Below are 72,089 nucleotides of genomic sequence, written 5' to 3' on the forward strand. Positions count from 1 at the left end.
TCTCCTTCTCCTTCTTCTCATCCTTCTCCTTCTTCTCATCCTTCTCCTTCTTCTCACCCTTCTCCTTCTCCTTCTTCTCATCCTTCTCCTTCTCCTTCTTCTCATCCTTCTCCTTCTCCTTCTCCTTCCTCATCTCCAAGGGCATTTAAATTAAAGGTACAGTGTTCTGCACTAATTTAAAGGCTCTCTGAAGCCTAGAAACCCTTTAAATAAGTCATCTTCGTAGCGGAGAAATTCGCATCGAATCGAATTTCACACTGGAATTCGCCGAATCAGCCGAATCGAATTTTTCATTTCTTCGCTCATCTCTATATGTGAGGATAGAGGAGTCTTCGATAGTGTGGTATAGTTACGATTCAATCTCTGGAGCACGGTAAGTTTTCCATGGGGTAGCAAGGGTCTTTGAGGGATAGATATTAGATGGTAATGTCTGGTAAAACTTGGGGGATGGAGGATAAAAAGGACTTGTAAGAATCACAAGTAACATGGGTAGCTTTCAAAGCTACTGTACAATGGGGGTGTTCGGGTGAGCATGATGCAAGGATGGCGTTATGCCAATAAACTTCTTGCATTTTCAAGATGTTTGGGGGAATTGTTGTCGGGGTAGGTGGGACCCTTTCAGGTCCACTCAGCTTCCATTTGTTGAGGACGGTTAGGGTTAGGTTGATGAGTATCCGCAGGAAGAATGTTCCATTCCTTCAAGAGTTCAAGGCCTGCTTCAAGAGATCTGATTGTATGTATTCTTCCTTGGTATTTAATATTGATTTTTGTGGGGAAACCCCATTGGTAACCAATTCCTTTATTTCTCAGGGCTTTCGTGATTGACATTCGTTTTTTGCTGTTAAGTAGCATTGTCTTGGAGAGATCGTCGAATAATTTGATATTTGCGAATGGCGCTGGTAATTCGGTAGAGCTTCTGCTAGCAGTCATGAGTTTTTTACATGGTTAAAATTTATATGTGCCAGTACATCTCTGGGTGCAGAGGCTGGTAAGAATGATGGTTTAGGTATTCTATGAGCGCTGTCTATGGTGAGTTCCACATCTGTGATTGATGGGAGTAGGTGTTTCATGAGCTGTTGCAGATAAGGGGTTATTGCGTCCGTGCTATAGCTGTACACAATATTTTTTAACATGATGATGCTTTGTTGCCTCTGAATTGGGCCTTAAGCAAAAGAGACGATCTTCCACATGCCCAGAAAGTTTTTTTGGGGAAAGCTTTGGATTTTTGTATTAGGCACAATTATTTTTGGTATAACAGCACTTTTTTTAATCAATTAAGTGGCGTTGCAATGGGAGCAACGTTTGCTCCCACCCTTGCCAACATTTATATAGCCGAGTGGAAGGATAGATATATTTTCCAACATCATAAGCCAGAAGTAATATTCTATAGAAGATTCATTGATGATTTATTACTTATTTGGTAGGGTTCTGAGTTCGATCCACATCAATATATGGCCACATTGAATGATAATCACAACCACATTAAATTAGACTATCACTGGAGCAAGTGTTCCATTAACTTTATGGATATCACTTTAGAAAGGCTGGATAATCTACTTACCACCAAAGTGTTTTTTTAGTCCAACAGACAGAAATAGCTATCTGTGCATTAGGAGCGGACATCATCCATTATTGTTGAGGCACATTCCTCGTGGACAGTTCATCTGTGTTAGGAGAAACTGTTCTCATGAAAATGACTACATCTCCTAATCTAATGTTATCAAGACAAGATTTCTACAAAAGGGTTATTCTCGGGACTTTCTTGATCAAACCATGGAAGAAGTTCTGATGATACCCAGAGAAACTTGTTTATTGAATAAAGATATAGTGAGTGATGATAAACATCAATGGAATTTTTTTCCCGATTATCACTGCCAGTATAAGGAGGTTAAATCCATCATACAGCGACATTGGCACGTCCTATTGATGGACAAAACTTTGGGACCCATTATACCTAAGTCACCCAAATATATTTATAGAAGGGCACGTAATTTTGGAGAAAGGGTTGTCAAAAAGATTTTGGATACACCAGGGAAAATTTCCATGTTCTATGTCCCCCACAGAAAAGTCTTTATGGCTTGCAAGAAATAAAGAGCTTGCCATACTGCCACTGACAATTCAACTAAACTGTACTCTTTTGTGTCAGATACAGTGGGGTGGAAATTTATTATTCCTGAGTTCATTACATGTGACACTACTGATGTGGTTTATGCCATACAATGTCCATGTGGATTAATTTACATTGGTCAAACTAAACGGCCTTTGAAAGTAAGAATTGCAGAACACATTGAAAATATTAGGAAAGGATATAGTCATAATAGTGTGTCTGAACACTTTGCTTATCATCAGAAGGATCCCTCCATGATGAAATTTTGGGGAGTTGATTGGGTTTCTCCAAAATGGAGGGGAGCCAATAGAATTTATTTTTTTGCTTAAATCTTTAACACCTGTGGGTCTTAATGTGGAATTGGATAATAACTGCTTCATAAGCAATGTTTGAGTTGCTGGAGATGTGGAGCTGTTCATATCCATTCATTGTGGGTTATGATTATTTACCCTTCAATTTTAATTTTATTTATTTTAGTGATATTTTTGTTTATATATTATTTATTTATTCATTTATTACCCACTCTAATTTGTCATGTTATTGACATATATTTTTGATTACATGAAATGTGAATAATTTGATGTAGCTATGTTTTAAATATTTGATCTATTCATGTTCTTATTGTGTTTTTAGTAATATATTGTCATTTAATTTCTGCAATTTTGCCCAACGGTGTAGCTAATGTATGATTGCTTAAGGTAATCCCCAACAGGTAGTTTGAAAGCACTACCATTTAGTTTGCCCTTCTGCCCCATTTGTATGGCGCAAGCTTTCCACCAGGTTTTGGGTGGAACTTCTAGTTAGGAGAGATCACCAGCGCTGACCTATCATCGATTCCGTTGCTATGATTGAGGAGAGTATAAAGATGGTGCATCGCACCACACAGCCATCCCTATGACTAAGACGGATATGACGATACATGTCAGGGCGTGGTTGTGTGGTGACCAGAAGTGATGCTGACTGGAACCGAAAGTGACGTTGGAGCGTCAGTAATCGAGTGTCCAGCGGTGGTGAGAGCACTGGCTCAGCTTTCCCATTTGTATGTGGACAACTTCTATGAAAGCATGCCACTTTTTAGAATTGTGTTCCTTAACCTCCCTGGCTGTATGATTGTTTCAGATTTTTGGTGCTGAAAGCGCTACCATTATTTTGCATGGAAATATGTAGTTTTTTTATTGTAGGCTGTAATTTTTAGGAATAACTCCTAAAAATCTGTCCGAACAAGAGTCTATTAAACATGATAAAATTTGAAACACGAAATCATAAATTATAATTTAATAAATATTCATAAAAAATAATAATATAATAATAATACATTTAATTCAATAATATAATCAAACCAAAAACACTGAAATTTGAAATAGAGCGCCAAGTTCTCACATCACTGAGCAAAGTCGCAAAATCGTTTTCAGTGTCTGATGACGAATTTCCCCACGAATCATTATCACTCAATTCTGCAAGTGGTTCTGAATTACTATCGCTGTTCTCTAGCTGGTCTAAAACCGCTTTTGACGTAAAGGGACGCATTTTGGACACTATGGACGTTTCTATGTTTCCAGGCAGAAAGAACAGACAAAATGTAGGCAGGGGACAGGACAAAGCAGTAGGGACAAAATGTATGTGAAATGGTTTGAAACAGCAATGTTTTACTATGTAAAATTCGTTTAGAAAAAAATGACATTTTTTAAAATTTTCAAATTTCCCTCCGGTTCCGGCGCCCACACGTCCCAACGTCACAGGGACCGGAACACAGAAGCCGGATGCCGGCATCGGCCGGAGGAGATGGCCGGGGACGCTGCAGGGGACACATCACGGGAGCGAAGGACAAGGTAAGCTCTGCAAGGAATCCCTGAGCAGCACCGCATGGTAAGCCCAAGTGTAGCTCGGGTTTACCGCTTTTGGTACTGAAACTTTACCCCGAGCTACACTCAGGAATACCGCTAGGGAGGGTAAAAAATTGGCTGCTGTACCACCATGTGACCTAATCTGTCATGTGCCTGGATAGTAAGCTTGACATGAAGAGGCAGGCCTCCCATACAGCTCCGGCTCGAGGGCTACTGATAGTGGGACACCGGCCACAGGAGCATGGAAAGCTATGAGTTCCTGTGATCAGTGGTCAGTTTTTCAGCAGTAGCCAGCAGCCAGGTGAAGCAGCATAACAGACCGATGGCAGATATACTTGCACAGACCTTGGTTGTCAGTAGGCTGAAGTTTAGTAGCGAGGAGCAGGATCCGGATAAGGCCATGCTGGATGGATCGCTGGGGAGCAAGATGAGGATGCAAAGTCAGATGAGTCGGTCAGTAGCAGTTGGGCAGATCAGGCATAGATGGCAGGAGATAGCATAGTCGAGTCACAGGCCAGGTCAGCAGCAGAAGTTCAATCAGACAAGAGCAGGAGGCAGAAGAGTAATCCAAGACAAGCTGGGGGTCAGGGCAGGTTGCACACAAGTGGAGGTCAGGAACAAGCTGGTTCAGTATCAAGAGTCAGGTACAAGGATCAGGATTCCCACTCAGGAACTAAAGACCAAACGGCAAAGAGATATTACTGCAGCCAGTTTAAATAGCCCTTTTGGCACCAGCATTAGTTACAGGTGTGCGCCTGAATGCACAGTGCTCATGCACGCGAGTAAGTGAGTGTGCCTATGCCCAAGTACATGCACATCTGTCCAATGTATTTATTTACATTGGTCAGACAGGAAGTGGTTAAAAATATGAGCCAATGGACAAAATGATGATGTAAGATTCTGGTTATGTCACAAACTAGGAATGAGATAGAGTCTGGGCAAGGACAGGTGTCCACTGCCTTGGCACTTGCCATGCCAAATAATGGTGAACTGTCTGTTCCATTGTCATCCAATTGGGGTTTCCATTTTGGGAGTATACTACAGAGAATTTTTCCAGTTGAGCCATAATATACAAAACCAGTATACATCATAGACTGACCAGTGCTGTAAATCTGATCATGAGACCAAACACATCCCCACATTCCTTCAAAAAGATGCATTACTTTAGGAGTGGAGCTGAGTGGGGAGGTGAGAAATAAATGAAGATCATCCATGAACAGGACACATTTATGAGTACAAGGGCACACCTCTAATATCAGGATATTCTCTATTGTCTCAATTGCGATGTCAAAAATCAAAGGTGGTGTTCAGATTAGAGACAATGACTAGTAATTCAAGCCTACAGAGGAACTACTGTGTTTAGTTTTTTGTGAATAAACAACACTTAAATGTTTATGCTCTACATTGTATATCCAAAAATGTTGATATTTTGTTCCAATTGGGGCCTATTATAAGTGATTTAGGACTGCACATAAAGATATTATAATATTGTTGGTTGGATTTCTTTATGTGAATAAATGACAGTGTAATCTTTTTTAATTTTTTAAAATGGATTTTTATGTGAATGACACTGTAATGTTTATTTCTAAATTGTAAGATATATATTTGTGGACATGTTGGAACTAAGAACTAGATCACATGATTTAGGCAAGTGCATTGGTACGGCAATGTTTATTAATAGATTTAAAAATGGAAGCTGGGGGGCTTTTTTGAGTTGGCTCCTATTACAAGTGATTTAATCTTGCCCACATAGGAATCAAAGTATTTTTGGTATTTTTATGTTAATAGGTTACACTGTAATGTTTATTTCTAGATTTAAACAATGGATATTGTGTTCCTGTACTACAATATTTTGGTGGCTTTTCATGTGCAAAAATGGCACTTTAATGTTTTTTTAAGATTTTAAAAAGGTTATTGCCAACACACATAGGAATTATAATATTTTGGGGGCTTTTTATGTGAATACATTACACTGTAATGTTAATTTTTAGATCCAAAATTGGATATTGGAAGTTTGTTCAAACTGTGGCCTAGTACTTGTGATTTAAGACTGTGTACATAGGCACTACAATATTTTAGGGCTTTTTTATGTTGTACTGTTAAAAATGGAATTCAGGGTTTTGTTCAAATAGGGGTATTATACACATTATTTAAACCTGTGCTCATGTAATACAGTATAGGGTGACTTAGTGAATGTCATGTTAATGCTTATTTCTAAATCTACAAATAGATGTTGGGGATCTTATTCAAGTACAAGTGATTTAAGCCTTTGCACACTGGTACTACAATACTTTGGGGGCTTTTTTTGTGTAAATAGATTACCCTGTAATTTTTATTTCTAGAACTAAAATGGTTGTTGGGGATCTTGTTCAAACTTGGAACTAGTGCAGGTAATTTAACACTGTGCACATAGGAAGTATAATGTTTTAAAGCCTTTTATTTGAATAAATTACACTGTACCATTTATTTCTTGATTTAGGGTATTTTTACTGCAAATATATTGCACTTTAATATTGATTTCTATATTTTATAATAAATGGAGAAGTCCTTCTCAAAATAGGATTTATTTTCTGTGAACATATTATACTGTAATGTTGACTTCTTCATGAAAAAAATGGCTGGTGGCATTCCAGTTCAAAATATGACTTAGTACAAGCAATTCAATACTGTGCATGTAGACACTTCAATTGTTTTATGACTTTGTGAAATGAATACACTCTAATGTTGATAATTTGTTTAAAAGCTGGTTGGTATATGTCCTGTGTAAAGTGCTTAAAGTTCCACTCCGCTTATCTGCCTCCTCCCCTCAGCACCTTTTGGGGGGAAGCAGGTACCTGGTTTTGAAATCAACCCCCCACAGCGCTCTGGGAAACTTCACATTTCACTGAGTCCCATTCCCAAAGCATAGCACGCTATGCACATGCACAGTAGGAAGCTATCTGTGAAGCTGCAAGGCTTCACTGCTGGTTTCCCTTAGTCAAGATAGCGGTGTCAGTACCCGAAACTACCCGACAGCCGACTGAAGAATCTAAATATAGGTTGTATATTATTATATACTATTATATAATAGTAATGGTTTCTGGATTAAAATCTGGATGTCTCACCTGGTAAAAATGCGCCTAGCAAAATGTGTATTTGTGGAGTCACAACAGTATGTAAGGCTTTTTTCTGTTAAATAATGCACCATAATTTTGATTTATTGCTTAAAGCCTTCCTGTTCCCTTTGTCTCAAACTGTGGACTATTAAAGCTGTTTATAACAGAGTCTGTACAATATTTCTGACTTTTTACCTGTGAAATAATATCCTCAAATTTATCTTTTTACTAAGCCCCTGCCTGGTCTGTTCATCTTAAGCTGCAGCCTATATATGCTGCTTACATACTGTGCACTAATTAAATATAAATTAAATTTTTTTGATTTCTAGATTAACCACTTGCTCCCCAAGCCTATTCTGAAACTTCCCTCCCAAAACCTTATATATGTGTTTTTAAGCAAAGGCCCTAGAAAATACAACATTGAGTTTTGTAATATTACAATGTATTTGCACAGAGGTTTTTTCAACGCTAGTTTTTTGTAAAAAATACACTTTAATGAATTTTTGTGTGCACAAACACAATATAATACCCATTTTTTACTAAAATATAAAAGATGAAGTTGGACCGAGTAAAGGGATACCTTACATGTCACACTTTAAAATTGCATACACCTATGGAACGGCGCCAAACTATGGTACCTAAAAATCTTTATTGACAACACTTTGAATCTTTAAATGCCTTTACAGGTTAACAGTTTTAAGTTACACAGGAGGTCTGGTACTAGAATTATTGCTCTCACTCTGACATGTTATCTCACATGTGTGGTGCGATCACTGTTTACGTATGTGCGCAGAACAGACGCATGTATTTGCCTTTGTCTGCAAGCATGGGGAATGGGGCACTTTGCTTTTTATTATTATTATTAATTGTATTTGTTTTCTTATTTTTACACTGTCTCTTTATTTTTTTTAATCACTTTTATTGCTGTCACAAGGAATGTAAACATCCCTTGTGACAACAATCAGCAGTGATAGGTTCGTTTTAATGAGACATCAAGGGTCTATTAGACTCCTCTGACCTTACGGTATCAGATCATACCAAGATCAGTCTGATCTGATGCTTGTACAAGCACTAGCTTGTAAACTAAACACTGAAACTGGAAGTGTCATATATAGGTTGCTTCCAGTTTCTAATACTATAGAGGTGATTGGAGATGATCAGGTCTATGAAAACCTCTATAGTAAGCTGACACAACCTCTGGGACTCGGGACTCCCGGTGGGACAGGAGAGCCCAAGAGAGTCACAGAAGGAGGGGGGAACAACACCTCCCCACCTATAAAAGCAATCCAGCGGCTAATTAGCCACTAGGATGGCTTTTACATTTTAGGGAATCACCAGCTGAAAAGAAAAATACAGGGATGATGCCTGTAGCTGCAGGCATCATCCTGGTATAATCCCTTCAACCAGAGTATGTACGAGTACATTCTTTTGGGGAAGGAGTTAAAATCTGGATGGTGGCTCACCTGTTCAAAAATGCACCCAGAAAAGTACTTTAACAATGTGTGTGAGGGGTCACTACAGTATTAAAGGCTTTTTCTCTTAAATCATGCACTATAATTTTGATTAAATGCTTAAAACCTTCCTGTTACCTCTCTCTCAAACAGTTGTCTAATAAAGCTGTCTCTAACTGAGAATGTCCAAAATTTCTGTGTTTCTGATCTGTGAAATAATATGGTTAACTTTATCTTGTTAATGAGCCCCTGCCTGGGTTTTTCATCTTAAACTGCAGCCTACTTAAACTGCTTACATACTGCGCTTTGAGTCTCTGCTATATTTGTTTTTTTTTCTTAAAAATAATATAGTTTATTTTTAAGTCTTTCCTAAAACCTGCCTGATCTTTCTCTCTGAAATGAAGCTATTAAACCTGATTACTATCAGCTATGCAGTACATTTTTTTCCTGTGAAATAAAACTACGAGTTCCCTTATTATAATTTTCTAGTTGTCTTCTTGTTAAACTGCAGCCTACTAATGCAATTCACATAATGGGCATGTACCAAACAATTTTCTGTCTTTTCTTGATGAAATAATACCCACTCATTTTGACTTCTCCATTAAGACTTGCCTGATGTCCTTCTCTTAAACTGTGGTGTTTCAAAGCTGCTTACAAAGCATGCATCCCATTTTTGCATTATGTCAGGATTTTTTACTGACAGCACACACTTTGAGTGCAGAAACCTGCCTGGTTTGTGCATTGCAGCTTAGTAAATGTGCTTTCATACTGTGGTGCAAGCCCTTACAATATTTCTGTCTGTTTTCTGAAAATATTTTATATTTGCACATTGTCATTTATTTTATTTAATCTCTATAATTTTGACTCCATCAGCAGTTGTTGCTGACAATCTGACAAACTTTTACTTCAGGTAGTTAAAAGGCAACTTTTCAGGCACAAATTCCCTCCATTTTGGTAAAGGCTTTCTCACACATGACACATGCAGAAGGGCAAGCTAATATCTAGCGTGCAAGTGGCATGAATATTCAATAGTTAATTAAAGTGATTGGTAAAACGTGCACTCACAAAATTGAAAACATTTTTCATGATAACAATTGAAAAAACTAGAAAAGCTACAATTTCTGGGGAAATTGTGTGAAGTGTTCTTGCCTCCACTCTGCTGTCTGCTCACACACCTGGGTTCCTATGGCAACTCACTCTACAGCAAGGGCAGAGAAGAGTGGTTAAAAACAAACTGCTCTAACTTGCTCACTTCACTGGTGGTTGCCATCTTCAAATGGTTGTAGTTTATAAATTATAAATCCTACAATGAAGAGCTTTATATTGTGAGAATCACAAGACCCAGACCTACATTTTGATGCATAGTATGTCTCTGAAATTTTAAAAATGAAGGCACAGTCACAGTTTAGAATTGCTCCTCAAATTTTAGGTGGCTAGAGTGGAGTTTCAATGAATGTCAATGGGCGGCGTGAGTTGCAAACAAATGGTCATATTGTGAAAACTATCAGGACTATGGCTTAACCGTGGACATATTTAGTGGCAGCAGGGATAGCTGAATGTTTTGATGTAAGATTTGTGTAGGTGGGCTTGAAAATGAGGGAGTGATGGCAGTTTAGAAATCATATCCTGATTTTTCAGCTCACACTCTAGCTTTTGTCAGCTCCCTCTCTAGTTTTGAACATTCCTCCATTCATTCCTATGGGACCAATTTCACCACAAAAACGCAGATATTTTGTGAACCATTTAGCAAAACGTTCTACAAAGTAATAGCACACCAATTGGGAACAATCCACACGTTTCGGTATATTACTGTCTATGTAGTGTAAAAACTGTGGGAGGAGTTAGGGTGGTAAATTTGGCTATAATAATAAGAATATATATGTGAGATAACAGTAAGTGGTCTTGCCATGCAAGAACACTTAATAAGCAATTGATAAACTTAAGATATTTCTACAAATAAATAACATGATATAAAAAAAATTTGGTTGGCAGCATGCACAATGGCTGGGTCTTGGCCAGTGTTTGGCTGTCAGCACTATTAAAGGTCATGTTTCTGCCCTTTCTATTTTTGTTTCAGAGACCATGATTCTCTTACTCTTTGAATAAGAAAATTGTAAACATATAAACATTAAAAAAGGGCAGCATGGAAAAGGGCAGCTTTGCTTGTATAAGGAACAAGTGATACAACCAAAGCCAACTTGTGTGAGGGTGATCAAGCTATGCCCACAAGCTTTCTTACTGCAACTATGCCTTCAGTGTTCTGGATTAAAGCCAATAGGATAAATAAATCTAAAGGCAGTGCTTTCTCATAGAATGACCATTCTTTGACAAAGTGCTCTGCCCAGTATGAAACATGTCGGAATAGAAATTGTGCCTTCTGGCTATTTTAATAAGGGAATATCATTATTTTGCACCTTGGTCTGTGTCATTCCTGTTGCTAGTACAGTTGATTGTATACTATAAAATTTTTGTGACACTAGTCAGTTTGTAGAAAATTTATGCATTATAAGTATAATTTTCTATAGCTTTTAGATCTGTTGTGGCATGATGATATTCCCAATGGCTAATTCATGCCTAATTAAAATCTAAAAAAATTATAAAAGTGAAAAAAGTATTGCATATGCAAATTATATGATAAAAGCATGAGGTGTCACTGACACTGTCCAATCATACTGTACAATAACACCAACATGAGAAAATCCCATGTTCCGCATGCCCTCTGTTTAACGATCCCTTGCATATTAGGTTTGAAAATGGACAGAGTTCATTTTCAAAATCCTCCTTTTGACTTCAGTGGTGTTCAGATGAAAGTTCACAGTTTCTAGTATTTAAAATGGGTTCGAGGAAAGGCCCATTAATCAAACTCAAGAACACTTGCACTACACTAGCAAATAACAGCAGTCTCTGTTTCCCCTCCCTCAGTGTTTTTCTAGGTAAAGTGGCACAGGACAAATAATATTTTTTAACTCAATGGGCAACTACATGAGGACTGTGTTCACCTCCAGAATCATACCTGTGTTAGTAAGAAATTAAATCTAAAATTACATCTAAATCTTACCTGGATGACAGTTTGCTAAATCACTTGGGGGTTATTTACTAAAACTGGGGTGGGCAAAATCTGGTGCAGCTCTGCATAGAAACCAATCAACGTCCAGGTTTTTTTGACTAAGCTTAATTAAACAAGCTGAAGTTAGAAGCTGATTGGCTACCAGGCACAGCTGCACCAGATTCTGAGTGCACCAGTTCTAGTAAATCTATCCCTTGATGTCATATACATCTGTCATTTTTAGAAAGCTCTGTTTCTACAGTTTTTTGGGCATCTCACTGAAGCTGGGTACCTCCTTCTTTTTTGCTGTCTACCTTCATGCTCTCCTGAAGCAGTTGTATAGCATTGCTCAGAACAGGCTTCCTGATGGTAACAATAAAGGCACATGGCTATGCAATAGGCAGTTATATTAATGCAGGACAGCAGTAGGAAGACAGAATATTGTTACTCCAAAACAGGAAGTGCCTGAACAAAGGCATTCATGGCAGGATTGTCAGGTATTATACCATGAAAAATGTAAAATGACTTTGAGAATTACATGAAGTTGTTAAAGATTGTATGATATTTTAGTGACAGGATATGCTTTAACTACTTCCTGCCCGGCTTATAGTAAAATGATGGCCGGGTGAACCACTCGTCCCTCCGATTGGGCATCCTATAATGTCCTTCCTGGATTGCGCCTTGCTGTGTCTGCAGGGCCGTTCTGTGGCGAGATCTGTCACTGGCTGTGTACCTCAGACACGGCCGATGACAGATCTGTGTACTGGCCCTGTTTCCAGTACCATGTGACCTGTTGTGACCAATCACAACAGGTCACATGACAGTTGTATACAATGGATAGCTTCCTTTCATGCCGTCCATTGTATACAAGTGTGTCTAGCAGTGAATGGTCACAGTGATCACATGCACAGGCTGGGCCAATCACAGCCCATCTGTGTCATGTGATTAGCCGTGGCCAATTACAGCTAATCACAACAAAAAAACTTGAATGCATCGATTTCATTCAGTTAAATGCTTGCTTAAAGCAAATAAATTCTTTTCTATAAGCAATCAAATTGTGTAGAAAAAAAAAATATTGATCACTTCCCCAAAGTAGTACAGTGCTACTATGCTAACATTATACTACTTTGGTCATAGTGTAATATGAAAAAAATCTTAAAGAAAAAAAATATAATAAAAAAAAATATTTTAAAAATATTGAAAAAAAATTATCATTTTTTTTTCGTACTGTCACCAGTCAGTGTCCCTGATCACCACCACACCAGTTATATGATTACACTGTACTGCACTGTTGACAGTATGTAAAAAAAAAAAGTGAAAATAATTTTTTTCATTTCTTCATTTTCCGAAAAATTATGACAAAAAAATTACAACTTCAAAAATTTGCCATGCCTCTTATGAAATACTTCGGACTGTCTACTTTGCAAAAAGAGGTAATTTGGGGAATATCTGTACTGTTCTGACACTTTTGGCTGTCAGTACTTCATATTTTGTGAACGCTATAACTTTCCTACAGACTAAATAATAAAAACTGATTTGGGTTATTTTCACCAAAAAATGTAGCAGAATACATCTTGGCCTAAATTTTTGAAGAACAATTATTTATTTGCAAACTTTTATAACAGAAACAAAGAAACTTATTTTTTTTTTTTAATTTTCGGTCTTTTTTTGTTAATTTAGCAAAAAATAAAAATCCCAGTGGTGATTAAATACCACCAAAAGAAAGCTCTAGTTGTGTGAACAAAATGATAAAATTTAGTTTGGGTACAGTGTTGCATGACCATGCAATTGTCATTCAAAGTGTTAGAACGCTGAAACCTGAAAATTAGCCTGGGCAGCAAGGGTGTAAAAGTGCCCGGTATTGAAGTGGTTAAAGACAAAATTTTAGTGTGCAGTTTTCTGATTGTGTTATTGTTTGCAGTATATTTGCTTGATCCCACTTAAAAATAAGAACAATAAAACCACTAGGGTTATTTTACTAAAGTGCAAAAACACAGCTGCAGCTGTAATGTCACTTTGAAATCAGCTGAATCTTCCTCTGAGCAAATACTATTTTTCTAGTTAGCGTCAGGGGCGGACTGACCATTTGGAAACTCGGGCACTGCCCGAGGGCCCGGGGTCAGTAGGGGGCCCTATGAGATGCCCCTGGTATGTTTTTCATAGGCTTTTTTTGAATTTAGGCAAGGGCACAGGGGCCCCATGATCCCCTATTACCCGGGGGCTCCATGAGTTGTCAGTCCGCCCCTGGTTAGCGTATGAGTTACCTGAGCCATCCAGATACATCAATGCATAAAGGTGCAGGATGTTGAAATCTGGATACTAGTTATAAAGTACATGCTGCCAAAGTGATAACAATTATCCCAAGATGATTAAGAACTAGAAAGAAATAAGCAAACTAAAATAGTTCTATTTTAATTGCAAAATACACATTACAAAACCGGTGAATGGCTAATCAGCAATTCACTGTACGGAGCAATATTTAAATGTGGCATATTTTGCTTTAGGCTTCTGAATTAATATGACACGGGATCTTGACAGCAAGTACAAAGATGTGCTTCCTCTTTCCAGTCCTTCATCAAAATAGTATAATTGTTAGTTCAGCCAGTGAAGAGGAAACAGATATATGTGGGTCACAGTGAGTTCAATCTAAAGACACTAACTCCACTTCAAAGTACCATGAGTAATACTGTCCATACCATGGGCTAGTGTTGACAGGATAAGGAAGGCTAAAGTACTACTTTCTTATTCATGCATAAATGATTCAAAGACAAGTAGAAAAAACTCAAAAAGAAATCCTCAAAGGATACGTGAATTTTTCTTGATGCAAGAGTACTATGTGTAAAATATAGTTGTTTTACAAAAGAGAAAAAAAAGGAAATTATAAATATAAAGTCAAGAAAAAATGACAGAAAGCAGATGCCAATAATAGCTTTTTATTGTGCTAAGTAATGGGAAAGCATTATTTTGCCTAAATGTACTTATGAATTTAAAAGTCAAGCATAGTTAAGTGAAAACACTACAATCAACCAGAAACTGATTTGTGTTATAAATTAATTGCTAAAATATGTAAAGTAACTCAACTATTTGCCTCAAATGCACAGTTGCACAATTTGTGTCAAATGCACAACTTATTTATATGTTGTTGTATTAGCAAAATTGCTATTACTAGACGAGTGATGAATATTTGGATGGAACAGAAGTTCTTTAGGCTCTTGTAACTGTATTTTTTTGGAGGTCCTTTCCTATTTGTGTATAACTGATACATTCAGTGTGTGACTAGACGTGTGAGAGTTTTACCAAATTAAATTTAATTAAATTCAATGTTTTTAAATGCACATTGATAAATTGATAGCTATGCTTTGGTAGTTTAATTGCTGACCATGGTTATGGCAGATAATACAAACCTCACCACACAAAAGTAGAAGATGCAAAGGACCCACATTTCCTTCTTTAGGTGTGAAGAACTAACAGATAGTTGTCTTTGGTAATCCCAGGTGATTCACTGAATGTCTTCTGTTAAATAGCAGTAATACATGAAGCTTAATTAATTCTGCTTTACATTAAGACGTTATCAACACAGACCAGTGGCAGAGCTAGACATTCATATATAAATCCATGATATCTATAAAATATTAACAGTGTCCAAAGAATAGGTAAATGCATAACAATCATACATGTTTTGATATGTATATTATGCATAATCACTTGAGTTCTCTTAATAGAAACACTTTCATATTTTCCTTTTTAAATACATCTTAATATGGTTCATTTAATGCTTATTTTTTCTTTGTACTTATGTAAACAATAAATAATTTTATAAGAGTTTATGAGAAAAAAAGACAGGAAAAAAAGGCAGGAGGGTCAATACCAGGATAATCTCCTTGTCCCAGCTGTGTGTTATGTGTATGGATAATTAAGTGAACACCCATCCTTCATCCAGGAACTTCCCATCCCTTCATGTCAGTATCCTTTGAGATACCACTTAACAAGTCAATAACTGTTAGATTGACATTGTACCAACAGCTTCTTTTTTATGTGTCTAGTGTGTATATATATATATATATATATATATATATATATATGTGTGTGCGTGTGTGTGTAGTCCAATAGACACAGAGCTTGACCAAGTGCATTTAGCAATGTAGCAGATCTGATCAGACCCCCCTTCCTCCCCTTCTTGCACTGCAAAATGTTAGAACACTAGTTAGGAGATGTGTGGCCAGTACTCATTTACATAAGCACTAAACCCTAGAGAGTGTGTGGATTAGCGATTGAGTTATGAAGATGTTCAGCTAATGGGCTCTGAATCCTGGCCCCATAACCATGGTATCTGGGTGACTCTCACCAGTTCAACATTGATGATGTAAGGCAAAAAACACTTTTAGACCAATCAGGACACAATTGGTGTGGACTTGCACTCCTATTCCCCAGTCCTACCTCCACTTTTGGTGCCGGCAGCCAAGACCAACAATGCACTGACGTGGGAGCCTCAAGGCAAGTCACAGCCTCTGACAGCAGGGGAACTCTTCTACAAGCAACAGATGGGATGCACTGTCTGCAACTTCACAGTGCTCTACTCTCACACCACAGGTCATTCTGGCTCAGCATCTGCTTGATCCAGCTCCTCTGCAGGTCGACAGTCAGCAGATACCCTAACAATCTTCCACAGTGAGTTGAGCAACATGAGTTCTATATTCAGAATGAAAACTCTGACACTCTGTATAGAATCTGGTCTGAAAAGGTAGCTGGGGGAAATGAAACAAGCTCACTGTTTACCTGGACATGAGGGCATCAGAGTTGGAGTCCTCAGGTAGGGAATTAAAAAGCCAATTGACAACACTAGAGGAATCCCATATGCTTCATCAACAAGCCCTTCCTAAAAAGCAGCTGCAAGTAAATGATGGCAAAAACCATACCCAATGGAAAAATATCAGGATCAGGGGACTACCCAAAGCCACTACGGGCCCAGATTTTATATCTACCATTATGGCTTTGCCCAATAGGCTCTTAGATCATGAACCCACTTCCAACATAGAGATCAAGAGAGTCCACAGAGTAGTGAGCACAAGGAATAGTTAATTGACAACCCTCCCCAATGTCCTGTGCCATATTAATTTTTTCTGCCTTATCGAAGAGATCTTAAGGAAGGCATAGGTGAAGAAATCCATACACTTTGACAGGGCTGTTAGTACCTTCTTGCCAGACCTCTCCAATCAGATCCTCTTCATGCACAGACAACCTCAACCTCTCTTACAATGCATCCAGGTATCTGGCTTTTCATGCCACTGGGTACACTCTATCCACCTTTATGTGAGAAAAGAGAGCTGAAACTTTTTCCTTCAATTGTAGGAAGATGTTATTGGCATTGAATCTACGTTAAGAGATAGTGTCATTGTTATTTTTGTTTTATTTTTAATAAATGGCTTTTCATAGTGTGGATGTTTTAATGTGCATATTACATTTTTATACCCTGTACTCATTCACCTAGCATGGCCCTTTATTCTAAACATTGATACCAGATTCCATTTTAGGTGAATGGCAAGGGGGAGGCTTTGTTACTCATCTTGCAAGATAACATGCTAATTATGAAGGCCTGTGGATATTATGTTCAGGAAGTGAGGCACACACTTGTTGCCTCCACTTTCTTGGCCCCCCAGGCTTCATGCCTGGATAAGGATCTCTTGTGACACACATTTTTTAGTTTTTTTTTTATTGTGTACTGGTCCTTCAAAAACAAATTGTTTGGGGTTCCACTGAGAATTTATAAAAAAAAACCTTATTCAGGCATGTCTTCAACATTGGTTGGAATGGTATCTTCCAGGAAAGTGGGTGACAAAAAAACATGTGATCCCTATGACAGCCAGTTATATATATCACATGAGTTTGTTTACAAAATAAACTTTCTGAGCTGGTATTGTGTCTAATGCAGAAAAAGGCAGGCTGTGGTTGTTAAAATAATGGACAGACTAATGAATACATTAACTAAAAAGTTTTCAAATCATTATAGACTGATAATTTGAAGAGGCTTCCATGTTCTTTGGTACCAAAAAAGTGAACAATTTTCCCCTCTTATTCTTTAAACATGTACAGCATTTTAGAACTTTTAAACATTTTTTGAAATCTTGTATTTTAACATGTACTTACAATTGTTAAAGCACAATGTATCTGTATATACATATATATGTTGATGTTTGCTAAATCAATACCTTGTTTTTCTTTAATAATTTACATTTAAAAGAAATTAAAAATGACTATTGCTTAGAAAAACTAATTAAACAAAAATCCTGGAAACTAATAAATCAAACCTTTCCAGATTGGCATGTTATGTTAGAACAAATAATTGATCATGTTAGCAAAAAGGTGTTGTTCATTCTGCTGAAGTGAAGTTAATTCACATTGGCGTAATTCAAATTAACCTTAATAATCTTGCTGAGTGACTATTTTTTTTTATCTTTGTTTAAGATGCAATTAGATGTACATTGTTTGAATGCCCAACAGCTTTACATAAGAGTTTCTTTAATATTAAATACCAATTTACACATCACAGCTTATTACGGTAATTGGCTTTAGAATTGACTTTTTCTACAGCCACATATTTGGTTGCATTCATCCTGAAAGGGTTGTGCAATGCAAATTGATGCAGTCTATGTGAATATGCAATACACAATACACAAAGTGTTCTTATAAGTAACACAAGCACAAAACCACCTCTTAGAATCACCACCTCTTAATAAGGATGATTCCCATAAGTCTGGACCTAGAAAATATGTCCTTGCCCACTTTTATACATGAAAAAAGAAAAAGTACAGCATAGAAAAATTTTCATACAGGGAGAAATGACTTTACAGATACCAGAGGAAGACATTATAAGTTAAAATGACATATCACTTTTATTTCAAACATTAAAAAGTTATTAAAATTGGGGGATAGCATGTTACCCCATTACACAAATACACGTGCATCCTCCAAACTGAGACACATAGATCATGTACACAGTACACATGCACATCTTAAAATTAGGAATAGAGATGAGTCAATGTGTCTTGCAAGATTGCTTCTTCAGAACCATTCATATGTTTTAAGGAGCGACCTAACTGAAAAAACATATATTCAAAACATCATAACAATTTAGTTACATAATTGTTTGATAATAGACGTATATGCACTCACATGCCCCTTAGGAACAAAGCAGGGTACAGCAGGCGGCGGTCTACAAGTCACATCCAGGTCAGTATATCGCTATAAGGTCATATATGAATAGCCAAACAAACGAAACCAGTGCTCAAATCTTCATGCAGACTAATAGGATTTCAGAATGCCAACCGAGGAGGTGCAGCCCTTCAAAGATCGGGAAATCTGGATACTGATGAACAAAAGCAAACAAGGGTGCACTCTCTTCATGCATTAACGTGGTACACCACGTATTTATTGTGTAAACAAATAGATGTTGTAACAAGAGTACACACAGAGATGGACGCAGTTCAACCATTTTGGCTTCAACCACCATCTTGGCAAAAGGGTTAACCATTCTGACAAAAATTTTTCCCCCTCATTCTCCCCCTCCCTCTCTGAGAGTCACAGCTACATTTGGCCAGTGTGTATGTGTGTTAGGAGTGTCACAGGAGGCCAGGGCCCAGCAGGGGGCTAGGAGCTATAAAGTCCCCAAGGGAGCTGGGGCCTAGCTGTCCAAAGAACCTGTGCAATGTAACACCTCGCATAAGATAAGGCAAGCTTTCCCAGAAGTTCAAAGAACATTCCCAGGAAACACGACTAGATAACCTTTGTTAAAATCCGTTTTTCCCCTATGTCTCATATCTTGGAATATGAGAGACTTACATAAAAACCGGACATATCGTCAGACTGGCTAAGAGGAGACAAACATTTTGTTAGGTCTCTCTCCTTGTCTCGAATACATAGGAAAGCCGAAAAGTAGATCTCGTGAACCGTTCAGTGTATAATTTCATAATTCATATCTAATCAATCCTCAGACGTGTTTGCATAATAATCTACCCGTGGAATGTCACTTGTGCAGATGGAAATTTATGGGCCTTGGTCCTTGAATTTATGGGTATTGGTCCTTGACTTCAGAGACACCCCCTAATGGGGAACTACAAATTGGGCAGTCAGGCCTAACAGAGGAAGTTGAAGACGTCTCCCATTTTAACATCAGTACCACTTGGGGAGACCCGTGCCCTTTTGCTCTGAAACTTGGATCTGCTAACCCAGGACTTTGGCATGTACCTCTTTGCTGTACTGTTGGTCTCTGTATATTTATATATATATTAGTTACATCTTTTTCTGTAAATATTTTTATTGCACCCCTTTCTGACTTTTCAGTAATAAATCTTTCCTTCTGAAAGTGTTGAACTGTTTCTATAGCTCTTAATTGCAATTTACGAATTCCTGCCTCTAAAAGAGACGCTAATGAGTTTGTTTAACCCTCTGTATAACCGACCTGCGGTGACCGTTTTATACAGATGATTATCTCAACCATTATAGTGTTATAGCTGATATCGGCGAGTTTTCTCTTTCTCTGTACAAAAAGGAGGTGGTGGCAGTGTGAAGGGTTAATTGCGTAATTAACCTGACCCAGTAACAATCGCATTCAGGCTGCTGGTACATCAATTGGGGTCCAATTAGCTAGATAATCGTTGTGCAGGGTGCAGCTGAGTGTGGCATTCTTACGCACGTGACATCGCGGTTTTATATTGGCTAGTCCTTCGGTCATGAGTTTGGTGAGAAGGGCTGGGGTCTGACGCTGCGTTTGTTACATATTGGTGACAGCAATCGTGGGATCATCGCATATTGGTGGCAGTGACCTCGCGTCCGTCACAGATGTATATTCACAAACCAAAAAAAATTAAAAGCAGAATATGTAGTCCACAATGGCAGTCAATACAATGCTGTGCCCCAATTAGGGATAAGCTGACACATTTCAGGAGACGTATCCCCTTCTTCAGAGCTGCACAATAAATATGTGGTGTACCACAGTAATGCACGATGAGAGTGCGCCCTTGTTTGCTTTTGTTCATCATATATGAATAGGCCGCAATGTAGCTAAAATTAAGATAGAGAATATAAATGAATATACAACTAATAAAAGGCAATAAGGGTTAGATGATAGCGGTAATCTGTAACAAGCCAATTACTTATTAGTATCCATATAAGTGATATCCAAAGGACACTTTTATCAAGAAGGGATAGACAGTACTATGGTTAAATTGAGAAGAGCACAGGCAGTTGATTCCTAAATCATCCTTTATATAATCCTATAGGGGAGAGAGAAGAGCCCACACTAAAAAAGCAGCATTCTACCGCTCTTACCAAGAGAAAAACAGTATAGATGATATTAACAGCAATCCCCCATACAAGGTCTCATATGAACCCTACCAACCATTCATGAATAGTAATGTACCTTAAATTAGTGTTCCAAGCATCTCATCACATGGAGTGTTCATTGTTCAGCAGGTGTACATATTACTGTTACCTCGAATTAGCTATAATATAAAAGAAAGGGGATTTCATGCAAAGTAACCATAGATTACAGCCTGTAAACCATATAGATCAAATCGATGTGGCTTAATCATACTGTTACCTGCAATATGCTGACAGGTAGATATATATCCAGTTGATGTCAACAGTAGTGATGGGCCGAACACCCCCTGTTTGGTTCGCGGTCAAACATTTGAACATATCGAAAGTTTGAATGCGAACTTCGAACAGAGGGGACAATTCACTAATCAGTATCTTACATCATCTGAGTATGTGGTAAGATATTACACAGCTATTAAAAGCATTCTTTAATGTATCAGCCGTCAGCAGGGCTGCCAGCTGACTGCTGAATGTAAAAAGAATTGCTGGCATTGCCCGACAATTAAAAAAATAAACAATAAAAAAATGTGCGGGTTCCCCCTCCATAAATACCAAGCCCTTCAGGTCTGGTATGGTTTTTTGGTTCACGCCAAAATGTAAAAAAAAATGGTGTGGAGGTCCTCATCCAAGCATGCAGCCTGACAGGTCAGGAAAAGGGGGGGATGAGTCTGTGCCCCCCTCCTGAACCATACCAGGCCACATGCCCTCAACAAGGGATGGTGCTTTGGGGCAGGGGGCCATGTTGATAGGGACAAGGGCTTCTTCATGGCTGGTGGTTGTGGGGATTTGCGGGCTGGGGGGCTTATCGGAATCTGAAAGCACCCTTTAACAAGGGGGCTCTCAGATCCTGGCCTCCCTTATGTGAATGAATATGGGGTACATGGTACCACTATTCATTCACAAAAAAAAGTGTAGTGTAAAAAATGTCAGTAGACAGTCTATTACCAAGTCCTTTATTAAAAACAAGCAAAAAAAAGTCCCCTGAAGTAGTTCCAACACCAATCATGATGCCTTCCACCACCGCCTACCTGAAAACAATTAAAAATTAAACGCTCCACTCTCGATCCTGGCTCCTACCATCTGACAACTGCACTGGGATGACAGTTCTTAAATACTGTGATGACATCATGTTGTGATGTTGTGACGATGTTGTGACGCCATCATGTGCTGTGATAGGCCAAAGAGATGCACCTGACCAGGTGACAGCCCGCCTAACACCCTTACCATTCGTGTGTTAACCAAACACACAAATGGCTGATCTTCGAGTTGAACATATAGCCCATCACTAGCCAACAGTGCCCATTTAATACAATAAGGGTGTTGGGCCACCTATAAGCAACATTTTTTATTTGGCTTCAAATGTTACAAAATCAACACGATACAAATAACACAGAAACTGCCTTTCCCACACACCAAATCAGTGCATCTCACCTCGGTACAGTAAGAGACCTACGTAGACTGTCGCCACAACAAAAAAGTGCTCAGCGTGCTCCTATATAATCCTAAATCTGGTGCAAAAATGCCACCAAAAGATGCCATGGCTGCATTTATGAATTCAATCTGTAACATCATCAGCCCACATCTGCGCCTAACTTGAAGAAAACCGTTACTGTTTGGAGAGAAAAAAGTTCAACATGAAGATACTGTTAGAATCATCACTACATTTTTCTAGCCAACATTTACAGATCAGGAATGTCATACAAAAAATTGGCACCTCCTGACCAGTGATCCCATTCTTGAAAAATATATAAAAGATTAACTGGAGATTACATTTAAAAGGTTCAAATCTATCACGGACCAACTGGTCCATAGCCATTTTGAAGTCAAGACAGAAGAGTTTGAAGCTAGGAAAAGCACATATATTGGTATTTCTCAATTGAAAAAAGAATATGTGCTGCAAAATTTGTAGCATATTAAACAATCTCAAATGAAAAGCAATATATACTATATATTAGAAGAACAACTGTTAAATCAAGATACACAGTTGGAACACAAGTAGGAGGTGAACCTTAGTCACTTTTACTCACCAGACTGCAGCACCTATTTGAGAGTTAATTGTTGCCAATCACCACCAGCTGAGAGGAAACATATTTTTCTCAGTGACTTGTATTGAAAATATACATACAATTAGAAAGAATATTTATATTTTTAAAACAGACATTTTCCAGTAGCACAACATATCTTAACAAGGACAATGCTTTAAACCATTTTGTCTGAAATAAAGGTAATACATTCTGTAACACTGCATGTGTCTTTTGGGTCATCTCAACAAAAAATTAGATAATTTTTATTGTTAATATTTTATTATTTTTATTCCACATGTACTATGGTGGTTGCATCTAAAATATTTTACAGTGTAAGTGTAATCCCCAATGCTACTCATAGTAGTGTGTTCTCTGTCATGGGTCATGGCAGTCTTACATCTGAAAATTGTAATGGGTTGTTAATAAATACAAACTACCAGAATCTGATGTCTATTAATATTTATTGGAAACTGACAACAAAAAAAACATATTTGTTGGGACAATGCTTTAGACCCCCTTTTTCTTAGTGGGGGTAGATGGTATGACCCTGGTTTGGCAGTTTTTATCCACTTTCTATCCATTTTCCATCTGGTTCACCTGGGTAAAACAGAAGATTTGGTGTGTGGGGAGGGCAGTAGATCTCAGCCTTCCTATGGCTAAAGCTAGGGGATTTTCCTGATTCTGTCTCAAATAAAGCACCTCAACTCAGACAGGTCTTGGACTTTGTAAGTGGGACATCATTCTGAGAACATCCTATCTCTAGGCAGTCACATATACTTTGTTTCTTTCATTAATTCAGTTCCATTCCTTAACTAGTTGCCGACCGCAGATAGCCGAATGGCGGCTGCACTGCGGCTGGCCAGTTCTGAGTGGACGTCATATGACGCCCTCCCAGAACGCGCTCTCCTGCGCACCCCAAGGGGCGCGCACCCGGCGATCTCCGTGATTGCTGTGTCCTACGGACACAGCTGATCACATGATGTGGTAAAGGGCCAATCACAGCGGCCTTTTACCACGTGATCAGCGGTGTCCAATGACACGCTGATCACAGGGAAATGCCGGTTCTCGGCTGCACTTTCCTCACGCTGTCAGATCGTGAGGAAAGTACTGCCGAGAACCGGCAGTTGTCAGAGCGGGGATCGGCACCGATCATCAGGGCACTGATGATCAGTGCCCTGATGATCGGTGCCCAGCAGTGCCACCCGCAAGTTCCACCCACCTGTGCCCAGCAGTGCACCCACTAGCTCCGCCCACCTGTGCCCAGCAGATCACCCACCTGTGCCCAGCAGTGCACCCACCTGTGCCACTCTGCAGTGCCACCTACCTGTGCCCAGAAGTGCCACCTACCTGTGCCCAGCAGTGCCACCCACCTGTGCCCACCAGTGCCACCCACCTGTGCCCACCCACCAGTGCTGCCCACCAGTGCCACCCACCAGTGCAGCCCAGCAGTGCTGCCAGTCAGTGCCACCAGTCAGTGCCCAGGGGTTGTGCCAGTCAGTGCCGCCAGTCAGTGCCCAGAAGTGATGCCAGTCAGTGCCGTCTATCAGTACCCATCATCAGTGTCACCTATCAGTGCCGCCTATCAGTGCTGCATATTAGTGCCGCCTATCCGTGACACCTCATTAGTGCTGTCTATCAGTGCCGCCTATCCGTGCCACCTCATTAGTACTGCCTATCAGTGCCCTTTAGTGCTGCCTATCAGTGCCCATCAGTGCCGCCTATCAGTACCCATCAGTGCTGCCTCATCAACGCACATCAGTGAAGGAGAAAAAATACCTGTTTGAAAAATGTTATAATAGAAACAAAGAAACTTTTTTTTTTTTTTTAATTTTTTGCAATTTTTTTATTTATAGCGCAAAAAGTAAAGTGCCCAGTGGAGATTAAATACCACCAAAAGAAAGCTATATTTGTGAGAAAAAAATGATCAAAATTTCATATGGGTACAATGTTGCATGACCGCGCAATTGTCAATCAAAGTGCGGCAGCGCTGAAAGCTGAAAATTGGCCTGGTAAATAAGCTTTAGTAGAATTTATGTGGAGATAAAAGGGTGACATACCCAAGTATCAGTCTCCTACCAAAAATCTCTGGGTGGGGTTCAATTACACAAGAACACAGCAAGTTGAAGTAACATTCTACAAACATATGAGTGTGTATCTGTTTTCTTAGGCACACAGCCTGCCAGTAGGCCACAACTTGTAGGTACAATGTTTTAATATAGCTTAACCCAGGGGTGGGCAAACTTTTTGACTTGAGGGCCGCAATGGGTTCATATATTGGACCCGGGGGCCGGACCAAGAGTAGATGAATGATGTGTATGTGTCATCCATAGTAACTATAGTAATATTCCCCCATAGTAAGCATAGTAATTAATCCCCCATATAGTAATTCATCCCCCATAGTAATTCATCCCCCATATAGTAATTCATCCCCCATAGTAATTCATCCCCCATAGTAATTCATCCCCCATATAGTAATTCATCCCCCATAGTAATTCATCCCCCATAGTAATTCATCCCCCATATAGTAATTCATCCCCCATAGTAATTCATCCCCCATAGTAATTCATCCCCCATATAGTAATTCATCCCCCATAGTAATTCATCCCCCATAGTAATTCACCCCCCATATAGTAATTCATCTCCCATAGTAATTCATCCCCCATAGTAATTCATCCCCCCTATAGTATTTCATCCCCCACAGTAATTCATCCCCCATATAGTAATTCATCCCTCCTATAGTAATTCATCCCCCATATAGTAATTCATCCCCCCTATAGTAATTCATTCCCCATATTAATTCATCCCCCATATTAATTCCCCAAGTCTCCCCTGTGTCAATTCGCTTACCTTTGCTCCGCGCGTTCCTCTCGCCGTGTTCTAATTTGCTTTCTAATTTCAGAAAGATGTTTTTCAGTGGTAAGTGTACCCATTACTATTTTTGCTAATTCTACATTTTCAACTATACCTAAACCTGGGGTGTACCTACAGGTGTTGCAGTTGTGAACCAGGCCCCATGCTGCAGGGGACCGGCAGGGGTGACTGCATACAGAGGAACCATTCTCTCCATGTTCTTCCTGCAGCAGCTGAATGCCTATGGGAGGTAGGGGAAGAAAAGCCAGCATTTCTGAATTTTTGCAGGAGGAACTTGGAGAGATCAGTTTCTCTCTATGCTGCCACCCCTGCTGCTCCTCCTATCCAACAGTTTTCTGTTGCCCCTGTGTGCTCTCTGTACCCCTCATGAGTTCTTTCCTGGCTCCCGCTCTCTCTTGCCAACCTCCTCCTCGCTGGGTTCCCCCCTCCCCTCTCCCGCTAATGGCCACTGACATTTCTGAATCGAGAGTCAGTGGTCTGTACTGATTACTGACTTTGTCCATTCATAACTGAAACATAATAATATGGTTTACTATGTTTCAGTTTGTGAATGAACAGGAAGATCTATACAGAGCTATTCCTGTTTGTTCATTCTGTGCAGCTAAGGCTACAGAGAAGATGACTAAGGGCTGTGTTTTCAATCTCTTTTTTCTGTCTCAAAGGTGAAACAACAGAGGTCTGTTTCAACTCTTGATATTTCAACAAAGCCCCCCAACAGTGATCCTAAAAACACTGTAAAAATAATTTCTTAAAAATATTGCAAAAGAAGTAAAAAATGGTTAAAAAAAATAAAAAATAAAATAACAACAATAAAAAAAAACTATTGACACCAGTGGCAGAACCACTAGGGTCACATACTTGTGACCGGATCTTAGTGCTTAGCCACTGGGCTTGGAGGGAAGGGCCCTGGCTGAGCATCAGAGGGGCCATTCATGGTTTCTGGAATGTTCTAGTTACCCCACTGACCTAAACACTTGTTGCTCAAGTTTAGCGCAATAACTGATCAGTTGTGCTGTTTTCTGAATAGCTACATTTTATTTCTGTACTTTCTTCAACTACTCAGCTAGCTCATATTACAAGCACTAATCCTGTAAAAATAAAAGTAAGGATGACAAATCTTGGAGGAATCAGAGATTGACAAGAGGTAGGGTAATCAGGTGCTAAAGAGAGAAAAAAGTGGAGAGAAAAACTACTATAACTATAAAAAAGATATCATGGTAAAGTGTAAATTACAAATGTCACATAAAAGAATGTACAAGCCAAGTGAAAAATTTGAGAGGACAAGATTAACTTGTGAAATTGTAATACTATATACAAATCAAGTTTTCAGGCTCTCAAGACAGGCCACAAAATAAGCCATTAAATTCCATTGAAAGTGAAATACCAGGGAATAGGCTTACTGTATGCTTGGATATCCAGAAATCCTGATATAAACATAGGACATTGAATTAGGAAAATAGAGACGTGTATGTTTGTTAACGCTAACTTTGTGTAGTGACCACTGTTTGACTTGATTTACACAAATGCATTTGGGGTAGGTTTTCAGTATACCATTCAAATTTAGAAAGTTTTGTTTTTTCATGTGAAACAAAGAATTACTGAACTGTGTAAAATTTCTACTCTTTTAGTAAATAAGTCCCATTAAAGCTGAACTATATACACCCGGAATCTAACAGTGTGCCAAATCTGGAACTCACTTCTGACCACTGACATTGTCAGGTGGCCATCTTCTGCGTCACAATCGCCAGTCACTGTCATTCGCACTCCCACCTATTGCTAAATTTGTGCACTGAGCTCTGCTTGCGCAGCTTACTGTACACGGGCAGAGAGGCAGGTTTTTTTTTTATTACGCTCTTCGTTTGTATATGGGGCTTTTTGATAATTCATGATTTAATACTGTTAATGGGGTTTAGGTCGACAGTCTCAATTTTTGCCTCAACTTCTCTATGGTCACATATCTATCCATCTTAGCTCTAGTCTTGTTTACAAATGACTGGCCAACCCCAATGCTGTACCCTGACTCTGCCTCCCTATATTGTTTGATGTTTGTTCTATATGAGCCTTATGCTCTTTGGAGTGGAAGTATCAGAGACTTGGGATACAGCAATGTTGGGGTGACATCCTGCACTAATTACATTGAGCCCCGGCTCCCTAATTTTAATTGACAACGTTATCATGTTTTTAATGGTGACGGGTGGAGACTTATCTAATTTTTTTATGCGTTTTTTCATGATGTTTCATTTATATGTGGTTTTCAATAAAGCTAAACTTTCCTAGTCAAACTATCTGGGTCATACAGTAGTACCTTTTTTCCCTTAGGGGTTCTCCCTAAATATTTTTGCAAGGCAGGTAAGTAGCTCTAATGCAGAAGACACAAAGCATGCCAAGGAGGATATTCTATTAATTACAGGTTATATTGTTTGAAAGAAGACATGACAATAGGCCCAGGACCTTCTTTCAGATGATTTAGGGCCCTCTTAGTTTATCTGAACAATGGGATCCCAAACCTCTTTGTTTCCCATATATCCACTTCAAAGGATCCCCTTATTTAGACAAGAAATGAGAGTGGCCATCATTTCAGGAATGCATACTGTAATTTCTGGATACCCTGTCTAACCTGTGAATATGCAATTTTCCCTTCAAAAAAGGTTTGCTAAGCCTTTGCATGAAATTGGGTGGAGTTATGGTAAAAGGATATTAGAAAGTGTCCAATCCTAAAAGGATGAGTCAAATATGCAGAGAGGACATAGATATGCCCACCAATCAGTACTACTGCATGTAAGCCTGTAGAAAAGAAGCCTATAGCCTTAAAAACACTTGAGGTGTTAGAGGGGGAAACCAGGAAGAGTCTTTGGACCTCCAGAATACAGAATGAGAATGGGACTTCAGTTTAATGGTAATTTTGAAATAAATCCCTGGCACCGAAATATATGTGTTTATCTTAGGCTTTGTCTACTGTTTGTATGATTAATACTATGTTGAGCATGCTTAAAAATTTCTCTGATTAACCATTTAACCATTTCAATACCATGCAATTTTACACCTTCCTGCCCAGGCCATTTTTCAGGTTTCAGCGCTCTCACACTTTGAATGACAATTGCGCGGTCATACAACACTGTACCCAAACTAAAATTTTATCATTTTCTTCACACAACTAGAGCTTTCTTTTGGTGGTATTTAATCACCGCTGGAGTTTTTATTTTTTGCTAAATTAACAAAAAAAGACCAAAAATTTTGAAAAAAAAAACAAATTTTTCTTTGTTTCTGTTATAAAAGTTTACAAATAAATAATTGTTCTTCATAAATTTAGGCCGAGATGTATTCTGCTACATGTCTTTGGTGAAAATAACCCAAATTAGGATGTATTATTTAGTTTGTAGGAAAGTTATAGAGTTCACAAACTATGGTATAGATCTGAATATTGATCAATCCTGAAGTACTGGCAGCCAATCTAATTTCTTGAGGTCCAAGAATGTCAGAACAGTACAGATATCCCACAAATGACCCCTTTTTGCAGAGTAGACAGTCCGACGTACTTCATAAGAGGCATGGTGAGTTTTTTGAAGTTGTATTTTTATGTCATAATTTTTCGGAAAATGAAAAAATTAAAAAAATTATTTTCACTATTTTTTTTTTTACATACTGTCACCAGTGCAGTACAGCGTCATCATATAACTGGCATTGCGGTTAACAGGGACACTGACTGGTGACAGTATGAAAAAAAAATATATTTTTTTTTTTAATTTTTTTTTTTTTATTATATTTAATTTTTTATTAAATTTTTTTAAGATTTTTTTTTCATATTTTACTATGACCAAAGTAGTAAAATGTTACCATAGTAACACTGTACTACTTTGGGGAAGTGATCAGTATATATTTTTTTTTTTTTACACAATTTGCTTATAGCAAAGAATTACTTTGCTATAAGCAAGCATTTACCTGAATGAAATCGATTCATTCAGCTTTTTTTTTTTTTTTTGTGCTTAGCTGTGATTTGGTCACAGCTAATCACATGACATGTAGGCACTAGGCACTAGGCACTAGTATACAATGGATGGCATCATGAATGAAGCCATCCATTGTATACAACTGTCATGTGACCTGCTGTGATTGGTCACAGCAGGTCACATGGTACCAGCAACGGGAGCCGGTACTCGGATCTGTCATCGGCCGTGTCCGAGGTGCACGGCCCGTGACAGATCCCGCTGCTGTGCCGCTCTGCATTACCGCAAACGGCGCATGTGCGGGAGCACGCCAAATGGCGTGCACCCGGAATGAAGAGGCACATCTGAAGCCACCAAACGGCCATTGGCCGGGCGGCTAATGGTTAAAGACCGCCCCCCGCAATGTACTGTGGATGGACGGGAGCTACAGGCAGAGTGACATACTGGCTGTGCTAACACAGGAGGGTGTTGCGCTCACAAGCAGGTGTGCAGCGTGCAACCCCCCCCACCAGTGCAATGCAGATCCCGTAAACGTGACCCCGGAGGTCATGTGATCGCTTTGAGAAAATTAGGGTTTTTTTTAAGTTTTGTTGAACTTGTCGATCGTCTGCCTGCAATGTGTGGGCAAGCAGTGGCTCTGGGCAAAGCAACATAACTTTATGCCACTTTCTGTTTATGGATGTGAGTGTGCATGAATGAGCCCCCTATTGCCCCCCCCCCCCGTTGCGAGAGAAGAGAGAACACCACACTGTCGCACTCATGCTATAGGTCGTTGATCACCCCCATTACTAGCATAGTGTTTGTACAGATCAATATATTGACCACAAACAGAACTATACTAGTGCCTCCTTAGTATAGTTTCTACAAAAATGTAGTGTTAGTAGGATCAGCCCTATTCACTGCCAGCACTAGCATTTGACCACTCTGTTGTTTTTCACAGAAGATTTGTATCAATTGATTGTGGGTTAAAGCAATTTATATGTATAACAATATATCACTGCCCACACAAATTCAGCTCTTGCCAGACAACTTGCATGGAAATCTATCACAGTTTCCGTATTTAAAACTTTTTTTGGCCTAACCCTCAATATGAGCATTACAAAAAAGAATGCATTGCGGTCATATTGGTCCACAGACTCAATTCATCATATGCTCATGTTCTTTTCTATTACAAACATTCCCAAAAAGGACCAGTAACATACTGGTATGCCGCTGGACTTTGAATGGTTATACTAGGATGATGCCTGCAGCTACAGGCATCATCTTGGTATCGTTTTTTTAGCTGGCAGTCGGCTTTCATGTAAAAGCAATTCTAGAAGCTAATGAACCACTTGGTTGATTTTACAAACAGTGAAAAAGGACATCCCACCCTCCTTCCAGCTTCCACGGCTTTCTCAAGCTCTCCCGTCTCACCAGAGAATGCAGCTGGTGGTTCCACTGGCTAACCATAGAGCTGATCAAAGACTCGAATGGCTCCAATCATCTCTATGGTCTAAGAAATAAAAGTTATGAGCGTTTCATCATTTTGGTTTTGCCAGATATAAACAGCGCCATTTTTAAATTGAGAAAGCATCTTATCACACTGATCTTGGTGTGGTCAGCTGATTAAAGGGCAAAGGATAGATCGAGAGTCTAATAGACCCCAGACTTCTCAGAAAAGAGTATCTGTCACTGCCTATTGTTATCATAGGGGATATTTACATTTTCTGTGATAACAATAAAAGTGAAAAAAAAAATGAAAGGAACAATGTAAAAATAAAAAAAGCAAAATAAATAATAATTTAAAAAATCATCCACGCCACCCCACTCCAACTCCCTCCATGCTCTCGTGAAATGGCAAACACAAAATTCAGTCCCCTCTCGGTATGGAAACAGAGATTGTACCATGCATGTGAGGTATCACTGTGAATGTTAGATTGAGGGCAGTAATTCTAGCACTAGACCTCCTGTTTAAATCTAAATTGGTAACCTGTACAGGCTTTTAAACTGTAGCCCATGGATATTAAACGTTTACGTAGTTTGCTGCCATTGTGCAGGCATGTGCAATTTTAAAGCATGTCATGTTCAGTATCTATTTACTTGACATAACATCATATTTTTTATGCATTAACATTCAAAAAAGTGTATTTTTTCCAAAAAAAATGCGTTTGAGAAATTGCTCCGCAAACACTGTGTGACATAAAAAATTTCAACACCCCCATTTTATTCTCTAGGGCCTCTGCTTTAAAAATATATTTAATGTTTGGTGGTTCAAAGTAATTTTCTAGCAAAAAAAATGTTTTTTCAAGTAAACAAAAACTGTCAGAAAAGGCTTGGCCTTCAATGGTTAGAAAAGTGGGTGATGTATGGCATAGGTTTCTAATGCTAGCCCTGAAATTCCAGATTAGTAGAAGCAAATTAACCCTTTTTGGAAATTAGAAACAAGGTATTTTTTAAGGGGCTTGGTGAGTATTTTGCAGATCTGATTCAAAAATTTATTTTTTCTTTTTAAAAACCCTGTGACAAAAATTATACCTGCAAAATACTCAGCATGCCTCTTAAAAAATTCCTTGGGGTGTCTACTTTCCACAAAGTGGACATTTGAGGGGGGGTGTTTGTACTGTGCTGGCATTTCAGAGCCTCCCAAACTGTTATAGTTAGTGAGGAAGTGATATGAGGAAATATGCTTTTTAAAAGCCTAAAGGTGGCCATTGGATTTTGTAGGCCTGTATGTGGCTAGACTGCCACATACAGTCATTCCAATTAAGTATTACCATGCTCAGGAGAAGTAGCAGAATGTATTTTGGGGTGTTATTCCATATATTCCCACAACATGTGTGATCAGTATGTGAGCAATATGTGACAACTTTGTGTTAAAAAAAAATTTCATTTTCCAAAAATTTGTTGTAAAAAATAAAATCTTCTATGGACTCAAAATGCCTTTCAGCAAATTTCTTGGGTGTCTACTTTCCAAAAAGGGGTCATTTGGGGGGGGGGGGGGGGTTACTGCTCTGGCATTTTAGCACCTCAAGAAATGTGATAGGCAGTCAGAAATAAAAAGCTGTGTAAATTCCATTATGGAATACTGTATATATACAGTATATACTATAATTTGTAGATGCTATAACTTTTCACACAAACCAGTTAATATACACGTATTGGAATTTATTTTCATAATTACAATAATTTTTATATTTGTTAATGGAGATTTCACATAAACTCATATTGTAACAATTTGCATTTACAACTTGTGTACAATACACCAACATTTTTTTTATATAGTATTGTATTCATGTTGGAACTTATAATTTAATCTGTTGATTATTAAAGAATATTCTAATTATTTGTTTATTATCACTTGGATAGATAGTGATAGTAAATGTTACAGTTTTAACTGGAATACAATTATTGAGGAAATCTTCCAATGGGGACACCTGTTCTGATGACAATTCTCTAAGAGGGGATTTCCTTTTACATTGGAAAGACTTTGTCTCGCTTTATGTTGTGTATTCAGAGCAGTAAATCATTTTTTAGGCACATTTAACAATTTCTCCACCGCACTATAGCTGATATATGGCTATAGCACGGCACTCCAGTTATAGAAGACATCCTCCTACATATGCTCTTCCTGCGTGCCCCCTGGAGTGCACATAGGGAGTACTCTGTGACTGCTGTGTTCCTTGGACACAGTGGATCACAGATCGGAGTAAAGGGCTAATCACAGCGCTTCTTTACCATGTGATCAGCTGTGCCCAATCAAAGCTGTCACAGCGCAAACAGACTCACACAGAGACCATGTGTGAGGAAAGGAGAGCTGGATCTGTGAGTGGCACAGTAAATACAGTATTTTACACTGATACACAGTGCCCTGATCATTAATGCAGCTTCATCAGTGCCCTGATTATAAGTGCAGCCTCATAAGTGCCATGATTATCAGTGCAGCCTCATCATTGTCCTAATTATCACTGCAGCCCCATCAGTGCTCATCAGTGCCCATCAGTGCAGCCTATAAGTGCCCAACAGTGTCACCCATCAGTGCTTCCTCATCAGTGCCCATCAGTGCAGTTCATATGTGCCCATCAGTGCCACCTCATCAGTATCACTTTATCAGTGCACATCAGTGCAGCCTCATCAGTGCACATTAGTTCAGCCTCATCAGTGCCCATCAGTGCAGCCTTATAAGCGCACATCACTGAAGAAGAAAAATTACTTATTTGTATTTTACCACTAATAAAAAGGTTTTTTGTTCTAAATTGTCTGTCTTTTTTCATTTATTTATCAAATATTTAAAAATTCAGTGGTAATTAAATATCAACAAAAAATCTGTCTGTCTTAGAAAAATTATACAAAAAATTATACAAATTTCATTTATATACAGACTTGCATGACTGAGTAATTGTCATTCAAAGTGTGACAGTGTTGAAATTAGAAAATTGGCCTGGTCAGGAAGGGGGTGAAAGTGTTTGGTATTGAAGTGGTATAAACAAAACCCACTACTAACACCTCCTACTCAGACTGTGGTGTGTTGGTCTGTACAAATACCAAAACAACAACAATGTTTTTGGCAGGAAAGAACACTGGTTATGCTTACCAGACTTCATTAAACAATGAATGCTCTTAATATATTTTAACTATTTTGTATTTTTCTAAATAGAAGACCTACATATATAAAAACACAACTTTCTTCCTAAATTACCATCCTTTTTATGCACTGCTACACTGTTTAGCCAACAGGAGTGAAGTGAGTCAGCCCTGTGTAAGCTTTTAGTCATGACTTGGCATATACACTGGACTGAGGACTTTATTCATGCTCCCATGGGGTTGGGAAACGTAAAAGAGCTAGAAATACTTGGACTGGAATCCTCAGTGCAATGATACAGGGAAGTACTTCACCTCAAGTTCAATTATTTTTTTTTTCTAGAAAATACTTTGTAATGTGATAGTTAATGATTAAATATGGTTTTAATTATTTGTAATATATATATATATATATATATATATATATAGGGGCGGACTGACAACTCATGGGCAATAGGGGATCATGGGGCCCCTGTGTCCTTGCCCAAACTCAAAAAAGCCTATGAGAAAGGTACCAGGGGCATCTCATGGGGCCCCCTACTGACCCCAGGCCCTCAGGCAGTGCCTGAGTTTCCAAATGGTCAGTTCGCCCCTGACCATATATACATATATAGAGATAGATAGTATACAACTTAGGGCTCGTTCACACTAGGCTGTTTTGCCAACGCTTGCCAAACGCCCCTATAGCGTTTGGCAAGCGTTGGTCCGGTGTTTGCGGAGCGTTTTTAACACTCGGCAAACGCTCCGCAAATGCCGCATGCGCGGTTTAGCGGCGGTTGCCAGGCGTTTGCCGAGCGTTAATAACGCCCACAAACGCCTATAATGCATTTGAGTGGTGTTACCGCTCCGCAAACGCCCCGCAACCGCGTCGCAACCGCACCGCAAACGCCGGCCGGGCGTTTGCGGAGCGGCACCATAGACGAGAATAGGAGGCTTCAAAGCCTCCTGACTCGACCAGAGGCGTCCGTTTTGCCGCGACGCAACGCGACGCGACACAAACGCTCCTGTTAGAACAGCACCATGTGCTGTAATGTGCAGAGTTGGCAGAGGCGTTTGGGAAGCGGTAAAAACACTTCCCAAACGCCTCTCTGCCGCCTGCACACAAGGCTAGTGTGAACGTAGCCTTACTCTCATCATAAAGACCTATGGTAAAAGACATAGCTTCCTAACGCAAGTAATGTAACTTTGTATATGTAATTTAGTGTAATGAGGAATGCGATCAAAACTCTGCAGGTGGGGACCCAGAAGTCTTGCAAAAAATCTTTTGAGGATAGTGAGGTACACATTTTAGACAGAACAGACAACTGCTATATACATTAACTGAAACAACCTTTCCAAACAGGGGCTGGGGTCTTCAATATTGTGGGGGAGATTTACTAAGACTGGAGCACTCAGAATCTGGTGCAGCTCTGCATGGTAGCCAATCAACGTCTAACCTCAGTTTGTTCAATTAATTGAGCTTTCACAATAAAACCTGGGAGCTGATTGGTTTCTATGCATAACTGAACCAGATGTTTCACAAGTTTTAGTAAATCTCCCCCCTGTCAAGCATATACTGTATAATACCTTTATAACATCTTTAACCCCAGCGATTTTATAACAATTCACAATTCATCATGACTCTATATACTGTATATTACAGCATTATCATTCTGTAATAGCTGGTGTGTTATATGGCCTGCAAAATAATCCACAAATTACATTCAGAAGAGGACAATTTCTAAGAGACTCACTGGTACATTGTTATATTGATACACAATTGTATGTACCTTCTATTAAAGAGATCTTTAAATGTTACAGTTGTGACCAACGTAGCTACATACATACATCAAAACATTCCTAATGGAAATTGTTTTTTTCTAAAGCATGTTTTGAACTATCCAACAGTAAGTGTGAGTTATTTGAAGGTATGCTCATGCAATCCATTCTACATGGGGAACACTCAAAAGGAACTCTAAAGGAGGATTTATGACCTTGTTAGAGACATTATAGATAAAGACCAATGTTCTTCATATGCACGCTGTTTTTCAAATAGTCATGAAAACAACCTAAGAAAAATCCTTTGGCTTGGACCATTAAAAAAAAGAGGTGGAGATCTTGACAATCTTTTGTTAGAATTTAAATTGATTTACAAATTGAAAGCTATAAAATATTCTGATCTTAATTATAAACAGACCTTTCCCACTATTTTTGTGACATATTGTAAATAATATGAAATGATATGTCTAATACGAGCATTTATGTGCCATATACTGTATGCACATATAAATGTTATTGTGTACCTTTTTCCCCTCTTCCCAGATGTTGCCTCTGTTGGTTGGTTGGTGTGCCTGGATCAGCACCAAAGTATCCTTTATCTACCAGTGCATGGATCAGCTATGATCCTAATCTGCAAGCACAATGCTCATACTTCCACCACAGGATTTAACCATGTAGGCCCAATTTGTGATCTGGTATATTGTATGGGTGGGAGGGGTTATTAGGACAGGTGGAAGGAATATGCACTACCACTTGGAGTGCAGCCATAAAAGCCTATCAGGTGTCTGGTTCTTGTCATTGACATCATAACATTGTTGGGCAGTGGAGTCCGGAGTGTCAATAGGAGACAAGAGGAATAGAATGCAATTATAAGAATTAATACTTGTGAGCTACTAAGTGGTAATTGAATGAATAAATAATTATGATAAATTTATACTAAATTTATTTAAATGCCTTAGTGGTGCCTTGCCCAGCTGTGTCAGTACTAGTGACATTAGGTCAGAGGAATACGAGGATTTATACATAGTTTTTCCGTAGGTAGGAGGTACAATATATACCTGTTATACATTGGCAATACATAAACAGCGGTATTTGGCCCCCATAAGTTGGCCGCACCCATGCGGACTCCGATAAAATGGCACCTGGATACCCTATATAAGGATACCAGTGTTGTGGCGTCCTATTGAATCCCCCTGTAGAAGACATATGACCCGGTGGCATAACGCGTAGGGGAGGGGCTCTGACGTCACAACACCATCTAGATCTGCACAACGGCGAGTACAGACAGTGTGCATGAGCACACACTGAGGCATTATCTTTATACAAATTATACAATATTTGGTTATATTATATGTGAGTGTGCATTTTTGAAGCCTAAATAAATGTATTCTACAAAGGATAAGGCACTATGTGTATTTATTTCTTTTCATTAAAACCAAAAATATGGAGGAATAAAGGAGAGAGGTTGAGACAGTATACAGACCCCTGCAGGACAAGGGGAGAAAACCTTATCAATCCATCCTACACGTAGGCTCAATGAGTCCAGAAGTGAGTCCAGGAGACCCCCAGTGGGAGAAGGGTACCATTACAGTTTATCCACCACCATCTCCATACAGGATCTCAGTATGGAAAATACTATCTTGTCCAAATAAGGACAAAAAAGCTATTATAGCCTTACTTGACGGTTTGGCTATAAGTGAGGTGAGCGCATAAATTTTTCAGAGCAGAATGATTTGCATCACAGAGTAGACTATATATATTTTTTAATAATTTAATTTATAATTATTTATTTTTTTATAATTTCATATATTTTATTAATTTATTTTGCATATATTTAATATAACATTTTTTGCTTCAATTGCATATTTATTCTAATTGCTAGTGTTGCACATTGTTTGCACATTGAATATACTGATTATTTGGCACATAGGTGTATATATGAAGTTTTCTGAATCATAAGGATTTCTAGCACAGATTCACTTTATCACATTTATATATTGATTTATTTATTAATAATATATATTAGATTTTTGGAATTTTAGCACGTTTATAGATTGGTATAGGAGGCACACCATATATTATATAACTTTTACACATTATCATATGGTGTAATTTAATTTAATTTAAATTTGTAAGTTAGTAGGTGGAGTGCGACACATATTTTATTTATTATGAATAGAATGCAATTGCCTTGATGGCTAAAGGTATCCCCTGCTGGGGTATAACATGTCTGTGTGGATTTCCTACCCAAACACTTGTATGTGTAAGAGGCAAATTTGGCAGCATTTAGAACTGTTATTTTTGCAATCTGGGGGGGGGGGGGTCCATTACTCCAAATCTCTGCATTTTTGATATTTGACCATTTTACCATTATTTCCTTTTCCCACTTGTTTCTCAGCCTGATGACATGCCTTAAAAACAAGGACCCAGTTTGCTACATATGGCTTTTTTTTTTTGTTATTGTGTGTTATTATGGATCTAGTCCATAAGAGGACAACTGTATGCTGTTTTCTTTTGTTTCCCTTATACAGATATTATTTTAAACTGCATTACCTTGAAAAGGTGTACTTTGTTCCAAGTAACTTGTTGAACATGTTACTTGGAACAACATGTTGAATGGATACTGGATCTATATATGCAGTATTTAAGTCAATGCATGTGAAAGATTTGATGGTAAACACAATGGGGTTGATTTAAGCTGTACACCACATTAAATACATGCAAATTCCCTTGCAAAGTGAGCATGCTGTACTTTCTAGTTAATCAACCCCCATATCTTTGTGAACATACTGTATGTAATGATAATATAATGGTTTAAGCTTTTTATACTCATATGCTGATATTTTGTTTTGCTATAATTTAAGCATACATTTTTACAAAACTTTTGCTGCCTCTAGTTACTGCAAGCCACAACTGCTATAAAATAATTATGCTTTAATTCTATAATAAGCTCAATGACATCACCTTGGATTCTCACTGTTTTGTTTACATTTCATCAGTGCAAGGGATCTGACAATTGCATCGGGGTGGGTCATCCTGTTGGAAGGTCAACATCATCAGGTGTTGCTTATTGTGCATTTGCATCACTGTACAACATCATTGAACTTATATTTACAGTATAGTGTGTGTGTGGGGGGGGGGGGGCACAGTGTTTGTACAGTGTTAGTGTCTGTATTCACTTTTTTTTTAATTGAGTAACAAGAAGTACTATGCATCCCATACTCCTTAACATATGGGGAGTGAATATCTTGTGCCCCCTAATTTTAAAGGGGCTTTCAGATTCTGATAAGTTCCCTTACCAAAATCCCCACATCCCTTGGATGGACAGGGTGTGGGGATGAGACCCCTGTTCTTATCAATAAAGGAACAAGGTGCTTTACAAGTGAAGTGAAAGGGCTTTCTGGCCCTCCCATTTGAGAGCATGTAGCCTGGTTGTGTTGCACATTTGCAATTTTTACCTTTCCTAGCCACTCTGGCTGTATTCCTGGATAAGGCTTGGTTTGAATCGTAAGGGAAAATTCACACTTTCTTTGATTTCGTAAAGGAACAGTACACATTTTTGTAAGCAGTATTTACTAATAAAGTATAAAACTTGGCAATGATGGTTTAACTATACATAATTGGTCACAGATGTACAATAAACTGCTTAACTCTTCTGAGAAAAAAATAGGTAGATCTGCCACTTGCTGGCTAAAAGACAATGATGTGCTGTGTGAGACAGGTCCATCTGGTAGTCTGTGTCATGAAGCCTCAACCAAACATTTTTCATAGCTGCAGTTACAGAAATTCCAAGTACTGAATATTTCCAGTGTATCAAGGTTATTTTGGAGATATCATTTAAAGTATATCTAAAGCCATTTTTGTAGCTTTGAAAAGTGTAAGAAATTTTGAAAGTGTAAGAAATTAGTTAGAATCACTTAAAATTAATTTTTTGGAGTGTTAGTCCCACTGGGGAGATTTTCTTTCAGTTCTTTATTTATGAATTAGCAGAAAGTGAGTGGAGATTGCTTTAAAGCACAGGAAATTTTTCCCATTGTTCCTGTTACAATGAAAAGTAAAAATTTTAAATTTTTACTCACTTTCAACAATCGCATTGATGGTCACAGAACACATGTAGAGAGAACGAGATTCCAGCAAAACAATAAAAACCTAACTGAGGTCCTAATCATTCCCCAATTTATCTAAAACTAAAAAAATGCTTTCTTCTAGTAACATTCAGTTATCTTTATTAAAAAATACACTTACATAAGTATTTAAGGTTACATGTGTATGTAAATTTCACATTTATAAACTGCATCATAAAGACATCTAAAGCAAGAAGGCTTAATAAATATATATTACACAAAGAGGAAATGTGCTCTTTATATGAAAAAAATATTTAATATTTATTTTTTACATGTACTATATTTAAATGGAAAAGACAGTTGCATTTTTCATCAAAGATATGACATTAAAATTAATAAGCAGTAATATTCCTGATTGGTTTCAGGCTCTGGTTGAAGGTAAAACCAAATGACTTTTCTTACAAATGAAGGAACATACTTATTAAAACGAATTGTTTAAGCCTTTGAATGCTATATATTTATTAAGTTATAGCAATGAATTATTGCCAAGGATGGATGACATTAATAATAGCCTTTTGCGAAATAAAATTGTTTTCTTTATTTAGAGTATACAGTTCTAAAGGTATTTCTTATTATTAAAATCACTCAAGTTGTTATTACTTATCTTCCCAATCATTTTTTAAACAAATTAAATATTTAAGGGGTATATTTAAAAATCAGAGAATATGACATTCACCAAACATTCACTTCAGGTGTATCTTCTTGGTGCATGAATTTTAAAATACAAAGGGGTTGATTTACTAAAACTGGAGAGTGTTAAAATCTAGTGCAGCTGTGCATGATAGCCAATCAGTGTCTACCTTCAGCTTGTTCAATTAAGTTTTGACAGAAAAACCTAAAGGCTGATTTCTATACAGAGCTCACTAGATTTTGCACTCTCTTGTTTTAGTAAATAAACCCCGTTTTTAAATATACCCTTTAAAAGATTTAATGTATTTAAAAATGATTGTGCATTATATACAGAGAATGATCAGTCAGAACCTGCCTCTGGCCTGCCTTACAGTCTTTAGTGACGTGAAAAGTTTCCACCATCATTTGTTTATATTTTGCCTCCCCCACCCAATCTGAGTATAAATTTAATTCAATAGGGATGGCACAGTGAGGGGGCAAGCACATGCATTCCTCCCAAGGCAACTACAGACATTCTTGCCAAGGCAAGAACAGCTGCCTGCTGAAGTGCCATTCCTTCATAAGTGTCTTGTACTTTTTTATTTCAATAATTTTAATTGAAAGATTTTCAATAACACAACAAGGTAATAGTATTCAGTTCAGTAGAGAGTATATTCATACAATATAGTATTAATAAGCATTTACCCCACCATTTGGCTGTGGTTAAAATTGGGGTTTAAGGCATTAGCATCAGAGGTAGACTTGGATATATACTGAACCTTGGCGAGGTGTATGAAATAGTGAAGGGGTATTGAGCAAGGGGGGATAAGGAGGAGGGTAGGGAGGGCGGGGGTAAATGTAATGGGGTGGAAAAGGAGTACCAGTCTAAAATGGGTGAGTAGTTCAATTGTTTATAAAATATCAGAATTGTACTGAGCAGTTAGGATTTTGTAACCAACTAGTCCATTGGAATTTAAATTTGTGTTGGGTGGAGTTGTTAAAGGCCGATCTTTTTTCCATTTCACATTGGAAATTAAGATCTGTAATTAATGACTTAAGAGAAGGAGCAGTGGTGGTGTTCCATATTGGGTTATATTGATTTTTGCTGCGAAAAGTGTGTGGACAATGACAGTATGGGAATTATAGGGGAATTTTTCAATCCCAATGTGTAAAAGCGCGAGTGAAGGATTTGGGGTTATCACTGTTTTGGATATTTCAGAGATTAATTGGAAGACACTGTTCCAAAAGGATTTGATTGATTTACAGGACCATAATATGTATAGTGTTGAGCCTATGTCTCCGCATTATCACCAGCAAGAGGAGGAATTTTTTGGGTAATAAATGGCTAGTTTGACAGGGGTTAGGTACCATTGGTGGAGGATTTTTAAGTATGATTCCCAGTACGAGCTGCATCGGGAGGATTTGTAAGTAGTGTTAAATGTTTTGTTGCATGTCTGTGCCGTAATTGTTTCTGAAAGGGGTTTTTCTCAATTGGATAGGGAGGTAGATTTTAGAGTGAATTGCAGGTACGTTATGTACTTGTAGAAAATGGAGATGCCTTCACCTGGGTATTGTGGTATGGTAAAGAAATGATAGGCGGTATTTGGAATCTTTGTGGTATGAGGTATATTTTTTTGTTTTCATACAGTGGGCAATTCTTAAGTAGGTGAAATATTCAGTGGTAGGGAGATTGAATTTGGTTTGGAGATTCTGAAATGAGTGTAGGGTGTGGTCTTTATAGAGGTCTGTTATATTATGTATGTTTAGTTTTTCCCATTGAGATAGGTCCAGAGAGGGTGTAATGGAATGTGGTATGTCAATTGGGGTAAAGAATTGTTTGGGATCTGTGTATTCCGTGACAGAAGATCGCACCAGGCTTGAAGAGTGGCTTGGATACATGGGTGTTTTAGTTGGTAGTTTGTTTGTGACATTGATGGAATTAGAAGTAAATGGGGTTTAAGTGGAAGAAAGGGCAAGGTTTCCATTGTAGACCAGATTTTTTCTATGGTTGGGTTCCACCAAAAATATATTTGGTCAAGAAGAGTAGCATTATAGTAGGATTTTAGATGTGGGAGGCCTGCACCTCCTTTGGAAGATGGTCGTATTAAGAGATTGGTGGTGCATCTAGGTTTTTTAGAGCTCCGTAAGAATCTGGCGAGAATCGATTGTAATTTGGAGAAAAAGATGTTAAGGACTGGTATGGGAAGTGTGCGAAAAATGTATAAAATTTGTGGTAGGATGTACATTTTCAATGTCGCAACTCGGCCTAATTTGGAGAGTTCTGAGGTGCAAAGGGTGGCAATTTCTTGGGACATAGTTTTGAGTAGTATTTTGTGATTTGAGGTGAATAGTTGGTCTGTTGTTACTGTGAGTTTGATTCCTAAATAGGGGATGTTGTTTTTTTCCCAGGAGAAAGGGAATTGTTTGGCAAGTAATATCTGGGTTTGGTGTGGTGTATGGAGATTTAGGATTCATTGAAGATTTGGGTTCATTAAGTTTATAATAAGAGACCGTCGAGTACTGTTGAAGGTGAGTGCGTATCGTTTTGAGGGATCTGGTTGGTAACCATCAATATGATGTGGTCTGCAAATAGACTAATTTTGTGTTCAGTGTTAAGGTGTTTGATGCCAGTGAACATCAGGTCGTCTCTAAGTTTAGAAGCTAAGGGTTCAATGAACAATGCAAATATGATGGGAGATAGTGGGCAGCCTTGTCTAGTACCATTGGTGATATTGAAAGGGTCTGATAATGTTCCATCTGTTAGTACTCTGGCTGAGGCGAGGGAGTATAGTGATAAGATGGCTGTTAACATCCTTCCTGTAATACAACATTTCTGTAGGGTCAATCGCATAAATAGCCAATGTATTCAGTCGAATGCTTTTTCTGCGTCTAAGGATAAGAGTAATGAGGGCTGCTTGGTGTGTTCTAAGTGGTGAAGAAGAGATATAAGTCTTCTGGTAGCGTCGGGTGCTTGGCGGCCTTGTATGAAGATAGGGGATTAGTCTGCGAGCTATAATTTTTGCATAGAATTTTATGTCTGTATTGAGTAGGGAAATTGGTCTATAATTTTGGACAAGTTGTGGGTCTATGCCAGGTTTTGGTATTGTTATTATTATCGACTGTAGCATGTCTTTGGGGAATATACCAGTGGTGGCATCATGATTAAAGAGTTTGGTCAAGTATTTGGGGATTTTTTGTTTAATTCTTCTTTTGTTTTAATTGACATGAGGAGTTTGTCAATTTGTTGGTTTCTTTGTTTGGTAATACAGGAATTTAGTTGTATAAGAATACCTCTCATGTATGCCTTGTAAGTGGACCATAATATAGGTATAGAGATATCAGGTGATTCATTCATTTCAAAGAACATATTATGTGCGTCCAATATATGTTTCTTGTGGTCTAGATTTTTCAGTAGGATTGGGTTCAATCTCCATATTAGAGGGATCATAGAATGTTGATTGTGGTCTAGAGTAATGGAAATTGGAGCTTGGTCTGACCATGTTATAGTGCCGATCTTGGAGGAGGTGACATGCTATAATGTCCACTTGTCTGTGATGAAAAAGTAAATTCTGCAGTAGGAGAGGTGGGATGGGGAATAGTAGGTGTAATCTTTTTCAGTACTGTGTTGGCATCGCCATATACCATAGAGATCGTTGTTGTGTAGAAAGTGGTTAAAGGTATGTTTAGAGGAGCGTTTACTGGAAGAAGAGTCCAGGAGTGGATTGCCTATGATGTTGAAGTCTCCACCGATGAGTAGCCTGCCTTGTCTCTGGGAAGAGATGGCTGAGTTGATTTTGTTGTAAAAGATGATATGTTAATCATGTTGCTGGGTGTAAATGGGTAGTATGAAGTAGTAGAGATGGTTCATAAGTTGTGGAGAAAGGTAGGTTTCCCTTTGTCGTAGGTAGAAAGCTTCCATAGGGAAGGAGTAGTGAGCTTGATTTGTTTGCTGGTTTGAGGAGGGTGTTTCATCTTGTGATGCAGGTTTTTGAGAGAAGAGGAGTTGACTTGAGCAACTGGTGGTGTGAGGAGGGTAGAGGGGTAAAAAGAACTTGTGGAAAATAGAAGTAACATGTATAGCACATTTTGCTACAGTATAACGGGAGAATTTGAACATGCATGACTCATGAAAGATGCCATGCTAAAGAAAAACTTGGTTTTTAGAAATGTTCGGATAGGGGGTCGTCTGCCAGCCTTTAGTGGATTGTGAAGTGTTACCCAGCATGTTGGGTGATGAGTGATGTTAGGGACTGTTGGTTCAAGACCATTCTGCATCCATTTGTTGTGGTCGAATAGAGGTGGATTGGTGGCAGTCCACTGGTATGATGTTCCATGTTTTTAGGAGTTTGATGCCTTCTTCTAGGGTTTTGATCGTATAGGGCCTTCCTTGATGTTTAACAATGAGCTTCGTGGGGAAACCCCATTGGTAACCAATTCCTTGGTTCCGCAATGCTTTTGTTATGGTGATAAATTTCTTGCGGTTGAGGAGTGTGGCTTTGGATAGGTCTGCGAATAGTTTGATATTCGCTTGAGATGCTGGAATTGAGGTAGGGTTTCTAGCAGCTATCATTATTTTTTCTTTCACTTGGTAGAAGTGTATGCACGCTAGTATGTCTCTAGGTATTGCGGCCGGTAGGAACGACTGTTTTGGTATTCTGTGCACGCTGTCTATGGCGAGCTCCACATCTGTTAGAGAAGGGATGAGGTGCTTCATGTATTGTAGGATGTAAGGAACTATGGAGTCCATAGTGATAGATTCTGGTGTTCCATGGAATTTAATATTATTCCGCCTGGAGAGGTCTTCTAGGTCTGCCAATTTAAGGTTAATTTGTTCTATGTCGGCTTCGTGGTCTGAGTGTGCGTCTATTAGGTCATTGTGTGCCATGAACATTTCCCCCATTTTATTCTCAATGTGGCGGATACGGTGGTCTTGTTTTTGTACCACGGTTGAGATTTGAGATAAAGTTGTTGTCAGATCGTCATGTAGTGTGTGTCGCAGGGAAAGAAGCATACTTTTCATTGAGATTTCAGTGATAGGTTGGTCAGAAGCATTAAAGTTCTCAATCAAAGATGGAGTAGAAGTAGTAGTAAATGCAGGAGGATAGGAAGGCTGCAGATCAGGAATAGATTCTATGTCCAGCCTGGGCCTTGACTTAGCAGGACTGCTAGTGGAGGGAGAGAGGGACGGAGAGGACTCACCCGGGTCTCCTGGGTATAGTGGTGCCTTGAGCCTGGGGTCTGTGGTCTGATCTGTGTTTCCCTCTGCCTGTGTGAGGAGATCATTGTTTGATCAGCCGGCGCCATCTTGGCTGCAGGGGCTGAGGGCTGGGAAGAAGCTGGTCAGCTTCCCTGGCTGCCCCAGTGACCTGCGGCGGCGAGGCATGATCCGGAGGGTTCTATATCGCCCTGTGTCCCCTATGGGACCGGGGAGAGGTGAGTAATGTCGCTTTGTCCGGTGTGTGCCGGGTTATGGCTGGCGGTGAGACGGAGCTCTTGTCAGTGAGCTGGCATCTCGGAGCCGGCCGCGCATGCGCCCCTGTATGGCACTTTTAACTAAGGCATAATCAAAGCAACTACAAACATTGTCCCATTCAAGGCACACTGCAAACGCACCTGTAATTCTCCATCTACCTTCCTCTTTCACACTCTGCTTCTCACTCTCTCCACCCACTAATATTCTCATAATAGTACCCTCTCTCCTCAAACTTTCTTTTTCTTACACTTTCTGGCCTAGCAGATGAAAAAAGTGCTAACCTATTTTCTTTCATATGAAACTCCCACTATCATTGTTATTATTATTATACAGGATTTATATAGCGCCAACAGTTTGCACATCACTTTACAAAATGAAGGCAGATATTACAGTTACATTTGAATTTTGTACACAAGGAATCAGAGGTCCCTGCTTTTTAGAACCTACAATCTAAGAGGGAAGAAGGGTCAAGTGTTGCAAAGGGTAATGGTGATGACACCAAGCTGTGCAGTGGAATAATGTCCTTACAGGATGTCATCAACTTACAAGCCGACCTCAATGCACTGCTTAATTGGGCAACTATGTGGCAAATGAGGTTTAATGTTGATAAATGTAAGGTTATGCACTTGGGGGCTAATAATATGCATGCATCATACATAGTAGGGAGAGTACAACTGGGGGAATCAATGGTGGAGAAGGATCTGGGTGCTCTGGTAGATCACAAGCTTAATAATGGCATGAAATGCCAAGCTGCGGTTTCTAAAGTAAGCAAAATCCTCTCTTGTATTAAAAGAGGTATAGACTCCAGAGAGAGAGATATCATATTACCCCTGTACAAATCATTAGTAATACCTCATCTGGAATATGCAGTTCAGTTTTGGGCACCAGTTCACAAAAAGAACATTTGGGAACTGGAGAAAGTACAGAGAAGGGCAACCAAACTGATATGAGGCATGGAGGAGCTCAGCTATGAGTAAAGATTAGAGAAACTGAATTTATTCTCTCTTGAGAAGACGAGGTTAAGGGGGGATATGATCAACATGTATAAATACATCAGTGGTTCATATAGTGAACTCGGTGTAGAGCTATTCACCCTGAGGTCAACACAGAGGACAAGGGGGCACTCTTTACGTCTGGAGGAAAATAAATGTAATCTCCAAACACGGAAAGGTTTCTTCACAGTGAGAGCTGTGAAAATGTGGAATAGCCTGCCTCAAAAGTTGGTTCTGGCCAGCTCAGTGGATTGCTTCAAATAAGGCCTGGATTGTTTCTTAGATACACAGAATATAACTGGATACTAACATTTATAGGTAAAGTTAATCCAGGGAATATCCAACTGCCTCTCATTGGATCAGGAAGGAATTTTTTTCACAGCAGGAGCAAATTGGATCGTGCTTTGCTGGGGTTTTTTGCCTTCCTCTGGATCAACTATGGGTATAGGATTATAACTTTTTTTTTCTATGGTTGAACTTGATGGACTTTTGTCTTTTTTCAGACAGACTAACTATGTAACTATATAATAGCTGTGGGGGATGAGCTGACGGAGAAAGCAAAAACACAGTGCATTAGGTAAAAGTAGGATACACTTCTTTAAAGAGAAGGGTTTTCAAGGATCGTATAAAGGTAGATAGATTATGAGATAGCTGGACAGATTGGGGTAGAGAGTTCCATAGGATGGGAGAAGCTCAGAAGAAGTCTTGGAGGTGAGCATGGGAGGAGGTGACATGGGAACTAGAGAGCAGGAGGTCTAGGGAGGATGGAAGTGAGCAGTTTGGTAGGTATTTTGAGACCAGGTTAGTGATGTAGCTGGGGGCCAAGTTGTCTATAGCTTTGTAAGTTGTTAGTACTTTGAATTTTATTTGTTTTGGCTGAGTGGACGCCAGTGGAGGGATTGGCAGAGAGGGGTACTAGACAATGCATGGTTGGCAAGGTGAATGAATCTGGCAGCAACATTCATAATGGACTGAAGGGGCGATAACCTATGTAAAGGTAAGCCAATGAAGAGGGAGTTACAGTAGTCGAGGCAAGAGATAACCAGGGATTGAATTAGAAGCTTTGTAGTGTCATTGGTCAAAAAGGGGCATATTCTGGAGATATTGCAGAGGTTGAAATGGCATGATTTGGACAGGAATTGGATGTGGGCCTGAAAGGACAGTTCAGAATCCAGGGTTACACCTAGCACCCTGGCATGCAGGGACAGACTGATAGTTGTGCCATTGATCTTGACCATGAAATCAGGGGAAGGGGCACATGGGGGAGGAAATATTATGGGCTCAGTTTTGAATAGATTAAGTTTTCCGAAGTGATGTGACATCTGGTTTGATATGTCTGTAAGTAAATCAGTGATACGTGAGGAAATTGATGGAGTGAGCAGAGGGGTAGAGAGATAGATTTGTGTGTCATCAGCATAGAAATGGTATTGAAAACCATGGGAAGCTATCAGCTGACCCAGAGGTGTAGATCAAGAACATGAGAGGTCCAAGGACAGAACATTGGAGGAATAGTAGAGGAGGAAGTAGAGTTGTAAGTGACACTGAAGGTGCAGTAAGATAGGTAAAACCAACGGAGAGTATATTCATGGAGACCAAGGAAATAGAGTTTTTTCAGGAGGAGGGGGTGGTCAACTGTATCAAAGGCAGCGGAGAGGTTTTAGCCATTAGTAAATCATTTGTGAGTTTTAGGAGAGCAGTTTCTGTGAAGTGTTGAGGGCAAAATCCAGACTGAAGGGGATCAAGAAGGTCATTCTCAATGAGGTGGAAGATCAGCCAGTTGTAGACTGGATGTTCAAGGAGTTTGGAGGCAAAAGGAAGTAAGGAGATGGGTCTTAGGTTGTTAAGATTGATGGGGTCCAGTGAGGCCTTTTTAAGTAGTGTGACTAGTGCATGTTTTAGAGGGTTGGGAAGATGCCAGCAGAAAGGGAGAGATTGAAGGTATGAGTTAAAGAGTGTAGGATGGAGCCAGAGAGTGACCTTAGTATTTGCGAAGGAACAGGGTCCAGTGGTTAGATGTGCATTAGAAAAAAGGTTTAGTGACTTCCTCTATAGTAGCTGGGTTAAACAAGGGAAGTATTGACCATGCAGGTGGACAAGAAGTGTAAGGTGAGAGAAATATCTGAACAGTGGAGATCTTGTCATGAATTGAATCAATCTTATTTTTGAAGTGATTAGCAATCTCCTGGGCAGTGAGTTAGGGGGTGGAGGTAATGAGGGATGAAGTAGAGAGTTAAATTTAGAAAAGAGTTGATGGGGACTACGTGAGGGGGTGTCAATGAGAGTGACAAAATAGGTCTCTTTGGCAGTGTGGAGGCAGGAATTGTCTTTTTGGAAGGCAGATTTATATTGGTCGAAGTCTTGCTGGGACGGCTATGTTTTTTGAGGCATCTGGTATTGTCTGTTTGTCAGGGTTGTAGCGGCTGGGGTGTGAGGGAGGCCAATGTGTCCAGGGTGGATGACAGTGAACTGTTGTAGACAGAAGTGGACAGGTTGGGGCAGGATAGGGCTGGTATTTTGTCATAGAGACAGTTTGTTGCAGAAAAAAGAATAGAAAAGTTAAGTTGACAAAGATTTCTATGTGTAACTGTTAGATAGTTGGAAGGCAAGGAGGAGAAAGCCAAGGTGAGAGTGAAGCTAATAAGGGAGTTAGAGGAAAAGGAATGTTGGTGAGGTTGCAAGGAGTGCATAGGTAGGAAAATACAAGGTCAAAGCAGTTGCCATTACAGTGAGTAGAAGCATGAGTCCATTGTTTTAGGTCAAAAGAGGAGGTTAGGCTCAGAAGTTTAAAAGTAGCAGGAGTGTTAAAATTAACAGGGATGTTGAAGTCACCGAGAGTGATTGTGTGAGTTTCAGAAGAGAGAAAGTAGGGTAGCCGGGCAGACAAGTCATCTAGGAAGTTTGATACCAGTACAGGAGGCCGATAGATCACTAAAATTCTCAAAGAAACTGGAGACAAATACAGTGAGTTTCAAATGAGGAGAGGGACAGAGAGGGAGTTGAATGAAGTACTTGAAAAGTGCTTTGAGAGGATAGGAGGATTCCAACTCCACCTCCCTTCTGTCCACTAGGCCTGAGAGAGTGAGGCCAGAGGAGGCCACCATGGGAGAAGGCAGCAGGAGAGGGAAAGCCAGATTAGTGCAGCCAGATTTTAGTAATTGCAAGTAGGTTAAGCACATGCCTACTGGGCACTTTCACTCCCTTCCTGCCCTGGCCAATTTTCAGCTTTCAGTGCTGTCACACTTTGAATGATTATTGCGTGGTCAAACAACACTTTACCCAAATGAAATTTTTATAATTTTTTTGAGATATATAGAGCTTTCTTTTGGTGGTATTTACTCACCACTGGGTTTTTTATTTTTTTGCTAAACAAACAAAAAACAATTTTTTTTCCTTAATTTCTGTTATAAAATTTTGCAAATAGGTAATTTTTCTCCACTGATGTGTGCTGATGAGGCAGCACTGGTGGGCACTGATAGGCTGCACTGATTGGTACTGATGAGGTGGCACTGATGATGCTGCACTGAAGATTACTGATAGATGGAACTTACTGGTGGCACTGATGGGCACTGCCTGCGGCACTGATAGACACTGACTATCAACACTGATGGTCACTGACTGGTGACATTGATGGACACTAACTGGCAGCACTGATGGACAGTTCTGGGACTGCACTGATGTACAATGTTGGGGCTGCATTGATGTCCCCTTGGGGATGCACTGATGTCCCCTGATACATGAATATGCTTGGCGATCACCAGCTCTCCTCTCTCCTCAAGCTGTGACAGCTTGAGGAAAGCGCAGCCAATAATCACCAACTGCATTTACATTGTGATCAGCTGTGTCATTGGATACAGCTGATCACGTGGTAAAAGGGCACTGTGATTGGCCCTTTACCATGTCATGTGATCATCACCAGGGGGGCACGTGGGAGGCATGGTTCTGGTGAGCATTAGGACTAGACGACTACGCTGTAGATGTCATTCAGCAATAGCCTGGTTGTCAAGTGGTTAAATGTATTTGTGATAAAAAGGTCATGGACAGAGGTGAGTTTGCTACAGACAGAGCAAGCTGGTTCTTAGAAGAACAGGAATAGAAACCAGATTGTGTGGATTGAGGCATATTAGAGGATAGGGGGTGCTGGTTGTATTGGTCAAAAGAAAATTAGGTGGCCCAGGATTTGGGGAGATGTCTCCAGATGTTAGGAGAAGCAGAAGGGTGAGAGAAGTAATACTGAAGTAATACTTATATGGAGGTACATGTCCCAGTGTCCTGGAGGTTTCATTAGTATGTGGGTTCCGAATTAGCAGGAATTACTGAGTGCAGTAATAAGGTGAAGACAGGAGTGAGGGTGATATATATATAAATATATATATATACTGTGGGGCAGAGAGGAGGGGTGAAGGAAAGAGAGTTTGAGGAAAGAAGATACAGCTGTGAGGAGAAGTAGCGAGCCTATGTTACAGAGTGGTGAGATTAAGAAGAAGACTGGGTAAGAGATGGAAAAGTTGGATGGGGAAACTGGTCACCTGCAGTCTGTTTAGTATTTTGCAGTTGCCTGCTGTGCTCTGCTGTGTCTTTGTGCATTGTTCATTCGCTAAAGTGCAGAGCAGAAGTGCAATACTCAATACTTTATCCAAGATGAATACTTTATCCAATATGATAGTTGCCAATGCTATCCCTGCCTGTGCATGCCTTAAGGGAGGCCTAAATTTTTACTGAGTTGGGTGGGGGTATTGTCAATTAATCAATTAGGAATGCACAGAAGAAATACATGGCTAGTAGGGAAAATGTATTACAACAGAGGAGGACTACAAGAGACAACATCCTTGGTGACTTTAACATCCCAGTTAATATTAATATCCCAAATACCTCTCAAATCCTCAATCTAACCTATTCTATTAAACTCAGCAATTGACAAACACTTCTACTCTCTGATGACATCACCCTTACCCGTACATTCTCCCACCTCTGCATGCCTTGCAACCTCCCCAACCTCTTTCTTCTATCACAATCTTGCCAGCTTCACATTTTCCCTATCTTCAACCCCCATACCTCAACTCAGCAAATAGCTTTCCATAGAAACCTACCCCACTTTAACCCTTCTCTTCTCTATTCTGCTGCTATATACCTCACCCTATATAAATCTTCCTCCTAAAATACAGTGTTGTCTCTGTTCTGCCAATCAAATCTATTTTGTCATTCTTATTACCCCCCTCTCTTTTCTACCTTAAACTCTTTACTTCTTCCACCACTGCCTTCACCCACTAACTGTCCAGGAGATTGGGAATCATTTCAAACACAAGATTGATTCATTTTTTTATGAGATCTCCACTGTCTAGATATCTCCCCCACCATACTATGTCTACCACTACATTCTCTAGTCTTCCCATTTGATCTTGTCACCACCTAGAAGGTTGTTATTTTTTTTCTGAGGATCAACTTGCCACTACTCCCCTGGACCACATTCAATCACCTCCTTAAACATTCAGTAGTAAACCCCATACTTAAAAATCCCTCATCAGACCCCACCAATTTGAATAACTTAAGATCTACTGTATATTCTTGCACCCACTTTCCTCCACACTTCTTGAAAGCCTTGTCTTCAACCATCTGAGTTGCTACCTAACTAGTAACAACCCTTTCAAACCCTTACAGTCTGGCTTCTGCCTGCAACACTCCACTTAAAACTCATTGATTACTTAATACCTACTATAACCAAGGACTATTATACCCATTCACACTCAAGCATTTCCACTTCCATTAATACAGTTGACCACCTGCTACTTCTCAAAAAAATAACTTCCTCTGCTTTCAAGACTCTGTTTTCACCTGGTTGTCCTCCTTTCTATCTCAGCGCACCTCAATATCCCCTACAACTCTATCTCTCCCTCCCCTGTTCCTATTTCTGTAGGAGTCACCAAAGGCTCTGTCCTTGGTCCCCTTCTATTCTCTATCTACACTTCCTCCCTGGGTCAGCAGATAACCTTCCATGGCTTCCAATATCAGATCTACACTGATAACATCTTTGCTCTTCAGGTGATCCCTCCAGACTCCTTATACATTGTTAACCACTTGCCTACCAGGCACTTATACCCCCTTCCTTACCAGGCCAATTTTCAGCTTTCAGCGCTGCCGCACTTTGATTGACAATTGCGCGGTCATGCAACATTGTACCCATATGAAATTTTGATCATTTTTTTCTCACAAATAGAGCTTTCTTTTGGTGGTATTTAATTGCCACTGGGCGCTTTACTTTTTGCGCTATAAATTAAAAAAAGTGCAAAAAATTTGAAAAAAAAAAAAGTTTATTTGTTTCTTTTATAAAATTTTTCAAACAGGTATTTTTTCTCCTTCACTGATTTGCGTTGATGAGGCGGCACTGATGGGCACTGATAGGCGGCACTGATGGGCACTGATAGGCAGCACTAAAGGGCACTGATAGGCAGTACTAATGAGGTGGCACGGATAGGCGGCACTGATAGACAGCACTAATTAGGGGTCACGGATAGGCGGCACTGATATGCAGCACTGATAGGCGGCACTGATAGGTGACACTGATGATGGGTACTGATAGACGGCACTGACTGGCATCACTTCTGGGCACTGACTGGCGGCACTGACTGGCACAACCCCTGGGCACTGACTGGTGGCACTGACTGGCAGCACTGGTGGGTGGCACTGGTGGGTGGCACTGGTGGACAGCACTGGTGGGTGGGCACAGGTGGGTGGCACTGGTGGGCACAGGTGGGTGGCGCTGGTGGGCACAGGTGGGTGGGCACAGGTGGGTGGCACTGCTGGGCACATGTAGGTGGCACTGCTGGGCACAGGTAGGTGGCACTGCAGAGTGGCACAGGTGGGGGCACTGCTGGGCACAGGTGGGGGCACTGCTGGGCACAGGTGGGGGCACTGCTGGGAATGGGTGGGCGGGGCTAGTGGGCGCACAGCTGATCGGAACTTGCGGGGGTCACTGCTGGGCACCGATCATCAGGGCACTGATCATCAGTGTCCTGATGATCGGTGCCGATCCCCGCTCTGACAACTGCCGGTTCTCGGCAGTACTTTCCTCACGATCTGACAGCGTGAGGAAAGTGCAGCCGAGAACCGGCACTTGCATTTTCCTGTGATCAGCGTGTCATTGGACACCGCTGATCACGTGGTAAAAGGCCGGTGGGATCGGCCTTTCACCACATCTCGTGATCAGCTGTGTCCGTAGGACACAGCGATCACGGAGATCGCCGGGTGCGCGCCCCCTGGGGCGCGCAGGAGAGCGCGTTCTGGGAGGACGTCATATGACGTCCACTCAGAACTGGCCGGCCGCGGTGAAGCCGTCATTCGGCTATGCGCGGTCGGCAAGTGGTTAATTTACTAAATGACACTTCCTCAAACCCAGTCTTTAAAAAACTGAGCTAATAATATTTCCTTTCCCTGCATCCCCTACCCCTATTTCCATCAAGATTAATGGAACAACTATCAGTCCCTCTTCTCATGCCAGGGAGCTACGTGTAATTCTGGACTCTGGTATCTCCTTTGAACCCCACATACAGTACAATTACACATCTTGCTGCCTTAATAAATTATATAAACCAGACTGCAAACATACCTCATCCCTAATATATCATGTGAAGAACCACAAAAAACTAGTGGGACTTTACTGGTACAGAAAACGGACAACCTTATATTACTGTATAAAACATGTTTATTGAAACATATCTTCCAAAAATTTACCATTAAAACAATATTTGGCTAGTAAGCTCAATAAATTACAGCATTTATGTATTATGGCATCTAAGTTCTCCAGAAGTCAGTGCATTTTGCTTATTAGCTTCCTCAGGACCCCAAAAGAGTTGGAGGCAAAAAAGTCCAATGCCCTAGCAGGAAGATACATATATGCAATATATACAACATTAGTCATACGGTTGTGATTATTACAAAATTTGTACAACTAGAAACCTTCTCCACAGACTCACATGTCAACATGAGCGATAATATAGGGCAACAGCATCCGCACAGTGGTCAAAGTGGTCATGGATGAACATCCGCACACACAACCAACTCCCCTCATACCCCACAAAATTAGGCCCTGTGAACAGACCAAACGATTATATTCCATCTTAAGACAGAAAAGGGGGGGGGGGAAGGAAAACAAGAAAAGTTCCAAATATGACTCACAATGAGTGACTCACTAACAAAAGAGGCAGATAGCAGATCTATCCACATGCCAATGTAATTCATATGTGCTACATCTTGTGCATATTTTCCACAAAATAATCTAAAATAACCATAAAGAATCGGTGGGAATATCCATATTCCCCATCATCATACTAATACCATTCAGTATCCAATTAACAAACTCATACCTGGCTATCCCAACACAAAGGTAGAGGTAGAAAAGGTCCACCATCGACAGTAATTATCAATCAATCAAGGCCCAGCGGGAATGAACCGCGCTTACCTCGAGATGGGCGGTTCATTCCTGCTGGGTGGATAACTCTGGCCTTGATTGATGACATCATTTAAATGCGCCGACAGATGACATTTTTGTTGCCAGTGGGGAAAGACACACGTAGAGGGCGATTGCCGTTACACGGTGTATTATAGGTATGAGAGATGATAATTTGAGTTGGCTTGTTTTATGAAGGAGTTTGAGCTGGGGACATTATTGGTTATTGAGTATGGCCACATATTTATGTGATTACAGGATAATCTTAGTAACTGACACAGAAGAGTTATTGGATGTTAAAGCAATCTATTGATACTGCATAATTACTGCCCGATGGTGGACTTTTTTTTACCTCTACCTTTGTGTTAGGATAACCAGGTATGCATTTGTCAATCAGATAATGAATGGGATTATTTTGTGGAGAATATGCACAAGATGTATCACAGATAAATGATATTGGCATGTGGATAGATATGCTGTCTACCTCTTTTATCAGTGAATCACTCATTGTGAGTCATATTTGGGACTTTTCTTATTTCCCTTTTTTCTCCCCCCCCCCCCTTTTCTGTCTTAGGATGGAGAATAACCATTTGGTCTATCTACAGGGCCTAATTTTGTGGGGTACGAGGGGAGTTGACCGTGTGTGCGGATGTTCATCCATGACCACTTTGACCGCTGTGTGGATGCTGCTGCCCTATATTACCACTCATGTTGACATGTGAGTCTGTGGAGAAGGTTTCTCATTGTAAGAATTTTGTAATAATCACAATTTTATGACTAATGTTGTATATATTGCATATATGTATCTTCCAGCTAGGGTATTGGACTTCTTTGCTTCCAACTCTTTTTGGGTCCTGAGGAAGCTAATAAGCGAAATGCACCGACCTCTGGAGAACTTAGATGTCATAATACATAAATGCTGTAATTTATTGAGCTTACTAGCCAAATACTGTTTAATGGTAAAATTTTGGAAGATATGTTTCAATAAACATGTTTATACAGTAATATGAGGTTGTCCATTTTCTGTACCAGTAAAGTCCCACTAGTTTTTTTGGTGGTTCTTCATTGATACCATAAACTTACTAATTATCTCCCTTGTTATCTCTCCCCTCAGCAACTCCCTTCTCATTGGCCTACCTTTACACAGGCTATCCCCCTTCAGTCTATTATGAGTACTGTTGCTAGACATGTCCCCCTTACAAACATGTCAGTGGTTGTCACCCCTCTCTGTCAATCCCCCACTGGCTACTCCTAGCTCAATGTATAAAACTCAAATACTAACAACTTGTCCACTCCTTCCATAACTTCCTGCTTTCTATCTCTCTCATGACCTCCTTCCTTGTTTAACTCCAGTACTTTTCCAGAGACTTTACCTTTCTCTGGAACTCCCAATCTCTCTGCCTATTTGCTACTCTTTTAGCATTTAGTCATTCCCTGAAAATTCACTTCTTCAAGGATGCCTTCCCCACCTCCACCTGAAAATGATATTTCTGTTTTTCCCATCGGCTTATTCCTCACAGTTATTACCCTTTGTTTGAATTGCCCCTCCCTTTAAGATTGTATGCTCTCCTGAGCAGGGCCTAACCCTCTTTTTTCAAATTTTATTGTACCTGTACTATATCTTTTATTTTTTAAAGCCCTGCACAGACTGTTGGTACTACAGAGATGCTGAATAAATATAACCTAACCATTTTAAAGAAAAGGGTCTTGACATTTTTTCAGATTACAACAATAGATTCAGTATTATGTAATATATACATGATTAACTTTCTATATTGATGTTTTAGTACAAAATATCTACAGAGTAATCTGTTTTTGTTTGTCATGTGTGGCGTTTCTATCAATGGCAATCGATTCATGTAAAAACATGTTTATGCATTTTGTTATTTCAGATTAATCACAACTGTTTGATAAGTTTTGTAAGTGTTTGATTAAATTTTCAATAAACTAGTATATATATTGTTTTCTTTAATGTGCATGTTAAAACAAGTATGACACTGACACAACAACAAAACCCTTGACAACAAATGTAGCCTGGCTTTGTTGATGTTTATTATTCAGTTTCACATTTTTAAATTATCTATGAATAAATAAATAGTGGTGAAAATGATGTGCTCATAAATACAGTAACAGCTGAATGCTTAATAGGTGAAACTAAACTCTGTATTAAAAATAAAAATTCTATTTAAGTATGCTTTTTAACCACTTGCCCTCCTGACCGGGCCATTTTTTGTGTTACTGCGCTGCGTTACTTTAACTGACAATTGAGCGGTCAAGCAATACTACACTCAAATTAAATTTACATCCTTTTTTCCCATAATTGAGCTTTATTTCGGTGGTATTTAATTGCCTGTGCGTTTTTTTGTTTTTTGCACTATAAGCAAAAAAAGGCCGACAATTTTGAGAAAAAACAATATTTTGGTCTTTTTGCTATTAACCTCCTCGGCGGTATGATTCTTTCCGATTTTTTGTACTGAAAGTGGTACCATTTTTTTGCATGGAAATATGTAGTTTTTTATTGTAGGCTGTAATTATTAGGAATAACTCACTGAAATCTGTACGAACAAGAGTCTAGTAAACATTCCGGATATGATAAAACTTGAAACACGAAATCATAAATTATAATTTAATAAATAATCATAAAAAATAATAATATAATAATAATAAATTTAATTCAATAATATAATCAAACCAAAAACACTGAAATTTGAAATACAGAGGCAAATTCGCACATCGCTGAGCAAAGTCGCAAAATCATTTTCAGTGTCTGATGACGAATTTCCCCACGAATCATTATCACTCAATTCTGCAAGTGGTTCTGATTTACTATCACTGTTCTCTAGCTGGTCTAAAACCGCTTTTGACGTAAAGGGGCGCTTTTTGGACACCATGGACTTTTCTAAGTTTCCAGGCAAAAAGAACAGTCAAAATGCAGGCAGGGCACAGGACAAAGCAGTAGGGACAAAATATATGTGAAATGCATTGAAACAGCAATGACAGCAAAAATGACATTTTTTAAAAATTTCAAATTTGCCGCCGTACGTCCCGACGTCACAGGGACCGGAACACGGAAGCCGAATGCCGGCATCGGCCGGAGGAGATGGCCGGGGACACTGCAGGGGACACATCGCAGGAGCGAAGGACAAGGTAAGTGCTGCAGGGACCCCCTGAGCAACGCCACATGGTAAGACCGAGTGTAGCTCGGGGTTACCGCTCTTGGTACTCAAATTTTACCCCAAGCTACACTCGGGAAAAACGCTAAGGAGGTTAAACATGTCCAGTAAAAAATTTTAAAAATCTAATTTCATCATAATTTTAGGCCAAAATTTATTCTGTGACATGTCTTTGCGAAAAAAATCCCAATCCGTGTAAATTAATTGGTTTACGTGAAAGTTATAGTGTTTACAAATGGCGGTATATATACTGGGATTTTTTTTCCTACTAGTAATGGCGGCGATCAGCAACTTTGAGTGGGACTGCGACAGACATTCTGACACTGGGGGAACTAACTTGCATCACTGACATCCCCAGTGACACAATACAGTGATCAGTGCTAAAAAAAGCACTGACACTGTACTAATGGAACTGGACAGGAAGGGGTTAATGTGAGGGGCGATCAAAGGGTTAACTATGTGCTGGGAGTGTTTTACTAGGGGGCGGGGGGTGTGCTTTACTGTAAGCACATTGCTCGGGATGGCTGTGCTGTGCACAGCCATCCTGAGCAGTGTGCTCGAGCTGACAGGTAGGAAGACTGTTTGTAAACAAAACAGTCTTCCTCCCCATCTGTGATTTTCAGTAATCACCGGGTGCCAGCGGGTAGTTACCAGCCGGGACCCAGCAATTGACATCTGCGGCCATGAATGGTGGCGCTGGTCGGGTGCGTGCATGGCCCACATGCGCCCCCTATCTGGAAATGAAAAATCATATATATACATGATTTTGCGCACAGGTGCCCTGTAGCACTATATCTGCTATAGGGCTGTCCTTAAGTGGTTAAAGGATAAGTTCAGCTCTGACAATATGTCTGTTTCTTTCATTCACAGTTTTCTGTGAATGAATGCCTACAACTGCCACCAGTCATTGACTTGTTGTTTGCACTGAACTACGAGGATGCTGGTGAGTGCTCTTGTAGTCCATTGATCTTCCTGCTCTCAAGTAACTGCCAGCCCATACAAGGTCCAGGTAGACAGATATCCTGAGAGCTTGCTGGAGCCTGAGCTTGCACTCGTGATCTGCTGATCGTGGATGCAATACTTTTCAAGCTCCTTACCTGAAAAAAAATATGCATTGATTATTTTTTTTCAAAAGGTGAACTTATCTTTTAACTCAAAGAAGTACCTTTTATTGGTCTCAGCCTTCTCCAAATCTCTAACTTTTTTTTTTGCCGCTGTGATTTGACTTCCTGTTGGAGCAGGGGTTCTCAAACTTTTGAAGAGCAAGGACCATTTAAGTAATTTGGTAGCTGGTTGTGAGCCACAGTGCAATGAAATTGTTTATAATTTCAAATCTTTTACTGCGGGAGGGAGAGGAGGAGAAGTCAGCTTTCAGAGTTTGCATGAAGAAAATGGAGAGGATAGGTTCCTGTATATGCTGTCCCCAACACGCCTCCTGTCCTAGTGTAAAACAGAATGTGGCTGGGCCCCCTGGAGCATATGGCAGGGTCACCATTGTAACCCCTGATGATACACTAGTGGTTAGGGAGGATAAAAACATGTCTCAACCAAAACTGCAAATGTAAATGAGCCCTTACTGTCTTGAGTCCCCTCTAAGGCTGCTTTCACACTGATGAACTGCTGTTTACCATACATAATGGAGCACAATGCACCTGTGGCTTTTCTGTGGGTTAGCTGTGCTTTATTATAGACTTTTATTATATCTTGCGGGCGTGGTGCACTTTCTGAAAGCACACCAAAACTCTTGCATTCAGGAGTTTTGATACACTTTAAGATAGCTCACCAAACCCGCAGGATATAACAGAAATCTATGGCCCAGTACAGTTTACCCATAGGAAAACCACAGGTGCACCTACTCTTTTCACAGCTACCTGCTTTCTCTGATGCCGGAGCCAGCTTAATGCACTCTGATACTCTAGGATGGCAGATTGGTAAGAAGTCTATTCTGGAGTATGAACGTTGTGATGGGGAGAAGTATGAGTAATCTCTTTCTGAGCCATGGTTACATCTCCAGATATCGTAAAGGTCGTTAGCATGAAGAAATTGGTTTAGGCTATTATTCTAGGGTCTTTTCACAGAGTCTAGTTGGACATTCCCCACTATACTGAAGTCCCCGCCTATAATCAGGTGGCCTTTTCTGAGAGGAGTAATTTTGGTGAGCAGGTGTTTGCAAAATGAGATTTGATTAGAGTTCGGACAGTATACGTTGACAAGTGTATAGGGAATGTTGTTAATAAGGCATACTAAGCTGTGGAAACGGCCTTGAGGGGCCACATATTCAGAGGTAAAGTGAAAGTTAATTGAGTCTTTGATTGCTGTCATGACTCTGTTGGTTTTTTTGTAGTGAGAAGCCAGTGAACTATTAATTTGGAAGATAGGTATCTTGGAAGAGGCAAAGTGAGTCTCTTGGAGAAAGATGATATCTCCGTGGAGAGCATGTATTTCCTTGGTTAGGGATGATCTTTTATAGGGGAGTTCAGGCCCCCAACTTTGAGAGATATTATGTTAAGAATTTGTTAAGTATATAGAGGTGCGGAAGGTGGTATTGGATGGACTGTTGACTTCGTACATCTTGTCATACTTGTGAGATGGTTTGATTCAAAAAGTCGGATGAGCAGCAAATAACATCTGATATATCGGTAGAGAGCAGCGTAGAGTAAGAGGTCATTCACAGGCAGGTGATGCAGGATAGCTTGCCGGAGGTGTAGCTTAGTAGTATGGAGTATTGTTGACAAACAAACTATAACCTTCGGGAAAAACTTGCATAAAAAAATCTTGCAAAAAATGCAAAGAACATGGGTAGCCAGTGTGGCTACTGTCATCCGAGGGCAGTTTAGCAACCATGATGACATTAGGGTATTGCCACAGTTTAGCAACCATGATGACATTAGGTTATTGCCACATGGGGTTTGCACTCTATATGCTGTAATCTTGTAAAAAATGCAAGGAACATGGGTAGCCAGTGTAGTTACTGTCATCCGAGGGCAGTTTAGCAACCATGACGGCATTAGGTTATCGCCACAAAGGGTTTTGCACTCTGTATGCTGTAGACAAACAAACTCTGAAAGCTGGTCAAAAAAAGTGTTTGATAGTGGAGTGATCACATTTTTAATATCGTTGTGCAGGGTCTGCCTTAATGAAAGAAGCATATTTTTCATGGCCAATTCAGAGGCAGGAAATTCCTCAATGGTGGATTGTAATAGTATATGCAAGAAAGTGCAGTGCTAAAATATATATATATATATATATATATATATGTACAGTATATTGCGGAATGGTAAAGTGCAACACATAAAAGTGCACAAAACATTAGTAAATGCGAAATCTAAAAATCAGTGCATCATGAATGTAATGAACTGAGTGAAACAGTAAAGTGCATCAAGTAAAAGCATGAAAATATCAGTTAAACAGCTCAAAAAGCAAATGCAAAACAATAAAGTGTATCACGGGCAGAATCGAAATAAAATAATGTCCGTGGTGATCCGTGAAGTAAAGTGCAGTAGTAAATGATGTTACAATATAAAATCTGAGATATATAAATAGGATAAAACTCTACATCAATGTCCGTGGTTAAACGTGTTATTTATATAGTCAAATATCCATAAATGGAAGCAATTGTCCTTGAAACCATAAGGCGCAGAATAATTAAGGTGCAGAGTGCAAATGTGCTGATGATCACACAAAATAATCCTCCACCTCTCTCGGATGTACACTCACCAGATGAAAACTGGTAACAGGCAATCAAGCATTAAACATCTGAGAATGGAAGGAAGCCAAAGAGTTAAACCAGACCAAATTCATGCTGGGCACTCAGATGGGAAGTCAGCCCTTGTCCTAGAGGGAATAGCTTACCACAGGAGCCAATAAAGTTGCATATAGTGTAGCATTTATTAGAACAATAAAAAGTATCCACGTGGAGACAGAAATCAAAAAGCATAAAAAGTGTACCAAGATGGCCACCGCTCTGACCATCGGCAGCGGCAGCGTGACGTCAGCAAATGGCGGCTCCACCCAACGCATTTCATGTGCACGTACGTCCTCAGGGGTATGCCTGCACTTTTAATGTCCTCAGGGGTTTAGCGCTGCACTTACATATACTATTGTAGGGGATTGTTACCTTCACCTTGTGTGCTAGCTGCTCCCCAGATATCACCATCACTAACCTATATATTGGATTGTAATAGTAGTGTAGGAGTATAAGAGGTATTTAGAGAATGTGTAGTGGTATTGATAGGGCCCTCAATCCTGGGCCTCAATTTTGCTGGACTGCGGGATGTGGGTGAGTGTGAAGGAGAAGACTCACCCTGATCCTCATCGTATAGTGGAACCAGGAGCCTGGGATCTGGTTTATATGCCTGCAGGGGCAGATCTCCCGCACTGTATGGGACTGGCACCATCTCGGGCTCTAGAGTCCCGGGTCGGGTAGAAGTCCGTGAGTCTCTGCGGCTGTGCTGGAGACTTACGCCACCAAGGCATGATTACGGAGAGTGAGGGGGTTTATATCCCTGGGTTCAGTATGTCGGTGTCCCACTAGTCACGTTGTAACATTCGCTGTGATGGAGGTGCAATTTAAAATGTACAAATATTTGTTATTTATTAACTTAATACAGTTTTAGATTTTATATTTAATAAGGATTTAGGCAGAATTACGTAATTTGTGCTGTGTTTGTGTCCACTAATAATGATTTTAGTGTATTTTTTAGAAAAAACATTGTTTTGATAAACATTTGCACAAATATCCTTAAAAATCAGTAGCACTTTATTTTTATGCTACTAGTCTGATGCTTTCAGAAAATGTATAGTTTGACTCTGAAAGCTGTAAGTGAAAAATTAAGAAACAATGGAAAAATAGCAAAAATAGTCTGGCCACCTGAATTTCAAAAGTGGAGCACAGAGCCTAGCAGCAAAAGGGTTAAAGGGGCAGTCATTTTTCACTGCCTAAAGTGAAAACAAAACAGAACAAAACAAAAAATTCCTTTAGATATCATGCCTGGTGGGGGTCCCCTTAAACTGCCCTGCTTATCTGTACAATCTATAGAACCTGCTGCAGCAGGACTGACATTTTAGACTCTTTAGGTCTGGTAGGAAGGTTAAGAGGGACCCCACAGTAATTTTCTTATTTTTTTTTAAAGTGTGTGGGGTTCCCCTAAAAGCCATATCAGGCCCTTTAGGCCTGGTAAGACATTTAAGGGAAACCCCACTTCCCAAAAAATGGGGGGAAAGTACGTGGGGTTCCCCCTAAAAGCCATACCAGGCCTTTAAGCCTGGTTGGACTTTTTTTATGGGAAACTCCATCCCCCAAAAATGGGTGGGAAGTGTGGGGTCCCCCTAGATTACCATCAGACCCTTGATCTGAGCACAGGCCTGGCAGGGCAGGAAAGGGGGGGGGGATGATCAGCCCCCTCCCTGTGGCTTACCAGGCCATGTGCCCTCAGCATTGGGACTGTGTCCCCATGCCGATGAGGACAAGGGCCTCTTCCCCATAACCCAGGCCCCGTGCTTGTGAGGGTCTACAGGCAGGGGAGCTCATTAGCATCATGGTACCCCTTTAAATATGGGGGTACCCTGATGCTGCCCCCCTTGTGAATGAGTCTTTTGAAAAAATCCTTTATTGAACAAAAAGCAAAACAAAAGTTTTTGACAAGTCCTTTATTACAAAAAAAAGCCAAAAAAATTACTACATTGTTGTGATCCATCATCAACCACGGTGTCCATCGTTGTCATGACTATGTCCACTCGCCGAAATTAAAAAAAAATGACACCTGCCAACCTGTCTGCACCTGCCGAGTACTCGCCACAATCTGACATTCCACTCATATGTAAACAATTGGGGGGAGCTAGCGGTGATGTCACCACTATCTTCACCAAATTGTGCTGTGATTGGCCAAAGCATTGCACCTGACCTGTCATCACTCAATAAAGGCAGGAAGGCACCAGGCTATAATGAATGAGAAAAAAATAACATATTTGCATATATCAATAATGTTCACGGAGTGGGATATCAAAGAGGGTCTGCAACTGACCAAAAGAGATAAATCTACCACTCCTCTGAAAATCCACTAGCTGAATGAGGGCCCGATCATACAACCAGTGAAAGGCGAGTGGAAAAGAAAAGGCTGCAACAAATTTCAAATCCCCAAAAAAAGAGGATCCAGGCAGGGCAGGGGAGGCTAGACCCAGTTTGGACTTATAACAGGATCACAAAATTAGTGCCTGAAATACCAAGGAGTTATAAGAAGATAGCGAAATTGGGGAAATGGTCGACCACAATAAGCCCGGCAGATAATATGGACGTATCGACATAGATTCAAATCGAACCCATGGAATCTTGGAATTAATGGTAGACCATTGAGCAATTTGAGAAAACCGAGCCAACAAGAAGTATATCCAAAAGTTTTGGGAGGCCGAGGCCCCCTGTATGTTGCGATTTATACAGGACTAAAGAGGTAAAATGGGGATGTTTATCGTTCCAGATAAAGTTAATGACCAATCGTTGGAAATGACCAAGGAACAATTTTGGAACATTTATAGGAAGTGCTCTAAACAAGTAGAGGAGCTTGGGCAAAATGATCATCTTAACTGCCGTGACTCTACCCATAAATGAAAGAGGATACTTATGCCAAATTTTGAGCAAGGTATGAAGACGAGACACTCATGGAGGATAATTAGCTGCAAATAGATCAGAATCCCTGGGCGTAAGATACATACCTAAATAAGGAATTTGATCCGTGGCCCACTGGAATGGAAATGAACCATGGAGTGACTCCCGCAGGGGTTGTGCGACATTGATGGGTAGTGCAACTGATTTTGATACATTGACTGTGAGACCTGAGATAGATAAAAAATTAGATAACAGTGATAATAGATTGGGCACCGATCCGCGTCTGAGGAGAGGTATACAAGACCTGCACACCAGCTACAAATTCACTCTGAAAACCCATACACTGTAAAAGTGAAAACAGGTATGGCCAAAGAACACTATCAAAGGATTTATTTATATCTAGGCTTAACAGTAGCACCTCCTTGGAGTGTAAATTGTCATCCTGTATCGTGTCCACCGTAAGTCTGATATTGTCTGTGATAAGTCTATTCTGGATAAATCCTGACTGGTCTGGGGAGACCAAGGAAGATATCACAGGAGCCAGTCTATCCGCCAGAACACGCTGAAAATCTTTAAATCGTTATTAATAACAGAAATAGGCCTATAATTCTGTGGAAACAGGAGATCCTTCAGGGGTTTCGGCAACAGAGACACATTAGCCAAAAGCATCTCCTCTGGGAACTTATTACCGTGTAGGACCCAGTTAAACATTTCCACTAGTTATGGTGCTAAAAATGGTGCAAAATGCTTATAATAGCTGGCAGAAAAACTGTCTGTAGTAGATCGTTTCAGAGTACTTGCACAATTGGTGGCTGACTAAATACTTTTTTGCCCCACTGTATGTATGAGAAATGTCCCCTTTTCCTGCCCATTTGTTTTTATTTCTCTTGGGTGATTACTAGAAACCCTCAGAAATATTATGTCCGCTACACATAGGGGTTTATTTACTACAGTTGGTTCACTCAGAATCTCATGTACCTGTGCATGGTAGCCAATCAGCTTCTAACCTCAGCTTGTTTAAATAAGCTTTAACAATAAAGCCTGCAAGCTGATTGTTTCCCATGCAGAAGTCCACAAGATTCTGAGTGAACCAGCTTTAGTAATCAAACCGCAATGTATCCAAACATTTTGCACTGGTACACAACAAAGACCCCATCATATTGAAAATTTAGGGGCATAGAATCTCCGCTCCACTAGCAAGGAAGCCATAAAGTAAGAGCTTTGAGTCAGTAGGAATCTAAATGGATTTTTATGATGAATGTCCTGACCCCAAATAGCATAAATGTGGAATTCTATTTAAATTGTTTTATCAGTGATTTTTAACCTCTGTACATAATGAGTATAGTAACACATTAGTAATCCCCTAATAAAATATACTGTAGACCCTTTTCATTAAACAGGTCAAATTCCCCCCTCACAAAAAGATTATAGAATTCATAATGAAGTAGATTATCAGAAAGTGATTATCGTTGTATGAAGGAATTCAGATTCATGTAGTAGCATACATCATTGGTTTATTATTCAGTTATATGTCACAAAGTGTAAGATCATGGAACACTAAGGATTAATATGAATTGTAACTATATTGTTTTATATTGTTATATTTGGTATGTGATTGCTCTGTATTATCCATAAAACATGTTCCCTCATTTTATATATAATTCTATATACAGTACAGTATATATATTTTTTGCACCTCGTTTATATGTATACTGTATATCAACATATAACCTTTAGTATTTTAGATTTAGGTTTTAGAAATTATATTGTGCTTTGGGCAGAAGTCTTGTAATGTATAATAGATTTATAATATATATCCCCCATTGTACTCCAATAAAATGGCTGTAGGTTGTTTCTAGCCTCACTCTATACTACTGCTACAACAGAATGACAGCTGATCCATTAACATCTATACATGTCATAACAGAATATGCAAAAAGAAAATAAAGGCCGCAAAAACTGAAATTGAACAACAGATTGCAAAAGATAGCAGGACAAATCTCAAAAATTTTTAAAATATATTGAAATAAGGCCAATGTGGTGCCTATATTTAAAAAGTGCTCAAAATCTTTACCTAGTAATTATAGACCTGTTAGTTTAACTTCTACAGTTGGGAAGATACTGGAGAGTTTAATAAAAGATCACATAGATGAGTTCTTGCTGTAAAAAAATATTTTAAGCAACCAACAGCATGGATTCATGAAAGACAGAAGTTGTCAAACAAATCTGATTTCTTTTTATGAGGAGGGGAACAAAACCGGACAGAGGTGTGGCAGTGGACGTGGTATACTTGGATTTTTTCAAAAGCATTTGACACAGTTCCCCACACACAGCTAATGTGTAAGGTAAAGTCTACAGGATTGAAAAATCTGTATGTAAATGGATAGAAAACTGGCTAAAAGATTCAGAGAGTAGTGATTATGATTCATACTCTGAATGGTCTAGGGTTATTAGTGGTGTACCCCAAGGTTCAGTGTTGGGACCCTTACTTTTTAATACATTTATAAATGATATAGGGTCTCAGATTAAATATACCATTTCAGTCTTTGCAGATGACACCAAGCTTTGCAGTGGAATAACGTCCTTACAGGATGTCTCCAACTGACAAGCTGAACTCAATGCACTGTTTAATTGGGCAACTATGTGGCAAATGAGGTTTAATGTTGATAAATGTAAGGCTATGCACTTGACGCTAAGAATATTCATGCATCATACATACTAGGGGGAGTACAACGGGGGGAGTCAATGGTGGAGAAGGATCTGGGGGTTCGTGTAGATCACAAGCTTAATAATGGAATGCAATGCAAAGCTGTGGTTTCTGAAGCGAGCAAAATCCTCTCTTGTATTAAAAGAGGTATAGACTACAAAGAGAGAGATATAATTTTACCCCTCTACAAATCATTAGTAAGACCTCATCTGAAATATGCAGTTCAATTCTGGGCACCAATTCACAAAAAGAACATTGGGGAACTGGAGAAAATATAGAGAAGAACAACCAAATTGATGAGGCATGGAGGAGCTCAACTATGAGGAAAGATTAGAGGAACTGAATTTATTCTCTCTTCTCTCTTGAGAATTTATTCTCTACTCTCTCTTGAGGATCCTGCTTCTTCGGTGGGTCTCCGGTGGGAGAGGAAGAAGCAGGATCCTGAGTGGGAATGAGCTATATTGCGGTACCTGTGCCAGGAGGGAGCTGAGCGGTGGTACATAAAGGAGCTTGTGTGGCGTTCATGTCCTGGGACCAGTTTACATCTAGTAGGATTGGGAGGTGATCCTTAAAAGCGTGCTGGCCCTTAGTGGTCATGGTTTGGTGGTGAGGGGCCATTTCGGCCATTTCTGAGAAGTTTGTACACCAGAGTGAAGATCACTGTTTTTTCACAACATCACTTGCATGAATTATATGAAGATCACAATTATATTTATATGTTGTTTGGACATTATATATATATATATATATTTTATATTTTTTTTGTTCATGTTGATGAGGATTTATACACGTTTAAGGGGGTTTATTTGTGTCACTTAACACTGTATTATTTGTCCCCATAAAGGGATTCACTTGACACACTATTTGTGTAGTCCCACGATTGGGACAGGAGGGGGATTTTTTTTTATAATTTATGGTTTATATTTATTTAGAAGTCACATGTTACTTTATATAATAGGACCTCCTGTTATTCACTATTGTACACGGTTGGTCACAATTGGATACAGATTGTATCTGAACACTGTGTGTGGATCATATTTATTATTTTATAGTGTGTGTTAAGCAGTTTATTATAGAGTGCTTCACCATTTTATATATTTTTTGACGTATATATTTTGGATGTTGAATAATTACCATTACAGTGTGGACTTTATAGACTGATTTATATTTATATGCACAATTTAGTTGATTTATAGGTTTGTACATGATTAATGCTTTTTAGGTTGCTATTTATTTATGTCATATTCGGTAGTATATACGTATACTTAATTTTAATGAACATTAGAGATATACACGGTTACTCATTGATAGCAGTGCAGCATCACATATTGCATTACTAATAAGTGTATATTAATTAGTTTGTGTGAAAGTTATAGTGTCTACAAATGATGATATGTATGGACAATTAACCATTGCCCTCCAGAAGATTTACCCCCCTTCATGACCAGGCCATTTTTTGCTGTTCGGCACTGCACTATTTCAACTGGTAATTGTGTGATCATGCAATGCTGCACCCTAACAAAATTTATGTCTTTTTTTCACACAAATAGAGCTTTCTTTTGGTGTTATTTGATCACCACTGTGGTTTTTACTTATTGTACTATAAACAAAAAAAAGACAATTTTGGAAAAAAATCATATTTTTCACTTTTGGTTATAAAAATGATCCCATAAACTCAAAGTTAGTCATAAATGTATGCCAAAATGTATTCTGTAACATGTATTTGGTAAACAAAAGTCCAAATACATGTATATTAATTGGTTTGTGTGAAAGTTATAGTGTCTACAAACTATGGTATATACAGTTGTGTTCAAAATAACACTGTTCAACAAATTTTTATTTTTTGCCAGTTTTGGAAACAAAAGGATCCATTTCTTAATGAATTTCACATTCTGAGTTCAAATATAACAATGAAATTTGTCAATTGGCTCTAGTTTTTCTGTAAACGGAAAGTTTTCTACTATAGGCGTAATGACTACATAATGCACAATAATTATATAGATAGATGTCTTTCCACAAATATAAAGCAAGTGATATTGACTACATAACAAAGCCTAAATGGCATAATATATTGCATAGGATTACCAAGAAAAATTATAGCCATAAGCTAAGTTGAATCATTTTAATACTTAGGATTCTCACTAGTTTTGTCTTCAGTTTGTGTCGGTTTTGCTTCTCTTGGCTTTTCTCTTGTATTCGAGGAAAGGGCTATCTCTTACAACTGCACGTGACTACACGCTTCAGGTTCTTCCTCACTTGACTCAACCACAAAGGATTCTGGTGCTTTAGGAATTGGTAGCCCCTCTCCATGAGGAACTGGACGTATTGCCGATGGAATATTTGGATAGTGCACAGATAACTTTTTCTTCTTATTTAGCCCTTTTACAATTGGAGGCACCATACAAAAGTAACAATTACTAACATGATCTGTTGGCTCTCTCCAAATCATTGGCACAGCGAAAGGCATAGATGCCTTTTTTCCATTCAACCATTGCTCCAGTGCCGTCCCACAAGAATTGCAGCATATATGTGGTGCCCAGCTCTTGTCCTGGTCTCCTATTTTGCAGCCAAAATACAAGTTGTAGGCTTTCTTAATCATTCCTGTTATCCTCCTTTTTTGTGAGATAAAAGTTATTTCACTGCAGATATAGCAGAAATTATCTGCTTTATTCACACAAGTTCGAGGCATTACTGAGTAGCCTATATAAGCATAAAACGAAATGTAAAGACGCTGTCGAACTACAATCAGCTACAGATACTGCAGCTTTTATGCAGTGAAGTGATGCAATTAAAGGCTAATATTGCATCATCTCAGTATACATGCAATTTTCTATTGGTCACCAGTATCAATTGCGCAATATGCAGCTGAAGTTGCATCATAATTTTGAATGGCTTACGTCATTAGATGGGTGACTATATCATGGAAACTAGAGCCAATCAACATTTTTTAGGGTCATTTTTGTTTTCAGCACCCCAAAATTATGTAAGATTAGCTAATTTTATGCCCAAAACTTTTTACCTGTTGAACATTATAATAGCAGTGTGTTGAAAAAAGTGAATAAAGCTCAAAATCCTTCTAATAGCTTTTATTTCCATACACACAAATGCATTGGGAACACTACACATTCTATTCCAAATCAAAACATGAAGAAAAATATATCAAATTTGTGTTGTTCCTCTAAAAAAAATGAAGAAAAGTGAATATTAGACTGTTCAAAAAAATAGCAGTGTTTGTATTCTTCTTTACAAACTCAAACATTCACTATATAAACTGAAAAATGTTTGAAGATTTTGCTTTCATTTGAATCACTTAATTAATATTTAGTTATATAAGCACTGTTTCTGAGAACTGCTGTACATCTGTGTTGCATGGAGTCAACCAACTTCTGGCACCTGTGAACAGGTATTCCAGCCCAGGATGATTGGGCTACATTCCACAGTTCTTCTCTATTTCTTGGTTTTGCCTCAGAAACTGCATTTTTGATGTCACCCCACAAGTTTTCTATTGGATTAAGATCCGGGGTTTGGGCTGGCCAGTCCATAACATCAATCCTGTTGGTCTGGAACCAAGATGTTGCACGTTTACTGGTGTGTTTGGGGTCGTTGTCTTGTTGGAACACCCATTTCAAGGGCATTTCCTCTTCAGCATATGGCAGCATGACATTTCTCTTTAGGCCAGTCCATGTGCTCTTTGGCAAATTGTAATCTCTTCAGCACATGTCTTTTTTTCAACAGTGGGATTTTGCGAGGGCTTCTTGCAGATAGCTTGGCTTCACATACTGTAGGTTTGTTCTAATTGTAACAGTAGTCACAGGTAACTTTAGATCTTCTTTGTTCTTCCTGGAGCTGATTGTTGGCTGAGTTCTTGACATTTTGGGTATTCTTCTATCCATTCGAATGG

The sequence above is a fragment of the Staurois parvus genome, unplaced genomic scaffold (assembly GCF_062004578.1).
Source record: "Staurois parvus isolate SC_StPar_1 unplaced genomic scaffold, SC_StPar_1.0 ptg000122l, whole genome shotgun sequence".
NCBI lineage: Eukaryota > Metazoa > Chordata > Amphibia > Anura > Ranidae > Staurois > Staurois parvus.